Genomic DNA, 72,089 nt, shown 5'->3' with positions numbered 1-72,089 from the left:
ACTTTAAACATTTTTAAATCCACACCGACAAAGTAAAGTAAAAGTAAAAGATGTGCTTTAAAAGAAAAAGTAACGCACCGACAAAGTAACAGTAAAGATGTACTTTTACAAAAAAAACGTAAAATATTCTTCTACAGTGTCTTATCGGCAACAATTTCATTTTCCTGTAGAGCTTTTTTGTTTTCTCTGGGAACATATGTCCTGGATAGTCTAGAGTCGTTCCGCCCCTAATCTTTTCTTCAATCTACTCGGGAAAATATTCCTGCACCGTCGTCTCCATTTGGAGGGTCATCATTTTCTGATAAAGTGGGTGTTTGAACTTCATCTTCTTCAAGGGCAAAGAGTAGTCTTTTTCTAATCTCAGCATTTGAAAGAGTTGGATTCTTTTGTTGCATTAGTGAAATGTATTCAGAGATTCCTTTGTCAAAATATGGTGCAAAATTTGGAATGGCCTTCATATAAATTTTCTTTGGCTCTAGAGAATCATTTTTGTAGGCATCCCACTATTTAATTGAAATCTGTCGTTGTAGTTCGGGAATATAATCCCACCGATCTATGTTATCTTCAGAAATTCGGTAGGACCATTTTAAAATCCATGGGACCTGATATAAGGGCATAAAATAAATGTGGTAGTCTCTTTTTAGACTATTTTTATTATAATCAGAGAATTTTCTCTTTGATACTTGCAATTTTTCAGGTAGTATCTAGCTTACTGATCCACATAATAGGAACCAACTGTTCAACCAATTTGGGAATTCTCTGTTTAAGTTCTTTTAAATTGTGTGTACCAGCTGCGTGTATGTTTAGTATTTTGGTATGTAAATACTTCATCACATGCTTTAATATATTCGAAATAATGATAGGATTTAATTTTAAATCCTTTGGGATTCAATACCCTTGGTTTTAAAGGGTTGAGACCCCAGTCTATATAAGAAATGATTTTATGTATCTGAAATTTAAATATATTAATTCCAAGTCATTGTTTCTATAATGGTGTACTATTGACAATGACTCGATTTCCATTAATAATGTTTCATACCATTCTCTACATCTATCTCCCATATTTGGATGTAGATGGTGGTGTAAGTATAAAGCTGCTATTTCAATAAGGTCTTTTTCTCTGTGCTCATTTTCTATTATGATCAACGGTATATATGCTGTTTCGAGAAATGGAGTTCTATTTTGGTTTGGATTATTGATGCTCAAAGGGGATTGTTGGGGAGATATTTTAATCTCCTGAGCTTACTTTCTTATTAAAACATTTGGGATATATAAGGAAGCTAGGGTTTTTCCTGAGCTGGAACTATTTGGAGTTAGGTAGTTTCCTAAGCTGGAACCTTTTGAAGCCAGATATTTTCTTGAGCTAAGACTATTTGAATCCAGGGGTTTCGTGGGCTAGGGACTTTGTCCATTGGTGGATATTGGCTTCTCCTTCCCTCCCTGTAAAAATTCTCGAGTCAAGAAGTCAGGAAGATGGTTATCTTTTCCTGCAATATGTTCAACATCGAAATCCAAAGAAGATAGAATTCCCTACCATTTGGCAAAAATTTGTTTTTCGACTAGGTTTTTTACATCTTTTTCTAAAATGTTTTTAGCGGATTTGTAATCAGTTCGGATAAGAACTTTTTTGTTAAGAAAATCACTTTGAAATTTTGTCACACAATGGATTATTGTTAAAACTTCTTTTTTGACAGAAGAATATTTCTGTTGAGCTGGGTTCTAAGCTTTAGATGTAAAGCGTATAAGTTGTTCATCATCTTGGATTTTTTGTTTAAGAATTCCTTCTAACCCAAGTTCAAAGGCATCTGTCTTAATTATTTTGAAAGCTGTAGGATCAGAAAGGGCTAAACAAGGTAATTCTTTGGCTTTAAGTTTTAATTTTTTAACTGCCATGGTGTGTTCATGAGTCCAATCTAGAGGGTTTTTTTTAACCTTCGAAATAAAGGTTTAGCATCCAGAGCCAAATCTTTATAACAATTTGAAATGTAATTCAGACATCTTAGAAATCTTTGTAATTCTTTTTTATCTTTAATGATATCAGGAAATTTGGAAGCAAATTCGATTGTCCTGTCAATAGAGATTATTCTTCCTTGAAAGATATTGTGTCTAATAAACTTTATTTTAGTTTGAAAAAGGTTTATGTTCTTGGTTGAAACAACTAAACTTGCACTCTTTATGGCTTTATAAAAAGATATTCAGATGTTTCCAATACTGGTCAATATTTTCAGAATAAACAAAGACATTGTCAATGTAAACAATAATAAATCTGGTATAAGGATTGAAAATATCGTTCATAATATTCTAAAATTCTGAAGAGACATTTTTTAACCCGAAAGGCATCACATTCCATTCATAATATCCAAAAAAGACATTAAATGCTGTTTTATACCTATCTTTTTATTTTATTTGGATTTGCCAATACCTTGATTTCAAATCAAATTTTGAGAAAATACAGGCATTGACAAGTCTGTCTAGAAGATCATTTTTATTTGTAATAGGATAACGAATCCACCTCAATGTTTTATTTAAAGACTTATAATTTATGACAAGACGAGGAGCTCCGCTTTCAATTTCTGAAGCTCTTTTCACATAAAAAGTTGCAAAGCTCCAAGGTGAAGAACTTTTCCTAATAAGGTTCTTATCAAAAAGTTCTTGTATCTCAGTTTTATAAATTTCTAGGAGCCTACTGTTCATTTGTATAGGTCTGGCTTTAGCAGGAATTTTTTGTTCATTAAAGCCAGGTTCATAAAGGAGTTCTACTCTATGGTGCTTTCTATTCCAAAAGGCATTAAGAATTTCAGCACAAACTTCTCTTTTTAATATTTTTTCAAAATCATTGATTTTACCTTATATTTGAGGTAAAGTTAATTTTTCATTAATAATCTGATGTTTTACTTCTTCTTTTAGATAGAAGAGAAATTTCTCTCTAGTAAAGATTTTATTTTTAATGTTATTTATTTCATGGACCTTGGGTTTATCAATGAAGTTAAATTTTACTTCATGTCCCTCAATATCAGCTTCTATCCCAGTATTATCGATTTTGATAGGATAAAGCATATTTAAGAAAGGAGTTCCAAGAATAACAGGTTGGCTTAAACCTTTTACCATTATAAAAGGAAATTTAAAACATACACCATTGTTGCATACTGCTGCATCAGACAGTTTGTAATTTATTATCATTTTACTACCATCAGCAGTGTTTAGCACCTACCTTGTTTTACTAAAATATTTGGTTGGAACTAAACCTTCATTTATGTAATTTAGATCTGCTCTTGAATCTATAAGAGCAGTGGTCTGAAAAGTGTATTCTTTTTGCACCACTATTTTTATAGTGGTAAACCATCTTTGGGTTATCACTTTATCCAGGAGGTTAACATATGTATAATCATGTAAATTTCTATGCATATTACAATTATTTGAAGTTTGAGGGTCATTTATCACTTTTGGGAGTGTATCTTCAATTTCGAGTGGTAAAAGATTGTGATTATAATCATGTATTACATCATTAAATTCTTCTTCAGCATTCTTATTGCCACTTACTTCTTTAGTGGCTGCCATTTCTAGAATTTGTACTCTGATTTTTGGAGTTATAAGTTCATTTCGAACTTCATTTATTTCATTTTTTAGATCAGGAATTGTAGGTTCTTTGTGGACTTGAGTTTTATTTTGAACTCCTTTTAAGATATCCGTAAAACTATAATCTTCTCTAGTAGGGACAAGAGAAGGTTTAGAAGAACTAGAGGGTTCCTTAGTCATATTGATATAATGCATTAAGGCTTCTCTTTTAGCCTCGGGATCACTTATTTTATCAATTAAATCAATGATAAGATTTTCTTCTTTTGTGAGTGTATCTAAGAAATCACAATGACAGTTTATATTAGTCTTTTTTTCAGAATCTGTTTCAGAGTCTGAGCTTGAAAATATTAAATCTTCATCATTTATTTCTCCAATAAGTAAATCTTCATCAGAGTCAGAAGATTCATCAAACTCATCCCTTTTAATTAATAAAATATCAAATAACTGCTTTTTGATCTCAAGGTCTATTTTAAGAGCATTTATTTTCTTTTTTATTCTACATTTATTTTTATAATGTCCTACTTTCCTACAGTTGTAACAAACTGGTATCTTTCTTTTCCCCTTTTGTTTAAAAGCGTGATCATGTAAGAATTTTTTAGGAAAAGTATTTTTCTTTTCTCTCTTATAATTAATCTTAGATTTTCTAACATCTCTATATTTTTGTTTGTGAGTAGGCTTGGAAGTTGGTAAAGTATTAAACCCAAACTGCTCACAAAAGTCTCCTAATTCCTTTTTCCCCGTCATCCTCTACTTGTTTAATTGTATCTTCAATTTCATGTCTGTGCACAATGCAAGTCTTTCAGCACAGATTTTTGCTAAGAGTTCTCCAAAGGTATAGAAGAAATAGGGAATAATCCCTCCATGCTAATTTTTTAATCTTATCTTAACCTTTTCAGCAAATAGATTAGGAAGTCCAACAATGAATTTTTCTTTCTAATAATCGGCTTTACTATCCTCCCTAGATAGCAATATGGAGTAAAATATATTTTTATACCATTTGAAACATGAGAGAGTTGAGTAAATCTTCAGATCTAACAAATAAGAGGACCGTACTTCCCACAAAATGAAGTGCAATGGTATAAATTAGGGTGTTTACTGCATCTCCCTCGGTCACCAAATTTTCTAGGACTAGTCCTGGTCCGACCTCAGTTTTATATTATATTGGTTAATAGCATTCATAATTTGATCTTTGGCTTCTTCATCCATGTGGAAATCCCACCATCCTCTAAGCCATTCAGTAAATCCACATATAATGGCTTTAGCAATTTCATGGTCTTGATTCCCACTTGCTTTACAGGCGGTGGCATACATGGTCATATGTTTCATAAGATCAAGAATCTGATTTTCAGACATCCCATCTATGTTCCAATTTATTATAGACCTTCCTGAATAGAAAACTGAACTGGCGATTAGGTCTTTCTCTATCTAAAGATCTACACCTCTATCTAAAGATCTACAGGAGCTGGCCTAGGGTAGTGCATTCTAGTTGGTGCAACAGGCCTAGGTTTTCTCTCATAATCTATTTTATTAATTTCTAAGCTATCTGATTTAAAAGCTTTTTTTATTTCAGATATCTCTAGATTTGAAAAACTTTTATCTTCGTGAATGACTTGTACATCACTAGATTTTCCTTTTATATCTAATTTTTCGAGTCGTTTGACTAATTCATTTACTAACTCTTTATTATCATCTTTCTTTTTGATTCCCTATAGGTTGAATTTTCCTGCTGCAATAGTAGGCAGTGGTTTGAATAAAACTGTCCCCTTTCCTTTTTCTTCTTTCTTCTCCTAGTGTTGGGGTTTTATTGCGTTTAAGACATTTTCTATCCTATTAGTTTGTCTTCCTATGGTCCGTAGGAATAGATTTGTATAATTATTCTGCTCTATTATGTGGAGTATGGCTTCAATTTTAGCCATCTGGTTCTCATAATCTTTTAATCTAATTTTGAAAGGTGAGACTTTTATTTCTTATTTTTCTCATTTCAATTGTAAGCTAGCTTCAGGAGGATTGATAGCTTCAATGCTTTCTCCTTTAACTATGTGAAAAGTTTGAAAAGTACTATGGACAATATTAACTTGGATATTTACCTGGAATTCTGGTTATTTTATTCGTTCTTTTTTAAGTATATACCTTAACCATTTGAAAAAAAATGTCATTTGTTTTATGTTGTAACATGAATTTATTAAAGTTTATATGAAAAATTTATTTTAATCTTTCATTAAATTCTTGAAGGAACCATTCTCTTATTTTGTTTATTTTCATCAGAGAGAAAATCTTTTTTAACTCATTCTTTATCTATGGTAAAGTCATCTTGAGTTTGGATTGTCACAATTTTAAAATCAAATTCAGACATAGTAGGTTCTTCTTGCTCAGTTTGGAAAGAGCTGGGAGTATTCATAGTATAGACTGCGCGTTGAACCTAGTTCTCTGTTTTCCTTAAACTTTCAAGAATAATTCTATCATTATGAGCCCTTTTAATATTAGATTGAGGTATAGAAAAACTTGAACTCCTAGGAGGAATTCTCAGAACCATATTCGAAAAGACAATATTTGAAATACTTATCATTGTTCTTCTAGATGATGGAAATTGGACTTCTATTTCTCCATTAGGATATTCTACAATTTGTTCTGGCTCAGTATTTTCAAGAGTTTGGATCAGATAAGGACACAGAGAAGTTTGAAAAACAGTTAAAGTATATAGGTCCATTGCAAACTAACCAGTTCTGGTTAACAGTTTTACAGCTATTTGTACAAGACCAATATGGAGATAGTTAAAACCCCTCTTAATATGATATTTAATTATTCTCGTATATAAGAGTTGGAAGCTATCTTGGTTTTCCATAATAGAAAGAGTCTCTTCAATGGTTTTTATTGAAAAATTACTCTTAAATTCAAAATTTCCTTTTTTGTAAATATCATTAGTAGGGACCTTCGGAATATTCCAGTTTTGTAATTATTTTTCTATATTATCTATAATAATTTATTTCCTATTATTTACCCTTAAAGTATGACTAGTCGAAGTGGTTCTATTCGACAATGTTCTGAATAGATTTGTTATTTTAATCTTGGGGTTTTCCCTGAGTCAACTAGAAACAGTCCCTACACTTTTCGGCCTTTCTTGCTCATGGTGGTCTGTGGGTCATAGCGACTTGTAGGGATTTTAACCAGACTAAAATATGCAAATAGGTTCAGTTCACCACTTAATATAACTTGGCTCTGATACCAAAAGTAGCGAAAGAGAATACAAAGATAGTATATGGTAATAAAATAGAGTAATATAAGAATATATAATTCATATATAGAAACAGAGAGCTAGGGTAAGGCACTTATATATATATATATATGGGTTTGTCTAGAGTTAACAACCCATCAAAATAAAAAGGTTCAAGTTAGAAGGGGTTGTGATGGGTGTATTTATCAAAACAATCATCACTTTTTTATTAAAAAATTATTTAAATAAGTAACTTTACCTTGAAACAAGGGTATATTTGAAATTTTCACAAAAGTATAATGGCAATTTGGAAGTTAGTGTCCAGGAATTTTATTTGTAAAGTGTCATTGTCCTTTAGTTAAAATTTTAATTTTACTCTTATGGACATGACAGAAGTACCATTTGTCTTGTAGTAATATTTATAAAATTGCCCCACAAAAGTAACTTTTTTAAAAAAACATACTACAAAATTAATAAATCCACCCATCACCCATCACAACTCTCTTTATCTTGAACCTTTGTAACTTGAAGGGTTGTTAAGTTTAGATTATCCATATATATATATATATATATATATATATATAGAGAAAGAGAAAAAATAGCTTAAGAAATCATTTTAGCCAATAGCTTAAAAAATCATTATAGCTAATTACTTTGAAAATCTTCTTTCATATTATATATATATATAGTCAACTGCAAACATCATAAGATTAGTTGAACAGAAGTTTACTACCTTGTGGACTTAGGCAAATGCCGAACTACATAAAGTTTATGTTTGCCCTTTTAATGTTTTAAATAGTTTTTATTTCTCTTTCATTTTTACCCAAACCTTTATTATCTACACCTATTACTGATGCAGTAGTTGATGGGAAACATATTCTTTTGATAATTGAGATATTCTTGAAGCTACCGCATTTATAACTAAAATGTTCAACGAATTTAGCAGAATTATATTCACTACAAAAGGATATAATTCAGCCCAAATTCTTTTCATCGCAACTTGTGACATCCTGAAAATTTTCAACATTGTACTAAATGCATCATTTCACACTTGTCCTTGAAGATAATAGTGTACCATCCTTGTAAACTCAAAAAGTAGGTTTCCTTTGGATTCCCTAATAACTCCGCCAAAGAAATGAGCCAAATTATGAAGGACGCATTAGCATGCGGCCAAGCCCGCATTTGTACATATGCGAGCTTGGCAATAAATATATTTTTAAATATAATTTAATCCTAATTTTCAGAGAATATACAATATTTAACATGAAGATCATAAAAAATAAATAAATTTTGAAAATTAGAAATAATAATTATATTAAAAAACATTTGGGCTGTTAGTTACAATTGTTTTTAGATGAACCTGCTATTTGCATCCATCTTTAAGATGCATGCTTTACACCTATGGACTGCGCACATATTGTACAAATGCAATCCAGCCCGTAAAAAACAATTGCTCAATTATGAATATTTGAAAAATCGGCTTCACTCATGGCTAGTGGAACAGGAGAAGCTACACCATTCTTCACTCCAAAATGGGTGGAGGAAAGACTAGTGCCATTTATTAATGGAAAAGTAGTTTGTGTCGGGGGATGCATTTTTACAACGCCGTCCCCTAACACATGTGACATCCATCTTAGAGATGAATATTAAATAATAGCAGTCCCCAAAAAAATATAAAATTGAGGTGTTAATACTGTCAAAAAATTTTATTTTTTATTTTAAATTTTTATTTTTTAGGTGCCCACTTACCATGGTTGAGATTTGATTCCTCAAATTTTGAATCCAAAATCCATTGCTAAAAAAAATTTGAGAAATATGACTCATTTAAATAGATGAATCGGCCCACTAATAGAAACCTTATCCTTTCTTAATAAACAGTTAATCCTAATGGGGCCTTAGATTTTGGCTTTCCAATAATTATGTTTCACTTGCTTTTTCTTATTTTACTCTTTTCTTTGTCCTTCCATGGGAATGCTTGAACATGCAAAATGTTGGTTTATATATAAATATATATATATATAGATATATCATCCAACACAACAGTTGTATCATAGTATAATGTAATGACACTTCTAGAAAACCATGTTTATAGTATTTGTATGACCTCAAATTTTGTACATACACTCTCTTCATCTCAATAATCAATCCCCCAAAAAAAAAAGTTCCATTTGAATCCTAGATATGGTCAAAATGAATCCCCTCCAAAAACGAATCTAGACTATTCATTTTGTGAATTTCAAGATCTTAGCCTTTAAAAACTCAAAATCATTTTTTTTATTTTTAACATTGTTCATCTAATGATAATAAAGCCATCCAAAAAAATTGAAAATGAAAAATCCTTCTAAGGCCCAGATTTAAGGATCTCACCAAAATGAACGGCCTATGTTAATTGGGCTAAAAAAATACTTTCTAGGTTTGTTTTCCATTTTTTATTTTTTTTGGATTGTTAATTAGAATGAAAAGAGTTTATATTTCAAAATTTGGATAAAACAAATGGCCATAAGATGGTTTTTTAAGCTTGTTGCATCATATTATTGTACAACAATTGCATGAAATCATTGCTATATATATATATGGAAAAGTCTTCCTAACCCCTATAGGCGAAAATAAATAGTGATTTCGCCTACCTTCATCACCATCCAAGTTTCATCGTACAGTCACGATTGTCTGTTAGTGTTTGGACTGTGATAGGGGTAGGCGAAATCACTGTTTATTTTCACCTATAGGCGTTGCGTAGTGTTTTCCTATATATATATATATATATATATATATATATATATATATATATATATATATATATATATATATATATATATATATATATATATATATATACAAATATACATTAGGAGAATTATCTTCAGAAATTTGTACTGAAGGCCTAGCCCTATGCACAGATTTGAAACTCAAGAAGCAACTTGATAAACAGAATCTAAGTGGCAAAAAGGAATTAGGAGATTTTTGCCAACAATTTGCCTATCATATGGACCAAGCTCATATAGATAAAACCAAACCGCATAAAATCCATAAAGTATATAAAAAGAAAAAACATCGAAATAAACCAGATAAAACCTATAAGTTATATATATATATATATATATAAGTCTTACAAATGCTTTATAGGCGAAAATGAATAGTATTTTATCCTGCCACAGACTTGCTATATTCATGGCGGTTTATTGAACGGACCCATAACGGACAGTGCAATGTCCAATACGTTTCTGTATGAATTTTTTACCGTCATTGATCTAGCATGTCCACGATAGTACCGCCACAGACATGCTAGGTCAGTGGCAGTTGTTTTATCCATGCCATCCAATATTTTTTGGACGGTTATGAGCCTATTGGGGAAATCACTGTAGCATTTCACCTATAGGCATTGCGAAAAGTCTTAAAAACACATATAGGGGAAAATGAATAGTGTTTCACCCTGCCACGGACTTGCTCTGTCTGTGGTAGTATATTGAACGGACTTGTAACAGACGACACAATGTCCATGACACTTCTACGTGAATTTTTTATCGTCACAGACCTAAAATGTCCGTGATGGTACCGCCACAGACATGCTAGGTCCATGGTGATCTTTTTATCCACACCGTCTGATTTTTTTGGACGGTGATGAGCCTATAGATGAAATTGTTGGGTGAGTGTGGCCATTAAAGGCCTTATGATTGTAAAATGAAATTATATAGTAGAACATGAACTCAGTGGGAGTGTGATCCCTTGTGGACCACACTAAACAAACGATGTTTGTTGATACTGGACTGTGCATATCATGCTAGGTCGGTCTGATTAGTGAAAACCCATGTTACCTAGGCTCAAAGAAACAAATCAACGAGGGTTATTTGAATTATCTCTTGATGAGTTTGAAGTATGCCCGGATGAGTGAGACGAAGGACTGTGTAACCCTTGTGTGTGATGGAGGCTTTCAGAGAAGGGGCCAAAGCCTCATCATTTGTACCATCACATTGCATGCACATCGATAGCTATTTTCGAGAAAGCGTATCACCTATCAAGGTAAAATATGTGCATGTACGAGAGATACCCCCTGTGGACCATCGAGCTATGGTTTGCATCAGGTCAAGATAACCTTGGTTTCATCTCTAGGGGGACTTGAAATCCATATACTGGAACTACGACCCCTAGCCCATTGGCTAGACTTTGGTGACCCACTAATGATCCCCTGTATGGACTTTGGGTCATGGGCACACTAGGTTAGTTTGAGAAAGCATGTGTGGTTCGTAGCTTGCGGTTGGACATGGAGTGCCCCAGTAGATATTTTTTCCTAGACCATATGGATCCTTTTCCTATCAATGTTTTTAATTTTTTTTATTTTAATAATATATGATTTGTAAATTGTTATGTGAGTTTTTCTAAAACTTTGGATATTTTATTTATCAAATTTGAATTCATAAGAATAGAGATATTGATTTTATAATGATTTAAATATTCAAATAGTAATATTATATATTTCTAAAAATATGAAAATAACATAATTACATGGGAGGCCCAATAGGTATTTTAGGCCCACCATTGCATATTGGGTGGGGCCCATTATGTGCCACCATGGGTGGCACACCCCACCTAGAAAATCTTCTACTTTTGTAGTCATGCTTTAAAGCTTGAGAGATAAGAAAGTATTGATTTGGAAAGCATAAGCCTTGAGAAAATCTTGAATGATATTTTGGTATGCATAAGAAGGCTTATGCATAAAATAAGAAATGATAATATTATGACATATTAATTTCTTAATTAATTAATAGGAAAATGGTTTAAAAAGTGGGGGATAATGGTCTAACACCTTCCATAAGATGTTAATGACACATCTATGGAATGAATAGCTTATATCTCTCACCCCACAAGTCACCCAATATCAATGGAGCATATTCAATCTCACATGAGTGACAAGTCAAGGAAAACCCTAAGAAACACTAATACTGTTCAAAACACTATAAAAAGGGATTGAGTCCTACCCAAAGCTCTACATCTTATCTCTTAAACATATTTTCTATAGCTCTCCCTTTGTTAACTTACCAAAGGGGTACGCCTCACTTAGAATATCTCTCTCAAATAGAAACTCTCTCTATCTTGAAAGCCCTAAAGGGGGCACGCCCCACTCTCTCTCATTTATGGTTATCTCTCATGGTGTCTCTCATGATCTCTCATCATCTATCTCTCAAACTAAGTTTCTCTAAGTTTCTAAGGAGATTCACTTAGGGTTTGACTTTGTGATAAAAGGAGTTCATGTTTCATTAGTGTGGTTTGTCCAAACTTGATTTTCCGATTGAGATTGAAGGTTGACCATTAGATCCCGTGCCATCAGAAGGTGGTGACTTGGTGTGGGATGTAAGAAGCCCTGTTGAGATAATATCTGGCACCCTCTTTTGTTTCTTTCATATTTATTTATATTTTTTATTCCCAAGCATAGGTTGTGTCTTTTCTTTGTTAATAAAAAATGCGGTTTTGAATGGCTTCAAGTTCTTGAGATCCTATTGTATTATTTTATTTTATTTTATTTGAAGTAGTCATATTGTAAAAGGATTTCTAGTGAAGTGATCTAGACCGTGAAGAAAAGAAAAGAATATAAAAAGAAAAAAATTATTATACATTCCGACTAGATCACACGTGCCTTCTTTCAAAAACAACTGTAGCATGTTGCCTATAAACATTGCAGTCTCTTCCATATATATATATATTTATTTATTTATTTATTTATTGATTTATTAAGATGGATCCAAAGAGGCTGTTACCACCCAAAAAAATAAAAAACAAGAGGGGCCAACTCAATCAATTCAGACTGCATTGAAGTCAACATGGTATATACATATGAAAAGAGCAAGTCCTTCAAGAAGTGAAAAGGCACCCCTCATTCAAGCATTTACGAAAACCGATTTGTATATTGCTAGTGTTGGAGACTCTCAAGAAGGAATCACTATTCCCCATTAGGCAGCCATGGTTGGCTATAACCTTCGTACTCTCAAGAAGGAATCACTATTCCCCATTAGGCAGCCATGGTTGGCTATAACCTTCGTATTAACGGGTGGATAATGGATAGAAATTGACGAAAATCAACATTGCTCATGAGCTTTATGTTGAACAAGGTATAGAGTTACATTCTCACCATGGTCGCAAGTTAATATTCATAAAAAAAAAAGTTAATAAATAAAATAAATAAAAGTAAGTGAACAACGCCAAGTGGCTTGACTCGTATATTCACCATGCCTCAGTAAATTTTTCCTTGAGAAAGGACGTCACAATAATCATCCAGAGGTTCTAAGGTTCCAAGGAACCCATGCAATGTCATTATACTGAACGAGTTTTCCGTACTTGTCTTTTTTTTGAGTAAGTCAGTGGAGGAGAAGACCCCTACTTATTTTTTATTAATAAAATAAAAAAATAACATAGTTATCTTACAACTCTATAATAGGGTAGTTGCGCCAAGTCCTGAAATAACAAAGAAGAGATAAAGTCGGGGAATTGGCAGAGCCAAACAATAACGCAAGAGCCAATGGATGCTCTCTTGACAAGGGCATCAGCAAATTGTTCAAAGTTTACAATTTTCATGAAAAGAAAAATATTGAATAAATTTTCTGTTGGCTGTCTCTCTTACGTCCTTGCGGAGGGCTCATGATGTTCATTTCCACAAGTAACGTAGGCAAGAACAGAAAGTGAGGTAAAAGACGTACGAAACCTCAATTGAAAAGTGTGTTGCTCACATACATGGATTTGGGGTGGACAGATGAGAAGCCATAAATGCCATGAAGGTGAGTGCGGTTGTAAGAGTAAAAAGAAGATGCCGATTTACCTAAGAGAAAAGGAAACTTACTAAATACAAATTGGAGATGAAATACTTACCCTTCCACCGCTATTTTCTCATGTACAATGTTGAATAATTTTAATGTACACCTCTGGAATCCTGCGGCTAAAAGTTGTTTTGATGTTGAAAAATATCTAATTATCATCTCGAAATCGAGATGTATAGATATGGAGGTAAAAAAGAGATTTCTAGTACTAAAACCAGTATTATTGCAATACATTATCTAGATTGTCCATTTTCAATATTTTTATGTTTATAGATCTGCCTGTTCTGAACCACTTTTTAAGTTTAAAATTTCATAATTGGAGATAAAATAAAATCTCACACCATCTTAAAAAATTTTAACACCAAAATTTCATCGCCTGACAAAGTTTGGAAGTCCACTTTAATATTATTGCTTAAACCTCATGCAAACCTCACCCTATATAAAATGGGGAAAAGTATACAATGAGACTATTTACCTTTGGTACAAGGTGGTTACAATTAATCTTGACTATTTTGTGTGAAATTGGATAGTTATAGTTATTCCATTGACTAAGCTCAAACTTAAAAAGAAGTTTTTTCAAACTTTATGATACATCCAAGCTATCAGATTTCACATCGAACGTTGTCATTAATTGTGACCTTCTTGTATCAAATATAAATTGTCTCATCGTATATAGTCCCATAAAATAGAGCTCAATATAAATTAGAAAACTTACATATTAATAATATAAGTTCCCTGGGAAATTTATAAAAAGGGCAGGTCATCAATTTCCTTTTCTCGTTTATGTTGTGGTTGGATGGGAATAAAATATGAACCTTAATGGTCAAGAAAAAAAACAAAACAAAAAAAAAAAAAAACTAACAGCTACACGTTGATTATATTGACATCATATGGACATGGTTCAAAGCCTTGACTCCCTAATTAATTCAAAATTTTGCTATTAAACGCCAAGCAAGTCGAAATAAAAAAATCATAGACTAAAAACTAATAATACTTTAAGAAACAGCTTTTGTTATTGCCATTAATTAGTGAAGACTTCCAACATTGATAACTTCAATAAAGTAGAGAGAAATAAAACTGATGTTCATGCATAGGAAACAAGGCCAATTTATAAACAAGATCATGCCCGTTTCGTCTTCCAATTTGACATTCTCTATCCGAGGGAGCAACCCCAATCCATTTTCTATTATCAAACCCCATAAAGAAACCATCAAAACATACATTGAATTTCTTGTAATCATGGACCTTATGTTACTAAACATCCATAAATACAAAGAAAATCATTTCGTTGAGTATTTATATAAGAATTCATCCAAAGCCCACAAAACAATGCAAAGCCCCACAGTTTTTTAATTGAGAAGAAATCAATTTATATTTTCCATGACTGCATTGTTGGTGATTCATGGGACTTAGGGTTTGAGGCTTCTAGAGAAAAAAAATTGCATTGGAAAGCGTCACATGAGATGCACAAAACCAAGCAAAACGTATGAGAGAGAATGAGGTTTTAATTGGAAAGCAACTCCAAAATGGGAGGAGAGAGACAGGGCCATATTCCCACGGGTTGCCAAAAAGCCTGTGTGATCATTCATGGCTGCACCGTTTCACAATAAATCCACTCTTGGCCCCTCCTCATATACATCTCTCCAACAACAAGCTTACAAAATCAAATTTTCAGCATAGCAAATGGAGGAGAAACAAACAATAAATAACACTAATATCCATATCAATAGTAATGGCTTATAAAAGGAATATTAAAGACAAGGCGAGGAAGGGACCAAGAAAACCAGAGTCAACTACCCACTGTAAGAGAGAGACAAAGGGAGAGAGAGAAAGTCCACTCAATAATTGAGCAAGGCCCTTTCATGGGTCGAAAAGGATTTAAAGGAATATTAGAAATGATAATAATAATAATAATATTAAAGGAATATTAGAAATGATAATAATAATAATAACATTAATGGTACTCATAAGATTAGGGGTGGAAAAATGTATTGCCTATTGCACCTTTTTTCTCCACCTGCACCTATGTAAATGAGTGAAAATTTGAGCATGAACCTATTGTTATTATTGTTGTTATTGTTGTTGTCATCATCATCATCATCATCGTCATCATTATTGTTGTTGTTGATAGGGAAAGTATAGAATGAGGCTATTTACCTTTGGCACAAGGTGGTCACATTATTTTAAATTGGGTAGCAGCAATTATTCTATTGACTACGCACAAACTTCAAAATAAGTTTTTTAGAACTTTATGACACATCCATGCTATCAAATTTCTCATCGGATGGTTATATGTAATTGTAACCACCTTATCAAAGGTAAATGGTCTCATTGTATTCAATCCCTTATTATGATTATTATTGTACTACTGCTACCTTGGGATGTATCTTATAAAGAAAAATGAATTTTAAGTCCTAAAAACAGTTTGTAACAAGTTATTTGGACCATATATTTCAAGATTTTTGAAGTGCTTATAGATGGGTAGTGATATAATGCAACGGTTGTATCATAGTATAATGCAACCACACTTCTAAAAAACCATATTTGTGATATTTGTATGACCCAAAATTTTGTACACGCACTCTTTTCATCTCAATAATCAATTAAAAAAAAAAGGTTCAATTTGAACCCTAGATATGGACAAAATGAGTCCCCTCTAACAACAAATCTAAATCATTCATTTGGTGAATTTCAAGATCTTAGCCTTTACAAACTCAAAATCATTTTTTTTTTAATATTGCTCATTTAATGATAATAAAGTCATCTACAAAGATTTAAAAACAAAGAATCCTTCTAAGGCCTAGATCTAAGCATTTATCAAAATGGACGGCCTATGTTAATTGAGTTAAAGAGATACTTTCTAGGTTGCATTTTGAAGTTTTTCTTTTTTGTGATTGTTCATTAGAATGAAAAGAGTGTATATTTTAAATTTTGGATCAAACAAAATGGCCCTAAAATGCTTTTTGAAGATTGTTGCAATATATTTCTATACAACCGTTACATGAAATCATAACCCGTTTATAGATATATTAAATTTGTACTATTTTAAAAAATTTAAACTAAAGAAAAACAAAAATGATAAAAGCAATACTACTACTATAATAGCAGTAATGACAACATTTGTGGTAGTGATAACGTAGTAATAACAATAACTAAAGAAGGATAAAAGCAAAAATCGTATTATGACAACATTTGTGGTAGTAATAACAATACCTAAAGGAAAACAAGAAGGATAAAGGCAACAACAGTAGTCATAAGGAAAACTACTAGAAATAATTAATGTTAAGATATGACTCTCTTAAAGACCCGGTGTGCAAGTAAAAATCCAAGGTTACTCTGTCTCTTATCAAAGGATTAACCAAATGTTAAAATAGAAAATCTTGTGGTGGCAAGAAGAATAGCCTTCAGAAAATGAAAGGATCCAATATTGGAAAAGCACTAAGCAATGTGCATCTTTTGGATTAAGACTCAAATCATCCTAAAACTAATATTAATACAGCTAACCATATGGATAGTGATAATGAAAGTCACATAATAATAGTATCAATATAAACAATGGTAAAAATAAGAAAATCATTATGAACACTATCTCATGCTTTGTGACTATTAAATAATGAAAAAAAAAGAACCAATATTTGTAATAATAATAATTATTATTGGTATTGTTAATATTAATTTTACTAAGATCTCCACCTTAATAACAATATTATTGACCTTATCCAAAAAATAAATAAATTTTTGTTACGATTTTTTTATTTGTTATTATTATTTTATTATATATTATTATTATTATTATTATTAATATTATTATATAATATTATTAATATTGTATATTATTATTATTATTATTATTATTATTATTATTATATAATATTATTAATATTGTATATTATTATTATTATAATTGGTGGTGGTGGTAGTGGTATTTTTATTGTTATTGTTATTTTGATTGGAGTTAGGGTTAGGGTTAGGGCTAGCATTAACTGAAAGCTTGTCACCATGCAAGGCGGGCATGAACGTAATAACGAAGACGCGTCTGCGTGTATCAGAGCATTTATTGAGAGGTTGCAGAAGAGAGAGAGAAGGGAGGGTGGTTTGATTAGGAGGAATCCCAAGCAGCACCACCCCCATCGCAATTACTACACCATATACCCAACGTAAATGCCACTTTTACCGACCCTCTCTCTCTCTCTCTACCCTCCAAGAACTCTCTCTCTCTCTCGCTCTACCCTTGAAGAACTCCCTTCAAATCTTTTGTTTTCGTATGTTTATTTTGTTTGCTCTTTATTAACCAACTCGTAATTCTGGATGAGTAAAACTTAGATGAGAGAGAGAGAGAGAGAGTTTGGTAGCCGTCATTCTATTAACCTCATACCCTTGAGGAAAAATAAACGAGAAAGAGAGAGATGCTCTTTCTCTCTCTCTACTTTGTAATGAGAGAGGCCTTCATTAAATGCAATTGCACCCCCTCTACGCTCTGCAATTACTCCTCCCTGCCACATCTTCTCCACCTGTTCCCCACCTTTCCCCTTCCTCTTCTCCTCTCTCTATCTCTTCTCTCTCTCTCTGTCTCTATAACATAACATCATGGTCAGTCAAATTGGATAAAGGCTGTATACCATTTCATTTATCCGTTTTCATGGCTGCTGGATTAGACCTCTCTCTTTGAGCAGCCCCATAAGACAGCCTCTTCATCACAAAAAGTGGTTTTGCTTTCCGAAAGAGCCTGGTTTTCTTCTCTACTTTTCACTGGAAAAAAGAAAAAGAACCATCTCTGCAAGTCTGGATTCAGGCGTGTTCAAATGGGTTTTCCCGGCCATGAAGACCACTTCATCAGTAAGTAAAAACATGGATGGCTCTTCTCCTACTTCCCTCCCCTTAAACCACCATGTACTTTTACTGGAGTACTCTCTCTCTCTCTCTCTTTCATTCTTTCTCTCTATCACTTTTTTCTATGATCTCTTATCCCTCTTTTGATTTCCATTTATTTATTAATTAAATTTTGCAGATGGGTTTTTGTTTTGTTCATGGGTTTTGTTGTGTGAGATCTGATGACCCACCATTCCATTTCATGGGCGTCAAAAAGTCTTCTCCTTTGTCAAACTCTGAATGTTTGACACTGTCTCGCTATATTCTTGGCCCGTGTTTTGGCACGTTAATTAAAAAAGGAAGGGTAAAGATAAGGGCTCGATTTTAGGGCAACTGATAAATATCACACCGCCGGTTACGCCTTAGTACATGCACACATCTATCTCTCTCTGTATTAGCCCCTTTGGCTTCACCGGAATGTATGTTAATAATTCAGACATAGCAGTTGCAAGAGAAAAATAAGCAAAAACCGAAAAAGTTAGAGAGAAAGAGAGAGGGGTTAGACAGAAAGCTTTTGCAGGTGTTGAGGGAAGACATACCAGCCGGAACCATGATTCCGGCGAGACATGTGCCGGCAGTGATGGGAAGAAACTATTCTGGTTTTGGTTCCTCTGGGCTCTCACTGGGTGAGGTCAACTCCGCTCAAAACCCTAAAATTTTGACAAAAAAAAAAACAGAGAAAAGAGAGAGAAAAAGGAAAAAGAGAAATCAGGCGGATAAAAGACTGAATCTTTCTATTTCTCGTCAAAATATTTTACTCGGTAAAACTTTTCACACCCCAAATAAGGTATCCACTTCGATATGCGCGAAACGCCTATACTATGCTCTTACAGGAATTCAGAGACCCCTCTCTCTCTCTCTTCCCTTCTCTCTCTCTGTCTTGCATTTTATGTTGGGGTGGTTGGTGTGAAGTAGATTGAGAAATAGGGTGTATGTTCGTTCAAATCTAAAGGATCTATAGGTGTATTTCAGCCAAACATGGTGGAGGTGCCGCAGCAGCACGATATGAGCCAGTGTGCAGAGAGTGAGATTGGGAAGATGAGAGAGGATGAATTCGAGAGCAAATCCGGCAGTGAGAACCTCGAAGGGCCCTCCGGAGATGACCAGGATCCTGATAGACGGCCCAGGAAGAAGCGATATCATCGTCATACTCAACACCAGATTCAAGAGATGGAAGCGTAAGTGCAGAATGAGAGAGATGATGAAATCAGAGTCGATTTTCCTCTCAGACATGTAGAGAGAGTGTGTCTACTCATTTCCATGGAAGGAGAGAGAGAAGTAAAATTGATCTGTTTGATTTGAAATTTGCAGTTTCTTCAAGGAGTGCCCTCATCCAGATGACAAGCAGAGGAAAGAGCTTAGCCGAGAATTAGGGCTTGAGCCACTCCAAGTAAAATTTTGGTTCCAAAATAAGCGCACCCAAGTGAAGGTAATTTCTCCCTTTGTGACCACCCCTAAATGGAAAGTATTAAAAATATATAACACCCTAGTTATCCCCTCTCAAAGCGCCAAGTGTTTTTTAACCTTTTTTTGGTAAAAATGTCTGCTAAATTTGGCCCCTAGTGTCTTTGGTGTTTCAGACACAGCACGAGCGCCATGAAAATGCACAGCTCAGAGCAGAGAACGAAAAGCTCAGAACTGAAAATATGAGATACAAAGAGGCCCTCAACAATGCTTCTTGCCCTAACTGTGGTGGCCCTACTGCTCTTGGAGAGATGTCTTTTGATGAACAGCATTTGAGGATTGAGAATGCCCGGCTTCGAGAAGAGGTAGAGAGAGCAACCAGAATTTCCTTCGAAATAACTTCACATTCTTAGAATAATAACAACAAGAATTTCCTTCGAAATAACTTCACATTCTTAGAATAATAACATTGAAAGAACCATCAGCTGAATTTGAAAAGCAATGTCACCACGATGCTCTTTTTCTCTCTTTTTTTTTTTTTTTTTGTAGTTTAATGGGGATGGTTGTCTGACCTGTGGTAGGAATGGAACTCAAGAGACTGTGACTCTTTGCTACCCTAACTACCTAGTCTTAGCCCATTTCTATTAGCCTGTCTCTATATCACCTAGATGCTAACTAAGAGATGATTACAAATTATTGGTCTTATTATCAATTAAGCTGGTCTTTGGAGATTCTTACTACTATTATCTAGGAAAACTATATTTTATACTCGTAGGTAAATAATCGTGTGATCTGTTTCCTTAAAGTTTGCATTAAGGAAATTCCCATACCATTGTTTCTTCCTTGTTTGTCCAACTACATTTGAATCATGAATTCAGTTTGAATGCAAGTACATGATAGATTTTTTATCTCCTCTAAGGAACCCACAAAGTTAAACAGTAACATGAGGTTTTCATTTCTTTTCCATGCACAGATCGACCGAATTTCAGGAATTGCTGCAAAGTATGTTGGAAAACCAATGGTTTCTTATCCACCATTGATGGCACCGTTGTCGAGATCACCATTAGACCTTGGAGTTGGTAATTTTGGTGTTCAACCAAATATGGGTGGAGAAATCTATGGTGGAGGTGACATGGTCGGAAGGTCCATGGTTGGAGCCCCTGAACTCGACAAGCCTATGGTTATAGAGCTTGCAGTTGCAGCGATGGAGGAGCTGATTAGAATGGCACAATTGGGAGAACCGCTATGGATACCTGGAGTTGAAGACCCAACAGAGGTGTTATGTGAAGAGGAGTATATCAGAACGTTCCCTAGAGGCATTGGTCCAAGACCTTTTGGTTTAAAGCTTGAAGCCTCGCGAGAAACTGCAGTCGTCATAATGAACCCGATCAATCTTGTTGACATACTAATGGATGTGGTAATGAGAGTGATTTCTTGGTCAAGTACTTGTTTTTCTCGTTCTTCAAATTCTCTGATTAATAGAAGCTTATTATTTTTTCCCCTCCTCTCTTGTCTCTCACATCAGAATCAATGGTCAAGCGTCTTCTACGGAGTTATCTCTCGAGCATTTACTCTTGATGTATTCTCAACTGGAGTTGCCGGAAATTACAATGGAGCCTTGCAAGTGGTAGCTTTCCTCCTCTTAATTTAGAGGTGTTTAGGGGAAATGGTTGGAAAAGAATATAGAGATTGTCACAAGACTAAATTATCTCCAATTGTCTATTTACACCATGAATGTAAGATTAAGTTGGTGTATCTTTCTTTCCCTAACCATGATTCTTCAATTTCTCAGATGTCCGCTGAATTTCAAGTCCCCACTCCATTAGTTCCAACTCGTGAGAGTTACTTTGTGAGGTACTGTAAGCAACATTCTGATGGGACTTGGGCTGTCGTCGATGTTTCTCTGGACAGTTTGAGGCCGAGCCCCCAGGCCATGCAGCGCTGCCGAAGAAGGCCCTCTGGATGTTTGATACATGAAATGCCGAATGGCTATTCAAAGGTACTGAAGAATCCCATCAATAAGTTGTGCCGACCAACCGTTTGTCTTTTGTTAATACATAATTCTCAGGGCCATTATTCTAATTGTCGTTGCAAATCTATTACTGTAATAGCTGTATCAAATGCTGCTTAAAACTGTAGCTTCTGTTATAGTTTTCCTGTTTACTGTATAATCAATTGCTTTGCTTTATACATTTTTATTATGAGGGTCTTATGGAATACTACTTGTGTTTGTGTAATAGGTTACTTGGGTAGAACATGTCGAAGTTGATGACAGAGCAGTCCATAATATCTATAGGCCTTTGGTTAACTCAGGCCTAGCGTTTGGTGCCAAGAGATGGGTTGCAACCTTAGATAGGCAATGTGAGCGCCTTGCTAGTGTATTGGCTAGCAACATTTCAGCAAGAGACCTAGGAGGTATCATTGTTCCTCTTTCTCTCTCTCCCGCTTTCGATCTATCTATCCATCTATGGAAGTACCATTCTTCCGTTTTCTGGTTTAATTTCACTGGAAGGAATTCCCAATTTAAATTTCACACATCTAGCAACGTATCCTTTGAAATGAAAAAAATCTAAACATTTATTTGAACTTGGCTTGTAACACGTTATTTGTTTCCAGTTATACCTAGTCCAGAAGGGAGGAAGAGCATGCTGAAGCTAGCTGAAAGGATGGTAGTGAGCTTTTGTGCTGGAGTTAGTGCATCTACTGCTCATACATGGACTACATTATCAGGCAGTGGCGCAGAGGATGTGCGTGTTATGACGCGTAAAAGCATAGATGATCCAGGAAGGCCTCCAGGCATAGTTCTTAGTGCTGCAACTTCGTTTTGGCTTCCTGTTCCACCCAAGAGGGTTTTCGACTTCCTTCGTGATGAGAACTCTAGAAGTCAGGTATTCATTCTTTCATTACAAGTAGAAGCTTTTTGCTGAGGCTCTTTATATACCTTCCTGGATTTTTCTTAAAAAATATCCTAAGATCATTCCCTTTCGATTCCTCTACTCTGATGCCTAAACAATTTACTGAAAAACCTCTCTGATTTTCTTTGTAGGTATTTTATGCTACAAACTATTTATCTTTGTTACAAAGAGGTCACAATTGCTACTAGCCATTATATACTAACTTGGATGGCATAGGTTGTATCACAAAGTTCGAGAAATATTTTTTTTTGAACTTTGAGTCTAATCAATGACACACTCATAATTATGCAATTTAAAATCCGGTAGACAGGAGTGATTGTGAACTCCTTGTATTAAAAGTAAATAGTTTCTTTATATACCTTTCCTTTTATTTATATCCAAGTACAAAAAAAAAATATTTGCATCAATCCTTAAAAACCTCTTCGTTTTGTAATCCAAATCTTGATTTTAAAAAGATAATATATTATAGGAAGATAATATGATTTACTTTTTATTTAAATCAAACTTTAAAAAATCATCTTTATCTAATCTTTGTACAAGAGCATTGCTTAATGCATGTGCCATCAGCTAGTTGTATAAAATTCTGCCAAGTCTTATTGAATGGGATCTCTTATAACATGCATTTTCTTTGAATACTTCTACTTTTTTCTCATACTTTTCAGGTTTAAATTGATTTTATAACTGTAATGGTCACATCTAATTTAAAGCATCTAAAAATTACTCTTATTGGCATCCTTTTGCCAGATGTAAAAGATAAATGGATACATCGTATAAGAATGTCACAATTTCTTAAAAACTGAAAAAATTCATTGAGAAATTTTAATAAATGAGTAATATATGTTTGAATTGAAACATTTTGAATTTATCTTTCATCTGTTCTCTCAGCAGGAGATCGTGCAATGCATGTGCTATTAGCTATAGGTCTAGTTGCTAAAAATTCTGGGAGTCCTGTAGAGTTGGATCTCTTGTAACAAACACTTTCCTTGATTTTCTTTACTTTTTTCTCATATTATTTATATGTTTATGTTGATTTTACAAAAGCAGTGTGCCTGGACTTGCACCTTGGCTGAGGCTACTTATTCAGCCGAGTCTAACAAAGGGCCTTTTGGTCCTATAAAATTTTTAAAAAGAATAGAAATAATAAATATGTAGTGAGAGTAATTGAAATCCAAAACAACTTTAAAAGTTAAAACAAGCTTTAAAATGTTGAAAAAATGGATTTAGAGTTTGGCACATTTTAAAAAAAAAATCCAAAAAGAGAAAAATATAAAAATAATGATTATAGCACAAAAAAAAAAAGAAAAAGATGAAGAAAACACTTATCAATCTTTGCCAAATACATCGTAATCATATACAGAGTAATTATAAAACAATCTCACATTTTTTTAAAAAGATTTAGAATTCTTTTGAAATTTGTTTTATAACCCTAGTTCTGTACCCAACTCAAGGAAACTCGGCCTAGCTGAGTACTCACTGAATTTGGCGTGGACTCAGGTAAGTCATGGCACACTGTACAAAAGTAACGGTCACATCCAATTTAAAGAATATGAGGTGTATATTGGTAATATTTTGCCATATGTGAAAGAATACATCTTATAGGAATGTGTATAATTTCCTGAAAACTGAAAATTTTCTTTGAAGAATTTGAATGTCATGAGTAATATCAATATTTTTATTCCTACTGCATGAATCTATGTTATGTAAGCCATGATCACATCTTAATCCGTAATGCTTTCCACCTGCATAAGTAATATATTTATCTTTTTTGTGTATGTGAATGTGTGTATGTACACATGTAGGTGTTTGTCGATGATATCACATGCACCCTACATCACATAATAAATTCTTTTTATCAGTAAATAGTAGAAATATTGATTTTTCTTGCTTTTAACACCACTTTGATACATGTGAACAGTGGGACATTCTTTCAAATGGAGGTGTGGTTCAAGAGATGGCTCACATAGCAAATGGCCCTGATCCAGGCAACTGTGTTTCTCTACTTCGCGTAAATGTATATGTCTCACCTGCAACTTCTCCATGTGTTATGTATTTCGACTTTAATGCATCTATCTTTCCATGTCTTAATGTTCTCAGCACCTTACCTTTAAGTGTTTTTCCCTAAAAATTTCGTTTTTCTTTCCTCAGATTTCAGACAATAGAAATACTGCATGAATTTGTTTTAAAAATGATATAATAAATATTCATTTCGTGATATATCTTTTACTTTTTTTGGGCCTTTCTTTGGATTATATTTTGCTCCAGGAGGGATTTTAAACGATTAGTATCTTATGCATGTCAATTTTGAAAGTATGGGAATCTACATTTTATCCCCATAAAACAAAATTCCCATTAGATGAAGATTGTCCTATTTTCTGATTTGTATAGTCCTTGTTTTCCAATTTACTTTGTAGGAGTTCTGAGCAGAAAATATAATCTCTCTCTCTGAATTGGCAGAGTGCAAACTCGAACCAGAGCAACATGCTGATACTGCAAGAGAGCTGCACCGATTCATCGGGCTCCTACGTAATCTATGCCCCTGTCGACATTGTGGCAATGAACGTGGTACTGAATGGGGGCGACCCCGATTATGTCGCCCTTCTGCCCTCGGGATTCGCAATTCTACCCGACGGAGGACTCCAGCCTCCATCTCCCTCACCTCAATCAGCACCACCAGCTGCAGCAATAGGGGAGGTTGGATTTGGTGGCTCTCTTTTGACGGTGGCCTTTCAAATCCTGGTCGACTCGGCCCCCACTGCTAAGCTCTCTCTCGGATCGGTAGCCACAGTGAATAGCCTCATTGCATGCACCGTTGATAGGATCAAGGCTGCTGTTACATGCGAGAACGCATGATACGGGAAAGGCACCCCTTTAAATCTGGGGGTGTCTTTCTCTCTCACTCAGGTTGGCTTTCTTTTCTGTCTCCCTCTTTCGTTTTAGTTTAATTGAATTGAAGACCTTAACTTATACTTCAATATTAGAAAATGTGCTTTTGTCCCGTTTGATCTACATACCGGTCCAAAATTTTTTCTAAAAATAGAAAATGATCTATTTATTGATGCAATTAGAAAGGTTGGTCAACCCATTTTTTTTTATTAACATCTTTGGATCGAATTTAATTTTTTTGTTGTTTAGGTTTTCACTAGTAGGGCACTTTCTTAAAGCTTGGGGTACTTCCTTAAATATTGGGGTACTGCCCTATGAATGAAAAAACTAAAAAAAAAAAATTTAAATTATAACGTAGGGCAAATTAAAAAAAAAAAAAGAAAGTAGGCTAACCGATATTCTCTGTAATTTCTGCCTATAGCATTTCGTATAAATCACTCTTTCATCTAAACATTTTTTTACCTGTTTCTATAGTTCTCTTTATATAATTTTACTTGAGATTTGCTTAGAATATTGTACGGAGAAACAAATATTGGGATCTACGATTTACAGTTTATATGATCAATAAGTTCCTAATAAGCAAATTTGTTTACCAATAACCAAAGAGATTACAACACTTTAAAATTGAAGTATTAATTTTTTTTTACTGAATCCCCATTTCTTCTTTTGGAATTTTTTTCACTTTTTAACCTCCGATAAAATTTCTATAATGAGAAAGCTAGAACAAAGTGGGGAATAAAGCATGGAAATTTATAATATATATGGATACACCTAGGTGAATTTCTATTGACTACTTGGTTGATCATATTGTTTTCTTTGCATGTGTAACTTTGTTAGCTACTTGTGGTTTAAACATTCAACTTTAAACAATCAAGGATGCAGCTTTAGCACGATAAGCCTTGTCTAAAAATATATACAACAAGTCTATATAAGGTGTCGGCCTTATACTGTGGAACTATGGCACGCCTAAAAAACCCATTGGAAAAGATTGTTTTGATGTTGGAAAAACCCCTCTAATTGATCATCTCCACCTCGAGATGTATGGAAATGGAAAAAAAAGAATTACTAGTCCTAAATGTACTACATTTTGTATCTATTTCCAAGAGTTTATAAGTGTTTTATAGATCTGTTTGATTTGTACTAATTTTAAAGTTTTAAATTACATAGGCAAAAATCATTTTTTATGCCATTTTAAAAATTTCACACACCAAATTTACATGTTCCAACGAAGTTTGGAGGTTTTCCTTTGATTTTTTAGCATTGACACTTTATACAATCCACACACAAAATCTATTTTTATGAAATTTGAAAATAGATTGATAAACAATTGAAAATCTTGAACATTGATGGTGCATGTAATGTATTACATGATGCAATAGTTTTAAAATTTGAGAGCTTTAAATTTTCCAACATCAAAATAATCTGGGCTTTTAAGGTGCCCTTTAATTTTTATAGTATAAGATAAAGGTATATGATTTCATGTGTTAGTGAATAGTCAAACCCCTTTGAGTAATTGTATTGTTTATTGGCTTGTGTAACGTGCGTGCGTTATGTTGGCAGGCGGGAGGGAATTTTCCCAAAACTCAAAGACGGAAGTCAAGAACGCACCGCAGATGCTCCTTGCCACGTGGTGTGTGTTGATTGGTTGTCACATCACCACCAAGCAAGGGTATTGGTTCGGGTATTGACTTTCCCGCTTCTCCTTCCAACTCCCCGCCTTCACTCACAACAAACAAAACAAAACAAGAAAAAGTGAGCAAGGAAAAGGACCCTACTCCTCTTTATCTCCCCCTGTTTTGTTTACCGTGGGGGTGGTGTTTTTAACCTTCTCTATTTCTCTCTCCTCTTTCTCTCTCCCCTCTTTCTCTCTCCTCTCTTTCTCTCTCTATCTAACAATGTGTGCTTTGCACTTGGTTAATGCTTGAAAATTTGTGAATGTTACGTCCTAGGCTCACTTCCTACCAAGTATGGGGCCAGTGTTTGCAAAATCAAATCAGAACGGTTTATCGGACATGTGCTTGGAAGCGGTTTAACTGACCTAATCAGTAAACCGGCTGATTCAACTATTCTAACTGAGTAAGTTTTAGACAGTAAAACAAGTGATGAAAAAATAAAAGAGATACCCAAAAAAGAAAAAAAACTACAAAAATATAAAAAACATATAAAGAATGATTAAAACAAAATACAATCAAATGAAGTTAAAAATTAATGAAAAATATATTTTAACAAATCGATTTTTGAATTAAAGTGAGTATTAATGAAAAAAATAATTTAATCTTTACTATAATGTAAAGAATATTAAAAAATGCATTACAAACTGAATTCTTTATTTTTGAAAATTTATATACATTTTTTAGAATTTTTTCTTCTAAATACCAGTCTATCACTAAAATCACCCAAAAGTGAAGCTGGCCATTGATCGGTTCCGATCTAACCAAGCCATTAGCGGTTAGCGGTCAGATCGCTCGATTTTTCTAACAATGGTAGGGCCCTTTCCCTATTGACCCTCCCAAACAAAACAGTTGATGCTTACGTAGTTGTGCTTTGCAGAAGCACTATGGCTCCCTATTTTCTTATGGGCTATCGGGATTTCAATCAATTGCATTACCATTATTCAATTTCGTATAGCCAATTTCTCTAACAATTTAACCCAGTCCAAGCAGACCTTAGTCCCAAAATATAGAAACTAGAATACTAACGAAATCATGATGAGGGTATTCTGTTAAAATTGAAGGATGTGGTTTGTATAAGGTGCCTTCCTCATTCTATAGAAGTAAGGGCTATTTCGAGATTTTGTCCAGAGAGTAATTCCATCCCCAAAATCGTATGATGGCATGCAAATCTGTTTTTTATCCCTTCTTCAGAAATTTAAAATTTCAAAGTTGGTAGAAATCGAGCTGGTCTATAAACACTTGAAAACAAACAACCCAGATAAATTGTTATAAAATGTACAATTTTTAGGACTTTAAATTCTTAAGTTCAAGATGATTAAATTAGAATACTCTCTTCAAGAGGATTTTTAAGGCTCACCTTATTTCAATAATATAAGGTTCACACGTTTTATAACTTTTTCCAAAATGAAAAACATTAGATGGTATCTTTCACATTATCAAACGGAAGCATTTGTGGTGTTAAAAGTAGTTACACTATGAAGCTCTTTTAATCACATCATAAAAATCAATATCTTCAAGAAAGATTGACAGGGGTGGATTAGGTTCCCACCAAGATATTGGCAATGGATCCTGTTGCACAAAATGACTCTGAAATATATAGAACGAAGTCACAAAATACGATTTTTAGTTTTATTGGCTTGATGATAAGTTCATTACCTTTCACCCCCTTTGTCTAGAACTTACGGTTACAATTCCATTGGTATATATATATATATATATATATATATTTCATACCTATCTCAACTATTTGAGATCAGACACACAAATCATGTTGTCATTCCATTTTATCAAGGGTCACACTCTCAGTCAAGTATGTACATAAATTGCTATATATAAATTCCAGTTTACAACCATATTTAATACCTAAGTACCACACTTATGCTCACAATGGACAACTTAACTCACATGTTCGCTAAATTATTGTGAGATACCTGTTAGGATTTAAGAGCTTTCTTAGATGCAGAAACAGGAAACCTAAAAGTTGGATCCGATCAAGAACATGTATTTATCTACCTAGAAACAAAATAAGTGAGAGTAAAAGAGCTACATCTTAAAACATTAAACACATGCGCCACAAAAATGCAAAGATTTACGTGGTTCATGCATTCACGAGCATGAGAAGTAGAAGTCCACTATACTAGTAAAAGTTACATCACATATTCTGGACACAATGTTACCTCTTTAATCATCGACAAAATCCAACCGAGTAACCCTTTTAGACCCGCTCTCTTGATCGACATCACCCACTGATCTCCTATCTCTATTTCGTTACCAAATCGTTGTCCAACCCATCTCTATTCAATAGCTAAACAACTGTCCAAGAAAAGAACCTTAAGAGCGACCAAGATTTTCTCTCACTAAAAAGAGAAATCTCCCAAATCTCTATGAGAATCGCATCTCTACAATAAACCATCTATCGGTCTACAGGAGGCACTATCGTTGTATTTCTCTCCATTGAAAGCTCTCTTCTTTCTAAGGGGAGGGCTTGCCTCTCATACAAAGGAGACCCGACCACACACTCTCGCTAGAGGAAGCCACATTTCCTATATAGTGATCCAAATAAGGGATACATATTGTTTCTTCTCTTATTATATATACTAGTTGGATTACATATGTTGCACATAGAACAACATGACCATTAATAATATAAATACGTAGTATTAACATGAATCTCTATGCAGATCCTTGTTCAAAGAACTCTTACAAATTGAGTGGTTTCTAGGGTTACGACTCATTTCCTGTTATTACATCGTCGCTACAAAGAATTGAGTGATTTCTAGGGTTACGATCCATTTTCTGTTATTACATAGTCGCTACAAAGAATTGAGTGGTTTCTAGGGTTACGACCTATTTCTTGTTATTGCATAGTCGCTACAAATTTTGAATATGCATAGAACAAGAATTCAGTAAATCCTAAAACATATAAGATATGAGTGCCTTCTAGAGTTATGATCTATTTCCTATTACATAATATCATTATAAATTTTGAAGATATTGTGAATGCGACAAATATGACATGTCTCGAGGCCTAACAAAGTTTGCCAGGTATTTACATGAATATAAATATAATTATTAGAATAGTAATTTTCTAAATTAAGAAAATCTTTTAACATTTTTTTATTGTAGATCAAAACAATTATCATCATAGATAAATATTGCACTACATAACAATGAACATATGTCTTTGATTTTATGGAAGTGCAACATGCATGATGATAATAATAATAAAAAAAAAACATAGCATCTATTCATGGGGGCAATTCCATTGATGTCGATAAACATTACACGACATAAAAATAAACATATGTTATTTGATTTCATGTAAGCACAAAATACACGATAAACAACAAGAAACGAAAAAAAAAAAATAGTATGCATGGATAATGTCAATTCCATTGAGTTTTGGTAGTTTTATTGGTGCATGCATGGACCATTATAAATTAAGTAATTGGTTTGTGGTTTTATCAATAGTTTTCTAAAATATTATTGCAAACAATGAAAAAAGTAAAATTATTTCATTATTTTATTACTACTACTGCTTCATACCTTTAGAGAGGAAAGAAATTACTGTTTTTTGTTCCTTTGATCGAGAAGCTAGTTGAGGATATTAAACAAAATTTAAAAATATACAAAAATCCCAAAAAAAAAGGAAATCTATTATGTTTTCTATATTTATTGAAAACTATTTTTGTACAACTTGGGAATATTTAAAAAACTATAAAAATTTCCAAAAAAATAAAAAAATCTATTTGTAATACATATATTTATATATTTTTTTATCATTTTGGATAATATTAAAAAATACATTGGCCATGAATACTTATTTTTACATTTTTGTAAACATAGACTCTTACTTACTTCAATCTATACCTAAAACATCGCATGCAATGAAAAGCATATTAGATAATTACACTAAAACTAATTAATCATGTGATATGGAGAAAACACTAATAACTAAATTACCTCAAATATTGTTACTAAGGAAAAAGCAAAAGATACGTACCTGATTGAGAGTAAGGAAGACCTATGCAGCAAACAGAAAAAAAGATAACAAAAGATAACAAAAGATAGGAAGAAGCTAATATAGTTTATATGAGAAAATGGCTTGGGTGTGCCTCCTTTAGGGTTTTCTAACTTCTATAATATCAAAACCCTAACTCTCTCTCTCTCTCTCTCTCTCTCTCTATATATATATATATATATATATATATATATATATATATATATATATATATATATATATATATATATATATATATATATATATAGAGAGAGAGAGAATGTATTTAGAGGGGTTATCATGATCTTGGATGGGAATCCCCTTAGATATATATGCATATCTTTCTCTCTCTTGAATTTGAGTTGGGAATAGATACTCATTTTGGGCTGTTCTGGACCATTCTAGGACCAACTTACGGAAGAAAGGTATGTTTTTCACCATTCTAGTGCACACTCAGTGAACCGGTTTCCATTTCTAGAAATTATACTTTGTGAACTCAGGATCATGGGTCATAACTTTTTCGTTTTAACCCCAATCGAGCCCAAATTTTAGAGGGTTCTTCATCTTGTTAATGCACATATTTTGATATATAGCACGGCCTGATATGGTAGAAATCCTAGAGAGAAGTTGCATAAAAAAGCTCATATTGGAAATTTTTGAAAGAAGGAGACCCCTTTGATCAAGTGACCGTATCATGAAGCCCCGACCTCGGATTGTCTTGTAAATGTTGCGACCATGACTTCGAGGGCTTCGATTTGAGGTAAAGATCACATATGAGACCAAAGACACCATATTATGATGTTACAAAATGCTACATTTTCCGATAACCGGAATCCATTTTTTCGGCAACTTCTCCAATTCAAAAAGTGACAATCCGACAACTAAATTGAGCGATTTTTATCACAAAATGACCGTGGCAGCTTCCCCGTCAATTTATGATAAAAGAATCGACCCAAAACATCAAGGAACGGACAAGATCAAACATTCAAGCTTTCAAGTTTATCACTTTTCACTAGATTTCAAGAAGGCTTCGAAACCTTGATTCAATGATCAAATCAAATGTCAAAATGATTGTCTAGTCAAGACTGTCACTTTTAAGACATTATTTTCAATGGAAGGTTGCCGAAAGTGATTGAAAAAGGCCCCCAACGATAATCATAGTCTATGGAGTCTTTTTTAGGACCATCTGATCGTTTCCATAATTTTGGGTGGGGGTCAAATTGCTATTTTTCCCCCAAAACGGGATTCAATTTAAATCCAAGAAAAATGTAATATTGGCCAATTTGTCTTGCTTTTAGTCATCCACCATTGTTTCAAGGGGATGATATATAAGCATCTTATGCTCATTTGAAACTTTTAAGTTCATGGTGTGGGAAAAATTAATGAGAGCCATTGAGCTTGCCCCCTATGGTTTTGATTTTTAACTCTATCTTACTAACCCCAAAGAGATGATAGAAAAAACTTTGCAGATACTCCTCTCCCAAGCTCCACACTTCGAGCGTCCCATTTCCCACTTTGAACTCCCAACACCTAAAACTTCCCAATTCCCACTTCCATACACCATACACCCATACACCATACATACCTATACACCATACCCATACAACAAGCCCAGACCCATCCATACAACAAACCCAGACCCATCCATACACCATACCATACCCATCCATACTCTTTCTCTATCTTCTTTCTCGCTACTTTCTCTCTCTTCTTTCTCTCTCTATTTTGTCTCTACTTTCTTTCTCTACTTTATCTCTCTACTTTCTCTCTCTTGTACATATATTTCACATGCTTTTTCCCTATTTTTGCATGCTCACTCTTGCATAGGAGGCTCTGTTGAGGTTCGTCTGGCTTAGGTCTGTCCCACAGTTCAGCTCATTAAATATCCTCTAGGGTATTCAGACTTCAGTCTGATACCTTTTCTACCACCGGTAATACCTCCTTGAGGAGGGGACACCAGAAGGCTGTCCAAGTTTCTCTATTTGCTTTTTCTCTCTTCTTTCTCTTTTACTTTCTCGTTCTACTTTCTCTCTTCTTTCTCTTTCTACTTTCTCTCTTTACTTTGTCTCTTCTTTCCCTTTTACTTTCTCTCTCTACTTTATCTCTCTACTTTATCTCTCTTCTTTCTCTCTCTTCTTTCTCTTTAATTTCTCTCTCCTCTTTTTTTCTCTCTCTACTTTCTCTCTTCTTTCTCTTTTCTTTCTCTACTTTCTCTCTCCTGGTCAGACAGACAGCTTAACTATCGATTCGGTTCCCTCTCTCTCTCTCTCTCTTTCTCTCTCTCGACCTCGGATCGAGGGCTAAGCTGTCGGTCCCTCCCTCTTTTCTCTTTCATTCTCTCTCTCTTTGGACCTCAGACCAGGGGCTAAGCCGCCAGTCCCTCCCTATTTTCTCTTTCTTCCTCTCTCTATCTCTCTACCTCGACCTCGAACTCGGGGCTAAGCAGCCAGTCCCTCACGGTTCTCACTCTCTCTCTCTCAGTCACAGATCGGGGACTAAGCTATCTGTCCCTCCCTTTTCTCTCTCTCTCGGCCTCAGACCTGACGCTAGGCTATCGGTCCCTCCCTCCTCTCTCTCTCTCTCTATCTTGGATCGGGGGCTAAGCCGTCTCTCTCTCTCTTTGCCTCAGACAGAGCACTAAGCTGTCGGTCCATCTCTCTTCTCTCTCTCTCTCTCAGCCTCGGATCGGGGGTTAAGACGTCGGTCCATCCCTTTTCTCTTCTGCTTCCTCTCTCTATCTCTCTCGACCTCAAACCGAGGGCTAAGCCACCAGTCCCTCCCTCTTCTCTCTTTCTTCATACCTCTCTTTTTCTCCATGTGTCTCTCTTACATGCACTCTCTCTCCCGCACGCTTCCCTCTTTCTTCTTGTGCTCTCGCTCTTCCCCTAACATCTCTCCCCCTCTTCACGTCTCTCTCTCCATACTCTCTCTCCCCCCATCTCATGCACCCTCTCTTTCTCTCCCATGCACGCTCCCCTCATCTCCCATTATTTCTCTCGCTCTTTTCCATAAGCACTCTCTACCATCTCTTATCTTCTTTCTCCCTCCATCTCTCTTATTTCCTTCTCACTCTCACCATAAACTCTCCCTCCTCATCACCTTCTCTCTCCAACATGCACACTCCCCTCTCATCTCCCATTATTTATCGCTCCTCCTCGTATACTCTCCCCTCTTTTTCATAACCACTCTCTCTCATCTCTCATCTCTTTTCTCCCTCTATCTCTCTTATTTCCTCACACTCTCACCCTATACTCTCCTCCCTTGTCACCTTCTCTCTCTCCCTCTATCTCTTTTATTTCGCTCACACTCTCACCATATACTCACCTTCCTCATCACCTTCTCTCTCTAACATACATGTCCTCTCTCATTTCAACCCCCAAACCTACCCTACCACCTCAAGACCCACACTCAAAGGACAAACCAAAAGGGGTGCTCGATCCCAAGTATATACAAAGAAGGTACGTGAACCAACCAGTGCAATGCTCGTGAAAAGGGAGAAAAGTTGAAACCGTGATGAGAAGGCCGAGGGCTTTCCATAAAGATCTAAGAGGGCTAGCCGAGCCCAGACATGTCCCTGCACGCAACTGAGCAAGGTAGGTGCCGAACTCCTTGGTACCAAAATCTCTCTCTTTGTTGGTTCCTATCTGCACATAACGCACGCGTCACATACACATGACACACGCACGAGTGCACGGTTTTTCGAGAGAGCGATCTGGGGCCAAACCCGACACCGAGTCCCATACCGTGAAAGCGATAATATCAAGGCCTAACCAACTGGTGACTCCACTAGGGACACACCACCCCAAAGTTGGTTTTTCTCGTTTTTCAAACCACATTGCAGTTCTTATGTACCTAAAAATGAACCTGGAGTTGCCCAGCTCCTACATCCAGGTTGGAGATTTCATCATCTCTAAATTAAGAGATTTATCCCAAGGGAATCGGGTTCCTCAACCCACTCTTCCCACTCTTCTCCTGCGAAGCAATCCAACTGCTCGCACTCGGGCTCTGGCCATAATTGGATTGAGAAGGGTTCCTTCGGTCCCTTGCTCTCCGTTTGTCGACACCAATGGCGCACCCGTTGTTGTCACATGCATGGTTGCTCGAAGGCCACTACCCCATTATTGGAAATATTGCCTATCAAGGCATAAATTCCAATAGCCTCTCATTAAGTGGGAACTATTGAGAGATTGAAATCTTTGAGCCTTGCATCATGGAGCCTAGATTTTTTTACCCCGAGTACGCATGAGGCATAGAGAGTTCATGTGTTGAGAAAACAATTTCTCGAGGTGTAAGAGTCGCCTCCTAGTCAGGATTTTATAGGTTAGCCTCATATTTAGCAGCAATCGGTCAGGACTTGGAGAATCTAAACGAGAAAAATAGAACCTGAGTACTTATTGAGTATTCGCCCTGTATGGAATGGTCAAGACTTATGGAACATAAGTCCGTATCCTGACACAAGACCATTACATGGCATGTACATTTTCATTTCGTACGGGAAACCACTCTTCCAAATGTATTATCCGAGTTTGGAAGATCCAGTGCACATGTGCTTTGAGCCCTATAATTGAGTTAGATCATGTCCCATATGGGTACACCTCAATGACTTTGATATGGCCAACTATGTGTCCCTGCTTTAGATTGTGGAACATAGGTCTATTGGGTTGATCTGAGACTCGACGGAACATAATTCGGGACTAGCCCAATAGAGTACTCCGATACCTATAGTTATTAGCCTAAGATCTCACTATACCTTTTGTCCGATTTTATAATGATGAGAAAAACCTAATAATTTCTTGAAAATACTTTAAATATTTATTGTGAGTTTTTTAGAACTTTATTTGCTAAAAAAAATGAGATTTTTCAAATTATTTGACTCAAATTCCACTTTAGTCTTGACCTAGTAGTGACATGTGGCGTCCGAGTGGCCTTAAGGCTGCCACGTGGTACCCCACGCCTCACTCTAGGATCACCGCCCAGCTGGGCGCTGATACCTTGGCGGGGGGGACCAGATTAGTATTTGGTTTCTTGTTTTATAAGGGGTTGTGTTATGGTGTCTTGTTATATATTGTTATATAGTGTTATATCTTAAGGCCCCTTTTTATCAGATGTCTTAATTAATTCACACATGAGCCATGCATAGCATGTGTGAAGTTTATATCATGAGATCTCAAACCCTGATTATCTCAACTCTTGAACCATTTGGAAAATTTGTGCCCCCCCGCCCCCTTTTCTAGAGCTTTGTGAGAGAAAATCGAAGAGAGAGACTCCACCTTTTTTTTTTTTTTTTTTTCAAAAGTCTTTTAGAGTTCTATTGATGGTTATCTTGATGGTTGTCATCCTTTCTTATGCTTAAGTCCATAGTATACATTTATCAAGGTAAACTCCATTGAATTTTTTTCTCATAAGTTCATATTCTTAACATCTATAATTGCAGGAGTTTTGAATTTATAAAATTTTCATTGATCTTAGAATTCACATTTGATTATCTTTTTCATCATGCTTATTCATAGTGTGGTCCTTCATGAGTTATAGCTTATACGCATGAGAATGCATGGTCATGCATAGTATCCATTGATTACTTTACTTCTAATCCATCAAATACTTTAGTCTCAGTATGTCGCTGAATTTCCAAAATTATTTCATCACGTTTATACTTATGGGGGTTTATAATATTTTCATACAAGACTATTTTGGTGGTCCGAGGGACCACCTTGTGTAGTTTGGCCATAACTCTTTTGTTCTTTATCCGATTCGATTCAAACCTTTTCATTATGTTTTGGATGATAATACCAGTGTGTTGAGATCTTAAGAAGTAATTTTAAGATGTGTAATTGCTTCCCATTTGGATTGGACACTCTTGTGAGATTGAATCACTTTTGTACAATCCGAAGGGACAAAATTAAGTCCTTGTAGGGCCCGATTACGTCACCCCGGCACAAGGGGTTCCAAACAGGGCTTCCCAATTTTAATTTGGTATTCTAATTCCTTTTTTAGTTTATTTTATTGCTTATAATTTTTTTTAGATTAGTTGTATTTGTATTTAAGCTTTGGGGACATAGTTTATGTAATTTGTGATATGAAAGTGTAATTTATAAGCTAGTATTGCTTTATATGTATTTGTCCCATAAGGGGTTGGTAGTTGAGTTTACTTACAGTGGTTTTATAAGGATATAAATTCTTATAATTGTTATTTAAAGGATTGTCACTTATTCACTTAGCCTTGTTTTAAGAAAGTGGCTTGTTGAAGGTGTGCATTATGCCATATTTTTTGGCTTAAAATTTGCTCTAGTCTTTGTAACCACTAACAATTGGTATCTGAGCTAGGCTTATTTACAGCCTCTTTGAGGTCTTTAGAGGGATTACAGAGTGCCAAATAAGAACCCATGGCAGCTCGTTCTATACTCACTGAATTGCTTAAGGAGATGAGGTTCAATGGAACTAACTTCTTCGAATGGAGAAGGAAAATTGGTTATGTGTTTCATAAAGATAATATATTGTCATTATTGACTTCTGGACCACCTAATCCGCATGCAATCAATGCTCCTCAAGTTGTTAAGGTTGCATATAAGACACGGTATAACAAAAATCAACGTGCCATGAACATTAGTTTTGCAACAATGAGTGATCCCTTTGTTAAGGAGTATGAGAATTTTGTGTGTGTCAAAGATATTAGGGAAAGCATGAAAAAGAAATATGACACATCGAATGAAGCTCAAAGGATCATTAAAATGAGTAATCTCATGTGTTGCAGAATGGATGATCATGCCAAAGAGGGTGATCATCTAAGAGAGTTCAAGAGTTGTATAAGAGAGAGTGAGAGAGTCGATCACTCATATGATGAGGTGACACAAAAGATAATGTTTGTGCTTTTGATCTCACCCTCATGGGAGACCTTTGTGGCAAATTTGATGGCCAAAGACGCGCCTACAATAGTGAGGAGATTGCATTTTTCATGGAAGGGGAAGAGCAATGAAGGATGACACTGGATGGACCATCATCCATGGTCTATACGGTAAAATCTCACCAACCCTCATCTTTTTCTACTCCCTTACTCATTACTCCTATCTCTTCTTCTCTTCCTAACTCTTATATGGTGAATACATGTAATGTGGGAGTGATAATGCTAAGAATAATAAAGAGAGGAAAAAGACAAATGGAAAGGGAAGGGGAAGCAAATACGAAAATGCTACTCCCCCTATCCATTTAGCCCTTACCCTCCTAAAACCCATGCCTACCCACCAAACCATGCTAGCCCCATGCCTTTTAAGCCTAAACCACCACCCACACCCATGATGGTAGGTAAGAGGTTGTTTTGGCCCTCAAGCCAAGATTATTCGAAGGTGCAATGCTATAGATGCAAGAAATAAGGGCATATCCAAAAGTTTTATAAGTATCCTTCTCCTTCACAAAACCCTCATTTTTCTCTTAAGCCCATTACTGGTAAGCCTCAAGCTAATACCGATAGAGGACCAAGGAAAGAGAGAGTTTGTGTGGTCCATGAGACTTTGATTACCAATGAGGAGACAAATGTATGGGTTCTTGACTCGGGGGCTACTATCTATGTGAAAAATTCTATGAAGGGCTTTAGAAAGTTTTATGACGTCAAACCCGACACCTATAATCTTTATATGGGTGGAAATCAAATGGAAAGGGTCTTAAGAGAAGGAGACTATGTGTTGGAGCTCACTAATGGTAAGACTCTCATGATTAAGGACACCCTCTATGCACTCGGAATGAGGAAGAATCTCATCTCGATTTCCAAAATGAGTAAAGCCGGGTTTGTGCTCTTATTCAAGGAGGATAAGGTCTATGGGCACGATGGCTCTATTAATGGAGACCTTATTTTTGTAGCTCACTTGGTTCAAGGGCTTTATGAAATTAAAATGAAAAAGGAGTTTGCTTACTTGGTTGATGATTTACAAAATTTTACTTTATAGCATTTAAGGTTACGTCACATTAATCTATCTAGAATGCATATTATGATGAAAGAAGGATTGCTTAATAAAATGAATATTGATTCTCATAATAGATGCGAGGCTTGCCTTAAGGGAAAGATGGTAAAGAAGTCCCACCAAAAGGTCAAAAGGGTCTCTAGTCTTTTAGAACTAATCCACTTGGATGTATGTGTTTGAAGACATTTTTCAGCACTATGGGTCCCCGATGCGAAATAAAAGAGAGAAGACGGTCAATAAAGCTTGATAAACAGTAAAAATTTTGACAGTTTCATAATGGCCCTAGAACATCTCAAAATCTTCATAAGGATTCCTAAAAGTCTCTTACCAAGTTTTGTCGCATTCCGACATCTTTTCAGCAATGCAGACTGAGAAACAGTTTCGACAGAATTAACATTTAGGACCTTGAAACGAAACCCCATAACTAGAGCTATATTTTTGGTGCGTCAAACAGCTATGGGACCATCTCAATTGGAGCCGACATGATTGAAAATAATCAGGTGTCAAATTTCGACTTAATTGGGCACTTTAAGACAAAGTTATGAGTAAAATAACGAAAAGGGGTAGGTTGCACACTATTCTCGTGTGGCCCGCCTGCACCAAAGCATCAATAAAGGTGACTGGCTTTACAGCCTCAGGCAGTAACTTTTGGGGTCCATATCTAATTTGTCTTGAGTTGGATCATGCTCAAATTTTGGGAGCGTGTTCGTCTCGTTAAGACGAGCGTTTCAATATGTGGCATGCCCCAGGATGACCCTGAGCAAGTAGAAAAGTTAGACAGAATTTGCTGATCTGTGAAGAAAGTTGTAGGAAAATCAACACGACACACCTCGCTCGAGCGGCCAAATCACGACGCTCGCACATCGGATTGATACGAGACCAGTTCCATCGCGTGCGTAAGGTTTAGGGCTATATATGGTCCGAAACTCATAGATGATGAAAGACCGGATTTCACACACAAAGCTAACAAAATGACTGTAAATTCCGACGACGAAATTCCAGATTCCGGCCAAAACTCCAAAGTTGTGAAATCTTCGTCTGGGCACGGAATCGAGCTACGTTTGTTGCCACATGATCATGAAGGCATGCTCAATTCAGTAAAGAAATCGAAGAAAAACATCAAGATGAAGACGCACTATCAATCAAAAATTTTCAAGATCTATTCAAATTTCAAGTTAAGTGATCATGCCATTAAGGTGTGTTTCGTGGCTTAAAATTATTATCAAAATGATCGTAGCATCGAGCCCTGCACGATGGCAATCATCTTTTGTTCATTCAAATGCCGGATCATCAATGGATTGTCCGAAAAGAATCAAGAACGTCCCTAGTTCTCAGCCAGGACTGTTTTGAAATTTCATCAATTGTTAGGAAGGGGCAAATCAGTCATTTTTCACCTTATTTTGTTATTTTTTTAAATTCAAATAAACCTTAATTATCATCAATTAGGGTTAGTTTTGGGTGATCCAACCACGTTTTAACCCCTAGTCTATAAATTGACGCTACCTCTTATTGTAAATGATCTCTCTTTCGGACTCACATAGACTTTTGATTAATAAAAATTCTTTTTGAAGAGTACAAGTTGGGTCAGGTTTCTTCTTTGGAGAGAGAGAGCGAGAGAGAGAGAGTTTAGAGTGGTACCCCTCCCACCTTCAAGGTATTTTCTCTCTCTTCCCTTCTTCTCTCTTTGGTTTTCTTTTCCTCTCTTCTTCTCTTTCTTCTTTGTCTTCTCTGCTGAGTCTTTCTCAAAGGCCATGCATGGTAGTGGTAGTGTCGTGCATGCCTCTTACTTTCTTCCTCCTCTAGTGACTTCGCAGGTCGTGCATGTCGATGGTTGCGATGTGCGCGAGCTGCTCTCTCTCTCTCTTCATTCGTTTCTTTTCTTCAATATGGTTCATGCACGGCTTTAGTCATCGTTGTGCGTAACATTGTCTGAAGGGGCACATAGTGAGCCGGGCCGCACTCAAGCAGTGGGTCGACCTCCTGTTTCAGTTTCAGGATGGGCGTCATGCATGGCGATGCGTATCGACGACCGCAGACTATCATTCTTTTGTCTTACGGGTCACAGATGACGATGCCTATCGCCGCTCACTGGGGTCTCACCCATGCTTCACGTCTATCGCAGATGGCAATGTGTAACATCGTTCGCAGGCTTCTCTTACACCCTGTGCCTATCAGACGGCGATGCTTATCGCCGCCTGCGAAGGGTCTCGGCGATGCCTATCATCGTCCAAAGGCTTCTCTTGCGTCCTTTGCCTATCGCCGTCTGCAGGCTTCTTTCTTGCGCTTTGTACATATCGCCGCCCATGAATGGTCGTGACAAGGCCTATCGCGGCCCGCAAGCTCTGTGCCTATTGCAGACGACAATACCTATCGTCGCCCACGAAGGGTCATGCTGCCTTCTCGTGTTGCCGATGATGATGGCTAACACCATCTGTAGGTCACTGCTCGCCCTTTCGTCGTGAGCAGCAGTGTTCAGCGCCGTCTAAGGGCCATGACACTATTACTCCACGGCTATGGACGATGATGCCTAACGCTGTCGGGACCTTCCTCCTTTGCCGTCCCGCATCTTTTCTTCGCTCTCTTTTCTTCTCTTTTCTTCTTTTCTTACTTGAATGAAGGATAGACTTGGTCTAGCACTATCATAGCGGTCTAACTGTCTAGTAGTATTGCCGTCGTGCTCGTCTAGAGTATCATGTTTGTCTTGCTACCACATCAGATTAGGACGGTCATATCGGCCCTGGTTTCGAGTACTATTGCCGTCGCGTTGGTTTGAGTTACCATGCTTGTCTTGCTACCAATCCGAGTCAATCATTGTACTGGTCCAGCTATCAGGTTAGGCGTGTCTCCTTGTCAAGTCCTCTTTTCTTTTCTCCTTCTTATTCAAATCCTCTTCTTCATCACCCCAACTTCTCATCTTCCCTGCTATCTGAATATGCACATCTGTGCATATTCACCCCAAGACAAGGGTGGGTTCCTCAACCCACTTGTCTTGCAAATTAACCATGTCAGTGCTTTGCAGGAAAAAAGGAGATTACACGTCAAGGGAGGCACTTCCGAACCAGCTTAAGCAGCTGGGAGCTTTCCATCGTAATCTAAGAGGGCACACGCGCGAGTCAGCCTGAGTAAGTCACGAACCCAGATGAGGTTGGTCCCCACCTCATGTTTTAAATTCCTCTCTCACCAGTTGGGCAACTGCCCTTGTTATGTGGACAAGGTTCCCGAGAGAGTGGTCTCAGGTCCCGGGTCTTTCGAACCCGCGACACGTGTCACCCGATCACCTAGATCTGGGGAGGAGATCGAGGCATCCGACAAGTTTGGCGATTCCACTGGGGACTTGCTACCCCTTTGTCGATTCGCTCTTGCTTGATCGGCATCACCTTTTATTTTCTGCACAGCATTCCATGGCATCTGGGTTATTCAACTTGTTCATCTGAGTTCGGGATTTTCTCATCCTCACACTCGTGACTGTCCCAGGGAAGCGAGCTTCTCAATCCTCGTTCCCTACACTCTTTTTGAGTCAGGACTCATAGTCCGGCTCTGAAGTTCTTTCCTGGATTGGTGCGAGAAGGGACTTGAAGGTCCTTAACTCCCCACTTTCTAGTCTTGGTGGACTCTCCACCAAGGCCCTTCGCATTGGTAGCATGTTTGCTACCACCCACAGTACACACCCTGCTACTGGCAAGTCCCTTGCCAGTCATATTACTACGGTACATCGAAAGGCTACCCTGTCCACTTTCGCGAAAGGCAAGCAGATTGGCATCACTCTTGAGGGTCACCGTAAGGCCACCCCCCATACTCCTTCACCACCTCGAAGCTCTATGTCTAGAGGCTCGCCACACCAAGGCGGAGGTCCTGGGGCCTCCACCTCTCGCACACCTAAAGGCTCGTGGTCTGTCCACTTGAGCCACACCTCGGGGCAAATTTCATGCTGCCTTGAGCTCATGTCCAAGGCTAGGCCTTCTCGGGCCAAACCTGCATGCACCATGCATCTGCTTCCCATAGCTCGGTGCAGCGCCAATTTTGTGCCAGCTCAAGCACACGAGGGTCGACCACTTCTTCATCCCTCTTAGCACACACGACTTCACCCTGTGAGAGATAAGGTCCTACCCTGTCTCTCACAGACACGAGGGCTGCCTCCAAAGGTGCAAATGTACCAGCTTCACGGCTTCCTACCTGATCCCGACTCAAGTGGAGTTGCAAGCTAGTTCCTTCTTTCGCCTCCCTTCCTTTGCCGGGCAAACACCTCTAGACCTGATACTCAAAGGTTTTCCTTAAGAGTACCATCTTGAGTCAGCCACCTCAGGTTAGTCATCCACTCAGACCTCACAAGGGAATTCGGGGCAAAGGCTTGATGGTAGATAGAAGCCTGCAGAGTCCAAGGTAGCAGCCCAGATTGGCCTCTATCCTTGGACCTCACTCTCTGATCCAACTGATGGACACAACCCTCACATGCTCAAGAAAGACGGGGCAGTCCAAATATCAAGATCAACTCTGGCGTGAAATCTCTTGCAGCCTCAAGATCAAGCAAAAGAGAGGCCTGCAGCTCTTGACTAGAAAGGACCCTAAGGCAGTTGAGGTTACCACTCTTGATGACCTCCTTCCTCACAATCCCTTCTCCCCTCTCCGGATTCCAGAACCTGAGCAAGAGGTCCAAGAACTTTGCTTGGTGGTTACTATCCCAAGACCACCAAGAACCGGTCCTCACACAGTCAGTGTACAAGACTCGAGTCCAATCGAGGCGTGCTGAGCCCCTGCAGAACGGCTTGCAGCGTATGACTCGCCAACCCCGATAGTCCACTTCTCCACTTGGCTTTGACCCTCCAGAAGAAATGGTTAGCGTCATGGTGATCAACAACCTGGGTGACGCTCAAGAAGAACGGATGAACAGGTTCGAGGTGATGATGCAGTCCATTCTAGAAAAGATGGATCGCTTGGAGGCCTCCAGGCCCCCTTCTTCTCCTCCTCACCATGAGGCCAACTCCTAGCCTGGAGAGGACACAACTCCCAAGAAAACTCCCCCATCGGCCTCCCATGACAGGTCTGCTCCCCATACGGTTTCACAAGCCGATGTAGATGCCATGGTGACCCACAGTCTCAAGATAAGATCACGGGCATGTAAGGGGCGCCGCTTTACCAAAAGTTGTACCCCTTATATATTGACCATGTGTCGTTTCCCCCAAACTATCAAAAGGGGAAGCTCCCCCTATTCAATTATTACATCCCTGCACCAGCATATCGCTCACTTCCAAGCGGCATATCAAGAGACGACAACTGACAGACGAATCCTCATCCATCAATTCGTCGAGACTCTCGAAGGGCCAGCCTCCAGTGGTATGCTTGGTTACCTCCAAGCTCGGTGCACACATGGTAGGAAATGGAGAAATTGTTTTACTAGTGCTTAGATGAAGTCCAGAGAAACGTGGAAACCATTGAGCTCCTCACTCTGACTCAAGAGCCTGGTGAGCGAGTCGATAAGTTTATCGCTTGATGGAGAGAGTTGGCAATCTATCATGCCACTCCCATGACTGAAAGAGAAGTAGTTCAGACCTGCATACGAAATATGCTGCCCGAGATTGCCCTACATTTCTGAGCTCATCTCTAAATCGGTTCGTATATAAGGCCTGTCTAAGCACCATGGTGGATACCCTCTAGCTTGGGAAATGGCCGGGGCAATGGAAATTCTCGCTCCAATAATCGGGGCAGCTAGCAAAAAGGGGTGATTAACGCGGCTGTCACCATGACTGACACTATGAGAACCGCTCCTCAAACCTTGGACCTATCTAAAGGAGTGGTCACAACCACAGACACCTCAGGCTGGAGGCAAGCAGTTGAAGTCCTATAACAGGGTCCCGCCCCCTAACAATATAAATCGAAGTGACTACTAGATCCAGCACCAGAACAAGGTGTACCCCTTCGAGAAGGAGAGGGTTCCTTCTCTGCTTCGGTTATTACTAGAGAAAAACATGATCCACTTGTAGGAGGCCAAATCCCCAAAGCAGGTTGGACAGGAGACAAACGAGAGATATTGCGCATGTCACCGAAGAGTAGGCCACCCCACTCAATAGTGCTAGATGCTCAAAGACATTATTGAAGCCCTTATTAACAAGGGTCAGATAAAGCTTGAAGAGCTAAAAAAAGCATTCAGAGAAACTGAGGCTTCCCATATAGTAACAATCCATGAGGATGATGAGGCACCCGTTGTCCTTTGTGCACTATTCTTTATATTGCTTGAAGAAGCTCTCATCACGCCGAAGTCGACAAGGCAGCCCAAGTTCCTGCCTCCAGGAACTGAGAACCTCTGGTGTCCATATCATATGATATGAGGCCATGACCTGAGGATATGCATTGGCTTCCATGAGCTCTTGGTAAAGAAGATGCAACAACACTAAGACGTTCATGGTAACCCAGAAGGACACTCTCAGGTCCCTATTCCACCAGTGCAAGAAGACCTCTCCCCACAAGCCCAGGGAAGTGCGCTAGACCCTCTGCAGACCCTCTACCTGGCGATGCTTCAATAGGGTCTCATCACTCCCAAACCCGCCAGGCAACTAGGCATCTTGCTCAGGGTACGAAAATTTCTGGTGCCCATATCACCAGTTATAGGTCCATGAGCTGAGGTAATGCTCTGGGTTCGAAGCTGTAGCGGCAGAGAAGGTACAGAAAGGCCACATTGTTTACGCCATTCTCCTAGAATGCTTCAAAGCCATCAATCCCGTCCAAGAGAAAATCCCACTACAGGTCCCCTATGAGCCTACACTAGACCCCTCAGAGCCCTCGACTTCTTAGCCTTGGGAAGTCTAACATGGACGAAGTAGGCTCAAGTCCCTGAAGTGTGATGTAGTCCGCCAAGCCGGGGCTACTCATCTACTCGATAGGACAGACCAAACACCTCCCAAGGGATCCAAAAGGAGACGAGCACCCAGGTCAACTCGCTGAAGGAATCATATTCCTCAGCGACTAGTCGAGGAAGAATTTCTCAAGCCCCTTCCTCCATTGCCGACCTTACAAAACTTCATCCCAGGTGCAACTCACCTTATCCCTTCGTCCAATCAGGTGGACGTACCTAAGTCATCAACTGCTCGGGACTCATACAATACGGGTGACGATGTTAAAAGCATCTCCCAATGGTCAAAGCCGGGGCAAGACCTAAAACCCCCTGCACATGTCCAATCCTGGTGACGATGTAAAAATCTACCTAGAACACTCTAACTCCACTTCTTTTTCTTCTCCTCCCTCTTCTTCTATCTCTTTCATAGGTGCAGTTTGGCAGTGCCCAGGTTTCAATACTCTAAACAGAGAGCTCGAAGGCACTAACATCAACAGGTCGCACAGGAGGCGCCTAAGAAAGATGCTGGCCCAGGTGGCTAAATTCTTGACTGTCACTGATGCCCTGGTAGCCCAAGACGAGACCAAGCCATCCTCAAGCTCCTGTTCCAAGGAGGCCTCCCATATGGTGAAGATCTCGAAAGTATCATCTAGCACTGGGCAAATGAGTCTAAGTTCAGGGAAGAAGCTACAGCCCACACCTCAGAAGTTCAAGGTCCTCAAGTTTCTTGATCCTTCACTTTTCCTCAAGCCTCAACCTCAAACCTCCACATCCCTAATACAATTCTCTATTACTTCCCCATCAGCCTTGATCGCACCAGTCGAACAACAAAGTCAGCCAGTGTCACAAACCAAAACTCAACCAAAACCTACTCCTAAACCTACCCCACCACCTAAACCAGTGACAGAATTAGGAGCACAAAAGGTTGACGAGGATAAGGTAAAATATGATGTAGTTGGGCATTTGAAAAATCTTTCAGCCCTTCTAAGTATCTATGATGCCCTTATGCTGTCCAGAGACTACCGTATGGCTAGCACAGCCAGTTATGCCTAGTGTCGACTGTGTCTTCTCTCTCCTCTTTTCTTAAAATACAACCGACAAAGCCTAGGGTCGACTGTGACCTTTCTCTCTCTTCTCTGACTGGCACAGTTAGTGATGCCCAGTGCTGAGTCTTCTCTCTCCTAACTTCTTAAACACAGTCGACAAATCTTAGAGTTGATTATATCCATCTCTCTCTTCTCTTTCTAACTCAGCCGGCGATGCATAACGCCGACTGTGTCTTTCCTTCTCTTCCTCTTCCAACGCAGCCGGCGATGCCTAGTGTCGACTGTGTCTTTTGCCTACTTTTCTCCTTCCTTCTCTGTTCTCTCACACTCTTCTCCTTCTTTCTTTCTTTTCCTCTCTTTCTTTCTCTTCTCTTTCTTATTCTCTTACTTCCTACTCTCTCTTTATGATTTTCATTCTTTCTATTATCCTTTCTTTTGATTAAGAAGGGCTGAGATTAGCCTCTTAAGGTAGTCCAGTTGCTTAGCCGTAATGTTGTTGTGCCAGAATTACTGCACCCGCTTTATCACCACGACAGACTAACCATCGTATCTAGCTAGTTAGTATAGGTATTGACATACAATAGTAATCTTGTTGAGCTGGTCTGAGTTACTAAGCTCGTTTTACTACCACATCAGACTAATTAGCCACCAGCTTAGTCACTATGTTGATCTCCCCGCCGGATCAAATTCTTCTTTCCCCCTATCGTTCTTCTCTCGTTCTTTCCTTCTTCTTTTGAATGTGCACGCGTGTTTACGTTCACCCAAAAGCCCAGGTGAGGTCCACTAACCCACCTGTCTTATAACCTTTGCCATATATATGTGATTGCAGAAAACAGGAGAATACAAGCTAAGGGAGGTGATTCAGAACTAGTTTTATTATTAGGGGGCTTTCTTCATGATCTAAGAAAGCGCCCACGTGAGCCAGCCCGAGTAAGTCCCGAACCCACCTTAAATTCCTCTCTCATCGGTTGGTACTACTTGCCCTTGTTCTTGAACGAGGCTCCCGAGAGAGCGATCTCAAAAGTCTCGAGTCTCCCCTGAAACCCGAGACGCGTTGCACCCGATCATCTAGATCCGGAGGGTGAGATCGAGGCACCTAACCAGCTTCGTGACTCCATTGGGGACTTACTGCTCCTTAGTCGGATCATTCTTGTTTGGCTAGTTTCTTCTTTTATTACCTGCTTTTATCTTTTATCACTTCACTTATGGCTTGCGGGTTCTGTAACCCATTAATCCGGATCAGGGACTTTTCTTATCCCTGCATTCGGGAGTGTCCCTAGGGAACAAGTTCCTTCAACTTTGTTCCCAACCATCCTTTTGAGCAAAGACCGTTGTTTAGCTCCCAAGTATGAACCTGGACTGATGTGAGGTGGGACTCAAGAGTCTCTCACTCCCCATCTCCTTGGTCTAGTGGAAACTTCACCAAGGCACCTTGCATCGGTAGCACTTATGTTGCCACACACAACATGCACCCAGCCACCGGCAAGTGACTTGCCGATCGTATTCCCTAGGTACACCGGAAGTCTTCCCAGTCCCTTTCTACAAAAAGCAAACAAGTTGCATTACTTCTGTGGGTCGCCGCAAGGGTACCCCTCACATTCCTGCATCACCATGAGTCACGATCCTTAGGGGCTCGACACATAGAGACAGAGGCCCTGTGACCTCCACCTCTTACACACACCACAAGGCTCGTGGGTTACCCACTCGAGTCACACCTTGGGGCAACCCTTCTATTACCTCGAGTCTGTGTCCAGGATCGAACCTTCCAAGGCCAAGTCTTGTGAACGCTACTCATATGCATCCCATTGCTCGGGACAACGCCATTGCTACTCTAACCCAAGTACATAGGAGAAGACCTCCTCGTCCTCCTACTCTGCACACACAAGCGCACCTTGTGAGGGGAAGGCCTCCACTTGTTCTCTAACAGACACCTGCTTGCAGTTCTCAGCTTCCTAAGGCCAGACCACTTGCTCGAGCCCGGGCTGACCCCAAGGTCACCTGTTATATACGAGGCACACACGTGTTGCCGTCACAGACAACCCCTTGCCCTCGACTCAGGCCTCCTCATGAGTCAACCCTGCTCTTACCTGCTCCTACTTCTTCGAGCAAGCATCTTCATCTTTGGTATTCAAAGATGTTCCCCAAGAGTGCCATCCTGAACCAGCCCCGTTATTTTGCTCATGTCTCTGGAGCCCACAAGAGAGCTCGGGGCAAAGACCTGATGGAAGATCGAGTCCTTTATCCTCCGCGGCCCAAGATGACCCCAGTCCCTGGCCCTCATCGCTTGCCGCACCTGATGGAGATGGCTCTCTCTTGTGCAAGAAAAGCCGATCAACGACAATCCCGATCAGAGTTTTGGCACGAGGTCCATCAAAGCCTCAAAGCTAAACCTGATAGAGGTCTGTAAATTTTGACTAAGGAAGTGACCAAGGCAATCAAAACAATCAGTTCTGACGACCACCTGAATCCATTCTACCCTCTTCAGATACAAGCTCCATCAGCCCTGCACTGTGGTTAGTGTCGTAGAAGATGACCCAGCCATGATCCCAAGACCATCGAGAGTCGATCCTAATGCGATCGACATACAAGAGTCAAGTCCAGTCAGGGCACACTGGCTCCCTGCTGACCGACCTATCATGCACGACCCGGCAAGTTCTCAAGCCCTCAGCTGCGACTTATGCTGACCTCCATAGCCAAACTGGTAGCGTAATGGTTGTAAGCAAGCCTGACGACTCGCAGGAAGAGCGCATGAACAAATTCCAAGATATGGTGTGCGTGATGATGGAAAGGATCGATTGTATAGACACTGCACGACAATCACCTAACCACGAGGTCAATTCCCATCACTCAAATGATGTACTTCCAAGGTAGCCCCTTCCCTCTGCCTCACAAGACAATTCTGCCCCTCACCCCATCTCTCAGGCAAACTTTGATGCTATGTTTCCCATAGCCTAAAGAATAGACAAATCCCGGGGATACAGGGTGTGACGCCTTACCAAAGGCTGTACCCTTCATACATTGACCAAGTTTCGTTTCCCTCATATTATAAGAAAGGGAAGTTTCCTCTATTCAATAGAACCACATCCTCGAACCAGCATATTGCCCACTTCCATGCAGCATGTCAAGAAACAGCAGCCGACATGAGACTTCTTCTCTGTCAGTTTGTTGAACCCTTGACAACCCAGCTTTTCAATGGTACGCTCGACTCCCTCCAAACTCAATACATACATGGGAGGAAATGGAGAGACTGTTATATTAGCGCTTCTATGAGGTCGAGAGAGAGGTCCAAACCATCGAGATTCGCACCCTAACTCAAGACCCCGATGAGCCCGTAGACCAGTTCATATCAAGATGGAGAAATTTGGCTGCTTGCCATCCCAATTCGATGCCTGAGATGGAAGCAGTCCAAACTTGTGTGTAGAGCATGCAACCCAAGATTGCTTTACACATTGAGGCCTCTAATCCGACTTCCATGTCAGAGCTGATCTCTAACTCAATCCACATAGAATGCCTGTCATGCCACCATGGTGGGTCACGACAACAGCTTGCCAGCTCTTCGAATAACCGAGGCAATGGTAACCCTCAGACTAACACCCGGGGCAACCAATAAAAAAGAGTAATCAGTGCAGCTGTCACGGTCACTGATCCCAAGAAGGCTCCCTCCCAAACTATGGACCTCTCCAAAGGGATGAGCACAACAAAAACAACGCCCCAGGTATGCAACAGCCGTACAATCGAGTATCCCGGCCAGCGAATCTTAGTCAGGATGATTTTTTAACCAGGCATAGGAACAAGGTCTACCCCTTTGAGAAGGAATGGGTCCCTGCACTGCTCCGGTTATTATTAGAACATAATATGATTGAGCTTTTCCTTGAGCAAGTTGGCCTCGACACTCAGGCGAATTATTATGCTTACCATCAAAGGATTAATCACCCTACAGATGACTCCTACACACTAAAAGATATTATCGACGCCTTGATTCAGAAGGGTTAGATAAAGCTTGAAGATTTAAAGAAGGCCTTCAGGGCAGCAGAAGCCTCCCATGCACTAACTGTCCAAGAGGAAGACGAAGCCCCTAGTATCCTTCACGCCTTCTTTGTTATACTGCTTCAGGAAGGCATAATCGCAACGAAGCCCACAAGGCAGTCTTGATGCCTTGCTCAGGGGACAGAGGATCGTTGGTGCCCGTATGACCAGGTATGGGACCACCACCTCTAAGAATGCACCAGTTTTCATGATACATTTGCAAAGAAAATGTGAGAATGTCAGGAGTATTACAACGACCCAGTACGTGATCCCCAAGCCATTGCTCCATCAGTGCAAGAGGAGGACCTCCCAACACAAGACCTTCTCAATAATCATTCAGACTCTGCTGAACCCTCGACTTCCCATCCATGAATAGTTCACCATGGGTGACGCAGACTCAAATCTTTAAGGCAAGAAATAGTTTGCCAAGCTAGGGTTGTTCATAAGCCTAGTGACATGAGTCGAGTACCACCTCAGAAAACCAAAAAGAGACGGGCACCGAGGGCTTCTTGCTGGAGAAACAAGATGGATCAACTGCTAGTCGAGCAGGAATTCTCAAGCCCCTTCCCCCACTGGCAACTTTACTGGACTTTCTCCCTAGCACGCTCCTTCCTTCCCATCGAGAGGACCTCTGAGACTCCTCTTTCACTCACAACACGTCCAATGAGGGCAACGACGTTAAAAACACTCTCAAACAGTCTAGGCAAGGAAACGACATAAAAGACCCCCTGCACTCGTCCAACCCTGGCGATGACATAAAAGCTGCCCAAAGCGGTCTGATGAAGGGAACAACCTTAAAAGTCCCCCACCCTTCTCCTTCTTCTTCTTCTGCATCTCATTCTTCCTAATCTATGTCTCTTGTAGGTACAAACTTGATATGTCTGGACTTTGAAGCTCTTGATAGAAAACTTGAGGGATCAAACATAACAAAAATGCAACGGAGGCAGTTGAAAAAGATGCTGGCTCAAAAAGCAGGATTCTTGACAGTTGTTGACGCCCTGACAGCTTGTGCTAAAGCACATCGATCCTTTTCAAAGAAGAACAAAAGGTCAAAGCCAAAAAAACCCAGCTTGACTTTGAGTGGAGATTGAGAGAGTCAAAGGGGCAGAGTCTCTATACTCAGGAAGCTTGCCACATGGTGTAAATCTCAGGAGCATCATGGTTAGGAGCCTCGATCTCGCCCTTCGGATCCCTTGGTGGATCGGGTGACACGCGTCTTGGGTTTCAAGGGAAGACCCAGGATGTTTATGAGATCGCTCCCTCGGAAACCTCGTTCAAGAATAGGGGCAGGTGTTACCAATCGATGAGAGAAGAATTTAAGGTTGGTTCAGAACTTACTCGGGCTGGCTTGCGTGGGCACCATCTTAGATCACGAAGAAAGCCCCTCAGTAATAAAACTGGTTCGGAATCGCCTCCCTTGGCTTGTGTTCTTCTATTTTATGTAATCACACACATATGGCAAAGGTTATAAGATAGATGGGTCAGACCTCACCCTTGTCCTCTTTGATGAACGTACACAAGCATGCACATTCAAAAAGAAAAAATAAGAGAAGAAATGCAGGGCCGAGAAGAGTTTGACTGAGCGGGACGATCAGAGAGGTAACTAAGCTGTTGAATAATTAGCCAGACATGGTAGCAAAATGGGCGTGGTAACTAAGATCGGCTCACATGATTACTGCTAGGTGTCATTACCAATATCGACTAGCTAGGAACGATGGTCAGTCTGTCGTGGCAATAAAGCGGGCCAAGTAATCTTGGCGCAACAACATTACGGCTAGACGATAAGTACTACCATGAGAGGCTAACCTCAATCCCTCTTAGTCGAATGAAAGAATAATAGAGAGGAAAGAATAAGAAATGAAATAAGAGAATAAGGGAACAGAAGGAAGGAGGGAGAAGAAAGGAAGAGAAGAGTATGAAAGGCGATGGAATAAAAGAGAGAGAAGAAAGAAAGACACAGTCGGTGCTAGGTATAGCTGACTGTATTAAAAGGAAGAGAGCGAAAATATTGTCGATGCTAGTCTTCATCGACTGTGTTATACAGAAGAGAAGAGAGAGAAGATGAAGTCGGTATTAGGCTTCACCGACTGTGCCAGAAGAAGAGAGAGAAAATATAGTCGGTGTTAGGCTTCACCGACTGTGTCAAAAGAAGAGAGAGAAGATGCAGTCAGCACTAGGCTTCTCCGACTATGTCAAAAGAGAAGAAAGGAAGAGACCCAGTCGGAGCTAGGTTTGCACCGGTTGTGATGGAAGAGAAGGAAGATCGAACCAGCGTTAGACTTCACCGACTGTTGCAGAAGAAAGAGAGCAAGAAATCGAGCTAGCGCTAAGCTTCGTTGACTGATAGAAAAAGAGAGAAAGAAATCCAGCCGTTGCTAGGCTTCGTCAACTGTAATAGAAGAGAAGGATAGAGAGAAATCCAGCCACTAAGCTTCACCGACTGCAACAGAAGAGAAGGAGAGAGAAATCGAACCGACGCTAGGCTTCACTGACTATAATAGAAGAGGAGAGAGAAATCTAGTCGGCACTAGGCTTCACCGACTGGAACAAAAGAAAAGGAGAGAGAGAAATCTAGTTAGCGCTAGGCTTCACTGACTGCAACAGAAGAGAAAGAGAGAGAGAAATCCAGTCGATGCTAGGCTTTGTTGATTGCAACAGAAGAGAAGGAGAGGGAGAAATCGAGCCGGTGCTAGGCTTCATCGACTATGATAGAAAAGAAGAGAGAGAATCCAACCGATGCTAGGCTTAATCGACTACAAGAGAAGAGAAGGAGAGAGAAATTGATTCGACGCTACGCTTCGCCGACTGTGACAGAAAAGGAGAGAGAAATTCAGTCGACGCTAGCCTTCACCGACTGCAACAAAAGAGAAGGGAGATATAGATGAGAAGAAGAGAGAGAAAGAGATAGAGATATAGATAAGAAAAAGGGAGGAGAGATAAAGAGATAGAGATGAGAAAAAGTGGAGGAGAGAGAGAGATAGATATGAGAAAAATGGGGAGGAGAGACAAAGAGGGGAGGAGAGGCAAAGAGGGGAGGAGAGAGAAAGTTACCTACCCAAAGGGTACCAACCCTTTTCTTCTCTCTCCTCTCTCTCTCTCTCTCTCGAAGATGTACCCACAAGCTTAAGCAGGAATGGAAATTTTATTGAATGATGGAAAAATGAACCAGAGGTCTTTACAATTGGCTAAAACACGGTGTACGCCCAAAAACTACCTAAAATTGGAGATAATTACAATTTAATTGAATTTAAATAAATTCTAAAAATGGGTACAAAAGGACTATTTTGCCCTTTCCTAACAATGGGTGGAATTTCAGAACAGTCCCTGCTGCCGCCTAAGAACTTGCGAGATTTTTCGTGGCTTACCCGGGTTGTTCTAATGCCTATTTGATCGAAAGATTATCTTTTTCTTATAGGGCTCGGCATGGTGATCATTTTGATACCAACTTTGAGCCATGAATCATGTTTTTGAGCCATGATCATGAGACTTGAATTTTAGATGAATCTTGAAAACTTTAGATCGATTGTTTGCTCGTTCCTTGATGTTTCTTCATGACTTCTTCATTGAATCACATTGAGCAAGCCGTCACGATCACATTGCAACACAGCTTGATTTCGTGTCCGGATGAAGATTGAGTCGTCTTGAGTTTTGACCGGAATCTTAAAATCTGACGGCCAAAATTTACAACAGATTTGACGCCTTCGTATGTGAAATTCAACTGTTCATCATACGTGAGGTTCGGATCACAGTTACCCTCGAACTTCACACACATATTGCAATTGGTTTCGTGCTGTTCGGGTATGCGAGTGTCGTGATCTGGCTGCTCAAACAAGGCATGCTGTTGTTGAATTTTCTGCAACTTCCTTCATGGATCAGCGACTTTTATTTAGTTTTTCTCTCTGCTCGGGTGTCGTCACGCAGCGTACCACATATCGAATTGCTCATCTTGATGAGACGAACACACTCACCAAATTTGGGAGCGATCTAACTTGGAATGAGTGAGATATAGGCCTCAAAAGTGACTACCAGTGACTATAAAAATAGTCACCTTTAATGATGTTTTAGTACAGGGTGGCCACACGGGAATAGTGTGCGGCCTGCCCCTTTTCGGTATTTTACTCATAACTTTCTCTTGGAGTATCCGATTAAGCTAAAACTTGACCCATAGGGGTTTTCAACCGTGCCAAATCTAATGGTGGTGGTCCCACAACTGTTTGACGGACCAAAAGTATGACTCTAGTTATAGGGTCCATTTCAGGGTGTTAGAGACCAATTTCGCTTAAATTGTTTCTTTGTGTTCGCTGCCTTAGACATGTCTAATGGTGATAAACTTGGTAGGTTGTCTTTTGAAGTACTGATGAAGATTTTGACCAATCCTGGGGCCATTCTGAGACTGTCGAGAATTTCCACTATTTTGTCGGCTTTATTGTCCTGCTTCCTATAAGGCACCAAGGTGCAGAAAAATACGTTCAAACAGCTTTCCTCACCGAATGTCGTGCGTCAAGAGAAGAGAGAAGGACAATCATTTGGAAAATTTCCTTTGGCTTTTAATTTTTTTCTTCCTAGCCATAGGACCACGTGAATGCCGAAGAGATTCACGTAATGGTGTAACTAAGATGCTCAGAAGTAGGGATGCATTGTTCGCGGGTCCGTCCATGGAGACTTTAGGGGTAGAAGAGACATTTTTTAAGGAACTTGTCGAAATCCTCACCCTCGTGCAGACTATTTGTGATTTTGAAGCTGAGGATTTTGTTCAGACCTCATCAGTCAGAATCAGACCTGTCTGACAATTGAGTGCCATGTGGAAGGGCATTGTTCCCATTTGGTCTGGGTTCATTTGTTTGCTTTTGGTCGGTGCTGTTTACTGCTACACTAGGTTTTCTTTTGACGATCAGAGGACCACTGCAGGTCTCGTCTATCGGGTTCAATCGAGGGCAGTTTTATTAGCTGATTCTGAAGGTCTGGGCCTGCCCGCTAGGCTAGCTAAAGTCTCTAGAAGGTTTCGCCCTGGCTTTCTCATTTTCTTGATTTTGTAGTGTTTGTTTCTAGAGTGTGTTTGTGACCTCGTGGGAATAATATTCTTCCTCATGAGACTTGTCTTGCCATCTTGGGGAGTCTTATGTTTTTCGAGTCTTTTTGCAACTGGACTTAGGCTGTCGAAATCTTTTCCTTGAAGCTCATATTTTTGGATTCCTACCATTGTGTTACTAAGGGTTTTCTTCTTTTGAGTGAGGGCTGAAGCCGCCTGTTGAGGAGAATGCTCCATCAACCTGTTTATTGGTCTAAGCGTCTTGTGTGGATTTTCGTTTGAACTTGGGAAGCGGCACCGTAGAGACGGTTTTCACTAAATTCTTTTTATTTTGGAGCTCTTTTACCCATGACCTTTCTGCCATGTCCACCCATTTCATCCATTTTTACTCACGATGCCCTTTCGGGTTTCACCATACTCGATTTTTATTCATGGAACTCTTTTACTCTTGGTTTCGTGACCATGCTCGTCCATCATTTTTACTCATAACATTCCCTTGTTAAGGTATACACCATGCCCATTATTTCATCCTTTTTTTGTGAAGGTGTGTTTAAGGTCATATAGTTTGAACCATGGTGCTGAGACCTTTATCGTCATGCGGTTAAGACATAGACTATAGTCTAAGGTCATACAGTTGGACCGTGGTTATACAGTTTAAAGTCATACAACAAGGACCGTGCAGTTTAAGGTTGTGTAACTAGACCTCTGCTACAGTTTAAGGTCATGTAGTTTGGACCATGTAGTTTTAGGGTCATGCCACTAGACCAGGGCTGTGTAATTTTATGGTCATGCAGCACAGACCGAGGCTGTGCAATTTAGGGTCGTGCAACATGGACCGAGGCTGTGCAGTTTAGGGCCGTACAACACGGAACGAGACTGTGCAGTTTAGGGTTGTGCAGCACAGACCAAGGCTGTGCAGTTTTGAGTCGTGTAGCATGGATAGAGGTGCAGTTTAGGGTTGTGCAGCATGGACCGATGATGTGCAATTTAGGGTTGTGCAGCACAGATGGAGGTTGTTCAGTTTAGGGTCGTGCAGCACGAACCGAGGTTTTGCAGTTTAAGGTCATGCAACACGGATTGAGGCTGTGCAGTTTAGGGTTGTGCAGCACAGACCGAGGCTGTACAATTTAGGGTCATGCAGCACTTACCGAGGCTGTGCAGTTTAAGGCCATGCAACACGTACCGAGGTGGTGTAGTTTAAGGTCGTGTAGCACGGACCGAGGCTTTGTAGTTTAGGGTCATGCAACACGGACCGAGGCTGTGCCATTCAGGGTCGTGCAATACGAACCTAGGCTGTGTAGTTTAGAGTCATGCAGCAGGGATCGAGGCTGTACAGTTTAGGGTCGTGCAGCACGGACCGAGGCTGTGCAGTTTAGCGTTTTGTAGCTCGGACTGAGGCTGTGCAGTTTAGTTTCGTGCAGCATGGATCGAGGATGTGCAGTTTAAGATAATGCAGCACGGACCGGGGATGTGTAGTTTAGGGTCGTGCAGCACGGACCAAGGATGTGCAGTTTAGGGTCATGCAGCACAGATTGAGGCTAGGTCACCATGTAGGTGGAACTCCATAGAGAATAGGTCTGTGGATGGCAATCCAACTCCCTTGGGATAAAATGGTTAAGACCATTCACAAATAGAGGGCTCAGATGAAAATGGTGACCTGATGAAGGATGGCCGACAGAAGTGAACTTCACTAGGGCTTAGGGGGGCAAGCATGGCTCCCTGGGGTGAAAGATGAGACTCTATGGAGAATTGATTTATGACAGGTAACCCGAGTCCCTGGGGAAAAGGTAGCTTGGTGTGAAACAGACCCACCGGGAATTGAAGAGGTAAGAATGACACTAATTCTACTGGGGATAATGGACTGCAGCATGGGTGTGACTTTTATGGGGATGAGAGATAGTGGCCTGCTCTTGACTCCATTGGGGATGATACGTCACGGCTTGGGTGCAACTCCACTGGGGAGGACAGGTCACCGCTTGGGTGCAATGGCTTGGGTACAACTCCAATGGGGATGACAGGAAACAAAAGGCTCCAGCTGAAAATGGGCGACAATAGACGACTTGAAATACCACCGGCACCAGGTGCAGCAATAATTGTTTCTTGTGAGTGTTCAACTGGCACTGAATTCTCAAAAACGCAACCGGCATTGGGTTGTTAAAACTTAGCTGGCAGTGTGAACAAGCACAACCGATGCTAAGTGAACTGACACTAAGGTCGTTTGAAATTCACCCAGCGCCAAGTCAACCGATGCTAGAGTTGTTTGGAATTCACCCGGTGCTGAGCATGGATTGATGAGAGTTACCTCGAGCCTCGATTCAAAGCCTGACCTGACTCATCATCGCTTGGCTTCCCTTGGACACGACTGGAATTCCCAGTTTGCGAGGGGTATTCGAGGGTACTGCATGCTACATAAGGGGGTAAGACCCCGTTTTCCTTCACTTTTCACCAAAGGTAAAAACTTAAGCAAAACATTTTCTTAAAAGTGAGGAGAGGGTGTCTGGTTGAAGTTCCGACAAGTAGTGGGACTCCAACAAAAGTTTTGCAGGGAAGGTTTTCGGCAAACAGTGGGGTTCCCGGCGGTTTTACAGGGAAAGCCTTCGGCGAGCAGACTTTGCCAAGAATTTGGTGAAGTTGCAGAGGACTTGTTTTTAGCATAGAGTACTTTCCGATGGAGGGAAGAGCTCCGGCCTTGGTATTTTTGGGGGTTGAAGAGGTGGGAAATGTAAAAGTGCACATTTTTGTCTGTTTTGAAAGGCTTTTTTGATGGTTTTAAGGGTTTCCCAAGGTTGTAGTTATTTTTCAAAGGTTTTGGTGACTTAGGGAAAGTTTGCAGAAGTTTTTGATGAGGTTCTGGTGACATTCCAGCCAAAAACAGTGGCAGGAAAGTTTTTCAGTGGGTTTCCGACTGTGTATGAGAAATTCTGACGGGAGATGAACGGGAGGTGGACCGTTGTGGAAGGTGTACAGCTGCAGGAGATGAACCGTCATGGAGAAGGCGTATGGTTGCGGGAGATGTTGTGACGGTTGGCCTTCGCTCGTGTGTTAGGCAGTGCTGAAGGATGTGGCGACGGTTGTCAGTCGGCACAACTGAGTTCGAGGTATGACACGTGTGAGAGATCCAATCACAGCCGGCACTGGCCTTTGGAGGACACAACTGGCGTTGGGTATTGACAATCTCAACCGACGTTGAGTGTTGACAGACTCAGCCAACGATAGCTATTGGCACACAACCGGCGTTGGGCATTGACACACTCAACCTGCGTTAAGCATTGGCAGACGCAGCAGGTGTTAAGGGTTAGCAGGCGCAGCTGGCGCTAAGTATTAGCAGACACGGACGAGGCTAAGTGTTGGCAAACTTAGCCGGCGCTGGTCTAGTGTCTTAACAACTTTTGGCAATAAACCACTAAACCCTTTATAATGGCTGGTTCTTCTTACCAAATTCCTGATGTGATGAGGCTTCCAAGGGAGGTTGAAATCAGCGCCTGCGAACAAGAGTGGCCCCTTAGTGTCACTTCCATTACTAACCTCGTTTATTTCAAAGTACACGAGGGCAATGACGGCAACGTCAGTACGGAAGAAGGGGTAGCACTTCTTCATTGCATGCATAGGAACATAGCTTCCGGGGAGAACTTGCCTACCTTAGGGAAACAAATGGTACAGGCAAAGGGACTACTAATGTCGTCAGCAAGTGGCCTCCGGATTCAGGGGGAGCTCCAATACTTAAAGGGATACTTTTCTTGGACCTCCAAGGTGTTGGTGTCATACAAAAGCATTCTTGAACATGCTTCACTATTAGCAGCAGTCCAGTGTTTGGGCAACCATTATGACTGTTGCTCCAATACAGTAAGTGCATTACTGGAGATAGGAAGCCATGTTAACAATACCTGGCTTCTCGGGCATGGGGAAGCAGGAATCTCTTTACTAGATCTTCAATTTATTGGAGGTCTCTCGATGATCAGGGCTATGTATGACGAGTTCGTGCCCCCAAACTCGATCATCTTCGGTGGTGCTAACTTGGGGGATGAAGAGCAGCCTGTCAGTCTTCAAAAGATCTTTGAGGCCTACGAGTCGATTGTTGCCCGATCTTCCAATGGCAGGGTCACCTTCACGGAATGGGTGAAATTATTTTGTAGGGATTATCTCGAGGGTGGTCAGGGCACTTCGATGGGGGAAGGAAAGGCAGTTGCAAAGGAGACACCTCCCATATATCAACCTGAGAACCAGCGATGACTGTGTCTTCTTGGCCATGTATTTCGCCTTATTTTTGTGCAAATTCGTGCTCTCTGGATGGGGAAATGACATTTGTCTAGGGGTACTGTATGTGGCATGCGACATGGCCAGAGGGCATGAGTATGCCCATGCTCAACTAGTCATGTGTAACATTTACCATGGCTTGGTGGCCATCTTCTGTGGAAAGGCCTATAAGGGCAAAGAGGGAGGGAATGTAATTGTAGGAGAAGAGGCATCCTGGGGATTTTAAACTCCATTCCCCATCCATTACATGTATGGGTGGCTAGGGGCTTATTTCCTTGACACTTATGTCAAGCATCGGTGCTTAGGAGATAAACTGTGGCCCTTCTTGACGACGATTGCCAACTAGAGGACTATCTTTGATACCCCAAGGGAGGCTGGAGGTCTATTTGGGAATGACTCTTTGAACATGAGGCGGGTCCCCTTCCCTGTCGGGAGCTTCACCAACCGTGCTTTCATTGATGAGTTAGAAAAGGAGCTAGACGGTGCTCCAACCACCATTAAGGAGCTCATATTCATCCTAGGCATCAGAGGGGGAGCTCTACGTTATAGGACTTCGCACAATGCTAGGTTAGAGGGGTATATCCCCCATCGCTTCGCTTGTCAGCGCGGGCTTGATCAAGGCCACCCCATCTCGGTGTTTTTTGAAAAGCGCTTGAGTAAGGTGAATAAGGGGAAGATGGAAGAGTTTGTAACTTTCGTGAGTGCTGGCTACCAAATCATAAACGAACTGCTTGGTCTCTGTGTCTAGAGATGACATAAACTAGCAAATATGTATTACCTCACTTTCGTCGGAGTGTCTGAACGACTAAGGCCTATGTGAACTAATGGAGAATCACCAGCAAGGGATATTGGGATAAAGATCACCCTTGGAAAGGGGTGAACGGTAACTGGCGCTAAGATATCAGGCAAAAGAGACAGGGGAATGCTCCTACTTCTAATGCGGTATTTGTCTTAGATTATCCCTCCAACTTGTGAGCTTTAGATCTTTCATGCGAGATAGCAGCTGATGAGACCTCGCCCGAATTTCTTACAATGAAGATGAGGACTGAGAGTGTCTTCGATAATCTTAGCTCTTTATTCGAGTGGGATGAGGGACGGTAAGTCCCTAATTATGAAAAGCGTCCCCCACAGGACTTGAATGCCTTAATCAGGAGTGGTCCCCACAGTAAATTAGCTGGAGGGCCTTCTCTTGGAGGTGGATCTGAAACGACCGCTCCTACGCCAGCAGGGGGGAAGAAAAGAAAGCGCTCGACCAATGCCGATATTCGTGCACCGTCTTCAGTTATTGGGCATACTCGGAGGTTCAAGAGTGGCAAGCTTCCTATGATGTCAAAACCATAAGGTAGCTTTTGCTCTTCTAATCTTTTAGGAACTACCTCAATGTCACCCTCTATGCTCTCTGGACCACCTTCTGCTTCTCCTGAATTGTTTTCTCAGAAACTGAGGCAGACGACTCCGGTTGGTTTGAGCCCATTGTCATTGCTTCTGATCAGAAGGTGACTCCAGATCTTGAGGAGGTGCCCTTGAGACCAAGGGTAGTTCTTGAGTCAGAGGCGGCTCGAATGGAGACCGACGAGGATGAAGGTTGTGAAGAAACTGCTCCAGATAGGGGATCTGATGTTGATGTGGCCCCCATGCATGAGGAGCTTAGTGCCCCAACCGAGGCAGGGGCTATGACTCGAGACGCAAGGCCTGAGGACAAAGAGGTTGCAGCCTCTGTGGGCATAGGTCGTGAAGATGAGGGGGTTGAGCTCTTCGTGGCTGAGGTTCTGGCTATTGAAGGTGAAGGCTGAATGGAAGAAGCCATGGCTAGGGATGAATCGGCTGGCAAAGGCCAAGGAGAAGACGCAGTTCCTGAACTTGCTAATGCTGAAATGGCAGCCCAGTAAGATGAAGAACAAAGGGAACAGGTTTCTTCAGAGCTTGCTGGGACAGAAGTAGAGGTCCCCATAAGAGAGGGTCAAGACAGCGAGACTAACATTGAAGAACCCAGGTAGGTTGAGGCTGGGGCTGCCTATGAGTCCGAGGCAAGAAGCTCTAGACTTTGCCCTTATTTCAGAGGAGCTAGTGGCTCAGATGGCTATCACTTCAACAAGCCCGGTCCTTGAGGTCGAGGTTTCTTCAGTAATAGTGGTCTCATCAGCACCATCTAGGCCTATTTTTAGTGGTTTTTCTAGCATGATTACAAGCATGCTTAGAGTAGGCCTTCAGAGCTTGAGGGAGCTGCCTTTCAATGAGCTAAGAGAAGCTTTGGCAAAGCTGACAGAGTTCGCTGCGACTACTGCAGTCTGGAGTGCACCAGAAGTGCTTTCCCATTTTGATGCAACCTTAAATGAGTTCGAGAGATGGTGGTTGGGAGTGCTACATCATGAGGAAGAAACTAGCAAGCGAGCCTCCTTGGAGGAGTCGATCTAATGACATCACGAGAAGATAAATGCTTGCATTTGAAAGAAGGCCACGATAAATGGTCGTCAGCAGGATCTCAAGAGGGAGGCACAAGGAAGCTTCAAGAGAATGATCAAAATCAGAGAAGATATGCGAATTCTGAGATAGAACTTCACAGGCCTTAAGACAGAGATGGTTCAAAGGATGGCCATGGAGGCCTCATTGGTTGAAGATTTGTCCGAACTCAATGACACAATTGAGTTAGAAACTATGGCGATGGAAGAGGAGACTCAAATGGTGGTGGAACTGAAGGAGCGTGTCCAGGGCACCGAGAGTTCTCTTGCAGTGGGCAGCGTAGAGATCAATAAGATGATCGATAGTTTCTGAACATGTCATTTCCTCTTGCCAGTACTTTATAAAAGTTTTTAACTGATGAATAAAGTGCTTCTCTCTTTTGATTGACTTTGCTGCATGATTTCATTCTCTTCTTACTTTTACTGCACCATATGTGTTTCTGTTTTTTTTTAACGCCTGTCAACACTTTGATTGCCCCAAGAGTCTTATAGTACCACAAGCCTTGTTTAGCCCCATGGTGGGCTGCCGCGGCTTAGATAGCTTCGAAATGGGGAGTCGTTGCTTTTTCTCCTCTTAATGTCTAATTGGCCATGGGCTCATAGTTCATTTTCCTCATGATTTGGTGAGCCTGGTTGTTATAAATTGTCCAGTCAGGAGGGGCTTCGGACTCCATTAGTTGCGCATTTACTTCAAGCTCATCATAGCTTTTAGTCTCCAACACGAACTCCTTGAGATGTTTTGAAGCGATATGCATGACCTCCAACGGACCCTGGAGACTGCGAACTTCGGTTCTTAAGTTTGCCAGAAGATCCTACCCTTGAGGGGAAGAAAGTTGCTCTTTATCGAACTGCTATTCTCCTAAGAGGTCGGGGAAAAGTAGAACTTTCAGCTGGTCACCGGTCTGAGGAAAATCCTCTATACTTATAGCAACCGGATTTGAAAAATATTTCGTCGAGGCTGTCGCGCCACTTCGGCTTTCAAGAGCGCAATGGGGAGATGCAGGACTTTCTGCTAGTCCGGCGTATTGGTGATCCTTGGAGCTGGTAATTCTATCCCCATGGCTTGCTCAATCTCACGAATGACCTTTGGTTCATCTTCTGGCCAAGGTGGCTCAGAACTAGAGGCAGAGGGTGAAGGCTCCTTTTCAAGCAAAGAATGAGTTTCTTGAGGAATGATGGTTGGGATGTTAGAATGAAGGGTGGTTAGGGGCAAAATTCTACCCTACCTTGGTTAGTGCCTCAATCTTGCCCTTCGGATCTAGATGATCGGGCGGCACGTGTCTCGGGTTGTGGGGAAGGCCCGGGATGTTTTTTAGATCACTCTCTCGAGAACCTCTTTCGAGAACGGGGACAGATGTTACCAATCAGTGAGAGAGGAATTTAAGGTGGGATTGGGACTTATTCAGGCTGGCTCGCATGGGTGCCCTCTTAGATCACGAAGAAATCCCCCAATAATAAAACTGGTTCGGAATCGCCTCCTTTAGCTTATATTCTTCTGTTTTCTACAATCACACTCATATATGGCAAAGGCTATAAGACAGGTGGGTCAGACCTCACCCTTGTCCTCTTTGATGAACATACACAAGCATGAGCATTCAAAGAGAAGAAGAAAAGAAATACAGGGGAGAGAAGAGTTCGACTGAGCAAGAGGATTAAAGCGATGACTAAGCTAGTGAATAATTGGCCCAACTTGGCACCAAAATAGGCTCGGTAACAAGACCATCTCACAAGATCACAACTAGACGTCCTTACCAATATCGACTAGCTAGGCACGATGGTTAGTCTGTCGTGGCCAAAGCGGTTCAGGTAATCTTGACACAACAACATGACAGCTAGACGACATGATTACCATGAGAGGCTAACCTCAAGCCCTCTTAGTTGAACGAAAGAGTAGTAGAGTGATGGTTATGAGGAAATAATGAAGTAAGAGAAGAAAGGAATAGACATAAGGAGGGAGAAGAGATGAGAGGATAAAAGAGAGAGAGGGAAGGAAGATGCTGTCACACCCCAAGAATTCACAATACTGATATTCCTGAGATGTGACAGTCAAAACATATATACATCTCTTGATAGGACAAATTTACACTAACGAATTCTTACAAAGTAACAAAAACAAAAGCTTAGACACAATGAGATGTGACAGTCAAAACATATATACATCTCTTGATAGGACAAATTTACACTGACGAATTCTTACAAAGTAACAAAAACAAAGCTTAGACACAACTACAATATCTTCCAAAGTTGCCCTTGACGAGTACTCAAAATGAAGCCGCAGTTATCCTGAAAAATGTTTACCATAGTTTGATGAGTTTGGCTACTCAGTAAGTGATCATCATAATCCTAAAAATAATCATGGTTGAAAGATATCAATATTTTTCAAAATGAGATCTATTAACAGAAATGCATCAACAGTTTCACTTTCAATAAATGCATAATTAAGTATAATCCGAATAATTGAAATGCATATAACACTTTAACGGTAGTGCATAATTCAAAGGATTTCCAAAATACCCTACTGGCATCCCAAGTAGGTCACCTATATACCCCATCAGCGTCCTGATGGGTCCACTTAATCCCTATCGGCGTCCCAGATAGGTCCACTTAATCCCTGGAGGTCCACTTATACCTCACCGGCATACCGGATGAGTCCACTTAATCCCTACCGGCGTCCCGGATAGGTCCACTTATACCTCACCGGCGAACCGGATGAGTCCACTTGCATACTTAAATTATTTTTAAATCTCTTTAAACATTCGAAAGCAGCAATATCATGTACTCAACATATCACTGAAATCATTAATACGAATTTCACTTAAACCATTAATAACAGTCACTCTCTATAACATTTAAAAAATAACCAATCAAATATTTTGGGCTCAAATTTAGAAAGGTAGCAGTTTGTAAAGGCATTCTAGCATAATTGCTAATTTAATATGTATAGAAAAACTCTTATAGAAATTCAAGAATACGGAATTATCACAATTTATGGGATATCAATCCACAAATAAACATTTCACAACAATCCTATAATCAATTGCAAAAATGTCAATTTTTAAATAATAAGGCAGTCATTTGCACATGAATTTTACAATGTCTAAATATTTAAAACAGTAGAAAGAAATATCACAATTTTACTAAAAGCAGAAATATCACATTTATTTCTAATAATTTGATAGTATCTAAAATTTTCTAACAATAGCCAAGAAAAATAAATAAATTTATTTTTCTAAGAGTTTACAGCATTTAAAATTTTTAACATAGATAAAATATCACAATTTTTATTAAAAAGATTATTTTTCAAGATAATGAGGTCGTGTGCGCATAAAATTTATCGCACCTAAAATTCATGATAATAAGCAGAAATAATTATTTCATTTTATTTTTAAAAAGAATGGATTATTTTTCGAGACAATGAGGTCACTTACACATAAAATTGATAAAATAAAGATCCTAGACGAAAATATCACTATTTATTAAAAATAGACTATTTTTCAGGAAGACGATGTCACTTACCTAAAATATTTGAGAGGGAGCTTCCGATAAAAATTCGGCTAGGGATAGGAGCTCACTATGTTTCGACCAGAAAGGGAAAGATTTCAAACGTTTTCTAGGGTGGGAGTCCTCGCCTCTCGTATTTAAACTCTTACGACACCTTATTATAATATTTTATTAAGTAACACCTCATAAACGAGGTGTAACCGTTACAATACCCCTTATATGCTTAAAGCCCACGTCCACTTGACGTGGCAAGGCAGGAGCAAACAAAAGAAGCTTAACCAAAAGATTTTGAAAACAGTGATGGTCCCTAAGGACCATCATGCTCATATAAACCATCACTTATTAAGAGTTTCTTTCCTTCTTTTTTATTTTTATTTTTTATTTTTTATTTTTTACTTTTTTTTTAAAATTTTAGAATTATTACAGATGCAGTCGGCGTTAGGCATTGCGGACTGTGTTAAAAAAAGAGGTAGAAAAAGTAGTCGGCATTAGGCACTGCGGACTGTATTAGAAAAAGAGGGAGAAAAATCAGTCGGTGCTAGGCTTCGCCAACTGTGTCAGAAGAGAAGAGAGAGAAAAAGCAGTCGGCACTGGGCTTCACCGACTGTGTCCGAAGAGAAGAGAGGAAGAGAAAAAGCAGTCGGCATTAGGCTTGCGCCAATTGTGATGGGAGACAAGCAAGAGAGAGAGATCGAACTAACGCTAGTCTTCGCCAACTGCAATAGAGGAGAGAAAGAAAAATCCATCCGACGCTAAGCTTCGTCAACTATGATAGAAGAGGAGAGAAAAATCCAATCGGTGCTAGGCTTCACCGGTTGCATTAGAAGAGAAGAGAAAGAAATTCACTCGGTGCTAAGAATGAAAGTCGAGGACAGAGAAAATGCTACTCAGTGTTGAGAATGAAAGAAGAGGAGAGAGAATCCACCCAGTGTTAGGAATAAAAGAAGAAGAAGAAGAGAGAGAAATTCAACAGATGCTAAAGATGAGAAGAAGAAAGAGATAGAGTGAGAAGAAGAGAGAGAAAGAGATAGAGATAAGAAGAAGAGAGAGAAAGAGCTATGGATGAGAAGAAGAGAGAGAAAGAGATAAGGTGAGAAAGAGGGGAGGAGAGAGAAATTTACTTGCTCAAGGGGTACCATCCCTTTTCTTCTCTCTCCTCTCTTTCTCTCTCTCCAAGGCGTACTCAAGCTCAAGTAAGAATGTAAATTTCTATTGAATGGTCAAAGAATGAACCTAAGGTCCTTTACAATTTACCTTTGCATGTTTATATAGAATTGGGTCCAAACATGGGTGGATGCCCAAAAACTACCTAAAATTGAAGATAATTATAATTTAATTGAATTTAAATAAATTCTAAAAATGGGTGCAAAAGGACAATTTTGCCCCTGCCTAACAATGTGTGAAATTCCAGAACAGTCCCTGCTACTGCTCGAGAACATGCGTGATCTTTCATGGCTGACCCGAGGTCATTCTGATGCTCGTTTGATCGAAAGATTAATGTTTTCTTTTAAGGCTCGGCATGAAGATCATTTTGATACCAACTTCGAGCCATGAATCATGTTTTTGAGCCATGATCATGAGACTTGAACTTTGGTTGAATCTTGAAAACTTTGAAACAATTGTGTGCTCATTTCTTGATGTTTCTTCAAAACTTCTTCATTGAATCACACTAAGTTGGCTGTCACGATCACGTTGCAACGCAGCTCGATTTCATGTCCAGATGAAGATTTTGTCGTCTTGAGTTTTTTACCAGCGTCTTGAAATCCGGTGGCTAGAAATTACAGCAGTTTTGACGCCTTCGTGTGTGAAATCCATCCATTCATCGTACACAAGATTCAGAACTGAGATAGCCTCAGACCTCACGCACAGAATGTAATTGATTTCGTGCCGATCAGGTTTGCGAGCGTCGTGATCTGGCTACTCGAACGAGATGTGCTGCTGCTGAATATTCTATAACTTCCTTCACAGATCAGCGACTTTCATTTACTGTTTCTCTCTGTTAAGGCGTTGTCACGGGACGTACCACATATCGAATTGCTCGTCTTAATGAAACGAACATGCACAACAAATTTGGGAGCGATCCGACTTGAAATAAGTGAGTTATAGGCCCCGAAAGTGACTTTCTGCGGCTGTAAAAACAACCACCCTTAATGGTATTTTGATGGAGTGAGGCCACTTGGGAATAGTGCGCGGCTTACCCCTTTTCGGTATTTTACTCATAACTTTATCCTAAAATGCCCAATTAAGCTAAAAATTGACCCATAGGGGCTTTCGATCGTGCTGGATCTAATTGTGGTGGTCTCATACCTGTTTGATGCACTAAAAGTATGGCTCTAGTAACATGGTCCATTTCAGGGTGCTAGAGACCGATTTCACTGAAATTATTTCTTTGTGTTCACTGCCTTAGACATGTTTGATCCCAATGAAACTTGGCAGGTGGCCTTTTAAAGTGTTGATGAAGATCTTGACCAATTATGGGGCCATTCTGATATTGTTAGGAATTTCCACTGTTTTGTAGGCTTTATTGACTTGCTTCCTACTTATTCCTAATCAGGGATCAAGGTGCTGACAAATATGTTCAAACAGCTGGCCCTACCAAATGTTGTGCTTCAAGAGAAGTGAGAAGGATAACATTCATAAAATTTCCTCTGGCTTTTACTTTTTTTTTTCCTAGTCATAGGACCACGTGAACGTCGAGGATATTCATGTAATGGTGTAACTAAGCTGCTTAGACGTAGGGGTGCATTGTTCGCAGGTCCGTCCATGGAGACTTTAAGGGGAGAAGAGATTTTTTTTTAGGGATCTTGTCGAAGTCCTCACCCTCGTGCGGACTATTTGTGATTCTGAATCTGATGATTTTGTACGGACCTCGTCAGTCAGAATCAGGCACGTCTGGCAATTGAGTGCTATGTTGAACGGCATTGTTCCCATTTAGTCTGGGTCGTTGGTTTGCTTTGGTAGGCGCTGTTTGCTACTACACCAGGTTTGCTTTTGACATTTAGAGTACCACTTTGGGTCTCATATACCGGGTCCAGTCGAGGGCAATTTTGTTAGCCGGTCCCAAAGGTCTGGGCTTGTCGGCTAGGCGAGCTAAAGTCTCTGGTAGGTTCTTCCCTTGATTTGTCAGTTTCTTGCCCTCGTGGTGTTTGTTTCTAAAGTGTGTTTGTGACTTTGTGAGAATAATGTTCTTCCTCATGAGACTTGTCTTGCCGTCTTGGCTGGTCTTATGTCTTTCTAGTCCTTTTGCAACTGGACTCAGACTGTTGGATTCCTGATTTTATGTTACCAGAGATTTTCTTCTTTGAGTGAGGGTTGAAGCTCCCTGTTGAGACAAGTGTTGCATTAACCTGTTTTGTTGGTCCAAGCGTCCTTTACAGATTTTCACTTGACCTTGGGAGGTGGCGCTGTAGAGACGGTTTTCGCCAACTTCTTTTTATTTTGGGGATTTTTTACTCATGACCTTTCGGCCATGTCCACCCTTTCATTCATTTTTACTCATGATGCCCTTTTGATTTTTCATCGCACCTGTTTTGTTATTCACGGAACCATTTTACTCATGGTTTTGTGACCATGCTGTCTGTCATTTTTACTCATAGCGTTTCCTTGTTAAGGTATACACCATGCCCGTTATTTCATCATTTTTTTTTGTGAATGCGTGTTCAAGGTCATGCCTTCGAGACCTATGTGAAATAGTTTAACGTCATTCGACCACGATGTGCACTATGGTTTAAGGTCATACAGCTGGACTGTGATGGTGATGAATGGCAGTCTGTGGAGGCCATAGAGTGAGTATGGTCATGGTTTGACTCACTTGGGGAGATGGCTCGAGGTTACCTATGAGAGATAGATGATGCATGAAATGTGAGTGAACAATGGTGACCCACTATCTTACAATGAATATGGATGGCGAGATGACTCATTGGGGAGGTCATGGTTTGGGTGCAACAGCCTGGGTTCAAGTCCACTGGGGATGACACATCACGGCTTGGGTGAAACTCCACTAGGTATAGTGGTAGCACATACAGGGCTTCTGCTTAGAGTAGGTGGCAATAGGCTACTTGTGACACAGCTGGTGCCAGGTGTAGCGATTATGGTTTCTTGTGAGTGTTCAACCGGCACTGAGTTCTCAAAAATGCAAACGACGTTGGGTTGTTAAAAACTCAACTGGTGTTGTGAACGACTCGTGGTATCTTTCAAACACAACTGGTGCTAAGTCAACCGACGCTAAGGTCGTTCGAAACTCACTTGGCAAGTGCTGATGAAGATTTTGGGGCCATTATGAGACTATTGAGAATTTCATCTATTTTGTAGGCTTTATTGACCAGCTTCCTACTTATTCCTAATCCGGGATCATGGTTCTAAAAACATACGTTCAAACAGTCAAGGTACTGAAAAATATGTTCAAACAAGGGCATTGGACATCCTCATGGCTAAGAATGTGTGGGGTTAGAGTGATGAAGTGGAAGTTTCGAGAAAAGCTCGAGAAAAAAAAGAAAACTTGATGAAGGGACGAGACTAGCTTGATAGCCGGATAGTGACCGACTCGGAGTGGTAGCAAGATGGGCATGATACTCAGTACCAGCATGACGACAATACTACTCGAAACTGAGACCGATGTGGTGATGCTAGGTTAAGTCTGCCTCAATCAAGTGAGGAGAGAAAAGAGTGAAGAAAAAGAAAGAGAGCGAAAAGAAAGAGAGTGAGATGGCAGAGGGGATAGGGTCCCGATGGCGTTAAGTGTTGCCACCCATGACCGTGGAGTAGTAGTATCACAGCTCTGAAACGGTGCCAAACACTACTGCTCACGGCTAGAGGGTGAGTAGAGGACTACGGACGACGCTAGACATTGTCGTTGGCAACATAAGCAGGTAATGCGCCCCTGTGCTACCGGTGATAGCCTTTCATGGAGCGCACGACGATAGCCATTTGTGAAACGCACAACGATAGTTTTCATGAGGCCCACAGTGACAGGCGTGGGATGCAAGAAGGATGGCGATGAGCACCGAATGTGCAGAGGAAGCTCGTGGACGATGATGGGCATCGAGTCCATGAAGGAAGCTCGTGGATGGCGATAGGTGTTGACGAGGCCTCTAGTGGGCGGCAATAGGTATCGCCGTTTGTGGTAGGTGCGCAACAGGGGAAGACCCCTGTAGGAGGCAACGAGTTTCGCCGTTTGGGCTCTTCACAGAGACGTCAAAGCTACGTCTGCGAACGTCGATGAGTTGCGCCATCTGCAGGCCTCATTGAGAGAGACAGACAGACGAACAGAAGGGCAAGAAGACTCGCACATGGCATTGCCATCAGCATGCACGACCTGTGAGACCACGAGAGAGGCATGCACGACACTGCCACTGCCGCACATGGCCTCCGCGAGGAACTCAGACGGAGAAGAGGAAGAACAACGAGAGGAAGAGAATGAAGAAGAAGAAGAGAGAGAAGAGAAAAAGGAAGAGAGAGAAGATCAACCTCAAGCCTAGGGGTACCGATAAAAAGTTTCTCCCACCTTGCTCTCTCCCTCCTAACGTGACCCAACAATAGTAAGAAAGAGAAACTATATTAAGTAAAAACTCTCTCTTTTGTGAGGGATTGAGCTTGTGTCCTCTTTTTGTGCGTACAATGATGGTACGTATATATAGAATTTGCCCCAAACATGGGTGGATGA

General features: G+C 39.8%; 1 protein-coding gene across 2 annotated transcripts; it reads left to right on the top strand.

Annotated features, from left to right (window-relative positions):
* The first annotated feature begins 17,591 nt into the window (after positions 1 to 17,591).
* Positions 17,592 to 27,607, top strand: LOC18421464 (homeobox-leucine zipper protein ROC2). Of its 2 annotated transcripts, none has more exons than XM_006826449.4 (12): positions 17,592 to 18,426; positions 19,432 to 19,637; positions 19,771 to 19,888; positions 20,040 to 20,228; positions 20,837 to 21,280; positions 21,389 to 21,490; positions 21,656 to 21,862; positions 22,104 to 22,278; positions 22,480 to 22,751; positions 24,694 to 24,789; positions 25,233 to 25,679; positions 27,222 to 27,607. In XM_006826449.4, the coding sequence occupies exons 1-11, from the start codon at positions 18,409 to 18,411 to the stop codon at positions 25,626 to 25,628; spliced, it is 2,223 nt and encodes a 740-aa protein (XP_006826512.2). In that variant the 5' UTR covers positions 17,592 to 18,408; the 3' UTR covers positions 25,629 to 25,679; positions 27,222 to 27,607. The 2 variants fall into 2 exon arrangements, with proteins under 2 accessions (XP_006826512.2, XP_011628991.1); XM_011630689.3 differs by having other exon boundaries at positions 17,982 to 18,426; positions 19,421 to 19,637.
* Positions 27,608 to 72,089: the final 44,482 nt, after the last annotated feature.

This window comes from Amborella trichopoda, chromosome 2, assembly GCF_054954075.1.
Source record: "Amborella trichopoda isolate Santa Cruz 75 chromosome 2, AtrichopodaSantaCruz75HAP2 v2.0, whole genome shotgun sequence".
Classification (NCBI taxonomy): domain Eukaryota; kingdom Viridiplantae; phylum Streptophyta; class Magnoliopsida; order Amborellales; family Amborellaceae; genus Amborella; species Amborella trichopoda.
The sequence above is the reverse complement of the archived record's forward strand: the minus strand, read 5'-3'. Positions and strand labels throughout refer to the sequence as shown.

Coding starts and splice junctions, on each gene's coding strand:
- LOC18421464 (XM_011630689.3), top strand. CDS start 18,393: ATGGGTTTTCCCGGCCATGAAGACCACTTCATCA. Junction 18,427..19,420: donor CCATGAAGACCACTTCATCA/GTAAGTAAAAAC, acceptor AAGGATCTATAG/GTGTATTTCAGCCAAACATG. Junction 19,638..19,770: donor CAGATTCAAGAGATGGAAGC/GTAAGTGCAGAA, acceptor TGAAATTTGCAG/TTTCTTCAAGGAGTGCCCTC.